The 70,677-nt window shown below is 42.3% G+C and overlaps 5 protein-coding genes and 1 long non-coding RNA gene across 8 annotated transcripts in view; 4 read left to right on the top strand and 2 right to left on the bottom strand.

The window, feature by feature from the left end:
- The window catches only part of mmp11b (matrix metallopeptidase 11b), a 33,137-nt gene extending 15,706 nt beyond the window's left edge, over nucleotides 1-17,431 (top strand). Inside the window, exons 3-8 of the mRNA XM_020458359.2 lie at nucleotides 6,329-6,472; nucleotides 9,623-9,756; nucleotides 10,978-11,192; nucleotides 11,426-11,630; nucleotides 14,651-14,911; nucleotides 15,129-17,431. Of these exons, the coding sequence (XP_020313948.1) occupies nucleotides 6,329-6,472; nucleotides 9,623-9,756; nucleotides 10,978-11,192; nucleotides 11,426-11,630; nucleotides 14,651-14,911; nucleotides 15,129-15,256 (1,087 nt within the window). The 3' untranslated portion in view covers nucleotides 15,257-17,431. The remainder of the gene's footprint in view (nucleotides 1-6,328; nucleotides 6,473-9,622; nucleotides 9,757-10,977; nucleotides 11,193-11,425; nucleotides 11,631-14,650; nucleotides 14,912-15,128) is intronic.
- Nucleotides 17,432-22,719: 5,288 nt separating this feature from the next.
- smarcb1b (SWI/SNF related BAF chromatin remodeling complex subunit B1b) lies at nucleotides 22,720-38,713 on the bottom strand. 2 transcript variants are annotated; one of them, XM_020457709.2, is made up of 10 exons: nucleotides 38,583-38,713; nucleotides 37,767-37,878; nucleotides 37,336-37,444; nucleotides 36,650-36,787; nucleotides 34,031-34,158; nucleotides 31,422-31,588; nucleotides 27,121-27,311; nucleotides 25,976-25,987; nucleotides 24,975-25,106; nucleotides 22,720-23,404 (listed from the first exon to the last, which is right to left on the bottom strand). In XM_020457709.2, exons 1-10 carry the CDS (start codon nucleotides 38,664-38,666, stop codon nucleotides 23,365-23,367), a joined length of 1,113 nt encoding a protein of 370 aa, XP_020313298.1. In that variant the 5' UTR covers nucleotides 38,667-38,713; the 3' UTR covers nucleotides 22,720-23,364. The 2 variants fall into 2 exon arrangements, with proteins under 2 accessions (XP_020313298.1, XP_020313299.1); XM_020457710.2 differs by lacking the exon at nucleotides 25,976-25,987.
- Nucleotides 38,714-49,287: 10,574 nt separating this feature from the next.
- On the top strand, nucleotides 49,288-51,777 carry ddt (D-dopachrome tautomerase). The gene is made up of 3 exons (XM_020457651.2): nucleotides 49,288-50,243; nucleotides 50,508-50,683; nucleotides 51,203-51,777. Exons 1-3 carry the CDS (start codon nucleotides 50,136-50,138, stop codon nucleotides 51,273-51,275), a joined length of 357 nt encoding a protein of 118 aa, XP_020313240.1. The 5' UTR covers nucleotides 49,288-50,135; the 3' UTR covers nucleotides 51,276-51,777.
- Nucleotides 51,778-53,633: 1,856 nt separating this feature from the next.
- On the bottom strand, nucleotides 53,634-54,602 carry LOC109868220 (uncharacterized). 2 transcript variants are annotated; one of them, XR_004204955.1, is made up of 3 exons: nucleotides 54,480-54,602; nucleotides 54,075-54,362; nucleotides 53,634-53,949 (listed from the first exon to the last, which is right to left on the bottom strand). It is a non-coding gene; the product is annotated as an uncharacterized LOC109868220 (long non-coding RNA). The 2 variants fall into 2 exon arrangements; XR_002251890.2 differs by having other exon boundaries at nucleotides 54,075-54,359; nucleotides 54,480-54,601.
- A 1,708-nt stretch (nucleotides 54,603-56,310) lies between these two features.
- On the top strand, nucleotides 56,311-58,786 carry LOC116352888 (outer dense fiber protein 2-like). Its single transcript, XM_031802366.1, has 6 exons — nucleotides 56,311-56,678; nucleotides 57,116-57,223; nucleotides 57,469-57,582; nucleotides 57,795-57,947; nucleotides 58,081-58,271; nucleotides 58,735-58,786. The coding sequence occupies exons 1-5, from the start codon at nucleotides 56,676-56,678 to the stop codon at nucleotides 58,102-58,104; spliced, it is 402 nt and encodes a 133-aa protein (XP_031658226.1). The 5' UTR covers nucleotides 56,311-56,675; the 3' UTR covers nucleotides 58,105-58,271; nucleotides 58,735-58,786.
- Nucleotides 58,787-60,392: 1,606 nt separating this feature from the next.
- On the top strand, nucleotides 60,393-70,377 carry LOC109868763 (outer dense fiber protein 2-like). Its single transcript, XM_031802367.1, is given in 13 exon segments — nucleotides 60,393-60,898; nucleotides 61,143-61,268; nucleotides 61,607-61,679; nucleotides 61,843-61,916; nucleotides 62,025-62,141; nucleotides 62,357-62,542; nucleotides 62,769-62,876; nucleotides 63,388-63,498; nucleotides 65,554-65,817; nucleotides 66,050-66,150; nucleotides 68,277-68,439; nucleotides 68,638-68,763; nucleotides 68,925-70,377. Coding segments are annotated over 13 exon segments (1,746 nt in total). The 5' UTR covers nucleotides 60,393-60,772; the 3' UTR covers nucleotides 69,096-70,377.
- The last annotated feature ends 300 nt before the right edge of the window (nucleotides 70,378-70,677 follow it).

The raw sequence follows: 70,677 nt of genomic DNA, 5'->3' as shown, positions 1-70,677 counted from the left end.
AAAATATCTTCACATTTTCAAACAGTCCATTAATATTTTCCAACGGGGCTATACATTTGGGTGAGGTTTTTTTCTCGCCTGAGTAGCCTCGTTTCACTGCCAAAAATGTAATTAAACCATCTAGTGTTCAGCGAAATAACAACACAATGTCAAATACAGGTAGCCTAGGCAGCCTAGTCAAATAATTAACATCCATTCACATTCACTGTTACTCTCTCGCGGGAAACTTTCACTCTTGCGCAGACATTTAGAAGCGAAACATGACAATTTGAAAAATAAAGACGTCTTTTGAGTAGTAAGACATGTACAAAAGCAACAGATACCATTCATAAGAAGGGCCTAGAAGCGTCTTATATTGTGAGCTACTGAGTGGCTAGGACAGGCAAGCCCCATGCTATTGTGGAGGACTTAATTCTTCCTGCTGCCACGGATATGGCTGGGACAATGTTTGGGGAAAAGGCCCAAAAACTATACAGACAATGACTTCATCAACAACACTGTTTCACGGCGCATCAGTGACATGGCAGAAGATGTTTTGAAACAATTACTGCTTTGCATACAAGCCAGTTATATGCATTACAACTGGATGAGTCAACTGACGTGACGGGCCTGATACAGATCCTGGTATATGTCTGTTACGTTTATTGGGGGTCAATTAAGGAAGACATCCTCTTCTGCAAACTACTGGAAACCAGGACAACATGAGAGGATATTTTTAAAGTACTGGACAGCTTTGTGACATCATACTGATGGCGTAAAAGCTATGACAGGGAGACATAGTGGAGTGGTAACGTGCATGCAAGCAGTTTCTCCCGACTCCACTTGGGTACACTGCAGCATCCACCGAGAGGCTCTTGCTGCCAAGGGAATGCCTGACAGCTTGAAAGACGTTTTGGACACTACAGTGAAAATGGTTAACTTTGTTAACTTAAAGCAAGGCCCCTGAACTCTCGTGTATTTTCTGCATTATACAATGATATGGGCAGCGACCTTGTAATGCTTTTATAACACTGGTTATAAAGGGGCAAAGTATTGATATGATATTTTAAATTGAGAGACAAGCATGAAGTTTTCTTTACTGACCATCATTTGCACTTGTCTGACCGCTTGCATGATGATGGGTTTCTCACACGACTGGCCTATCTGGGTGATGTTTTTTCTCTCCTGAATGATCTAAATCTAGGATTACAGGGACTCTCTGCAACTATATTCAATGTGCAGGACAAAATTGAGGCTATGATTAAGAAGTTGGAGCTCTTTTCTGTCTGCATTAACAAGGACAACACAGGTCTTTCCATCATTGTATGATTGTTTGTGTGCAAATGAAATCAAGCTTACGGACAATGTATCACAGTGTGTGTGGCAGGCTTACAATGATGGAAAAAACAACATTTGAGAGTGCGCTGACCCTGGTGCTAGAGGGGGTACGCAGCTGGAGGTTGATGGGGTGCGGGACCATACATTTTTTTTATTTGTATTTTGTATGTAAATTACATTTTTATTTGGCGTACCCCAGTTTGGGAACCACTGCTCTAGACATATCCATGCATTTAGCTTTTTCACTGGGATCTGCTTTTCCTGAGTTTGCTCTGGAATTTTTATACATGGTGTACAAATTCAAGAGGTTATCACTGATATCTGTAGTTTAGCCAGCAAGGACAGAGACACAAATGCAACCCCTGTCACGGTAGACTGGTTAACTTCTACAGTACACTGGCAGGCAAAGGCCACTATTGGCTGGCAAAGGCCACCACCGGCCTGCAAAGGTCGCTACTGGCTGGCAAAGGCCACCACCAGCCTGCAAAGGTCGCTACTGGCTGGCAAAGGCCACCACCAGCCTGCAAAGGTCGCTACTGGCTGGCAAAGGCCACCACCGGCCTGCAAAGGTCGCTACTGGCTGGCAAAAGCCACTACATTGTTCTGAATGAAAGGCGGGTAATGTGTACATCATATGTATCACTCTGGTCCCCAACCCAGCACCTCAGCTTATTATATGCTCAAAATCCAGAATAATTTGGGTTAGGCCACCCAGGTTACAGCTACTGAGAGGAGCCTTTACACTGACGCCAAAACTTCTGAAGAGACACATTTCAGTGAAGGATAATTGACTTTGTTGTAAAGGATAGGCTGCCCAGCCTATGTAGATGTGTATTCAGTGTTTGGCTCATGTTTTTGATAGAATTTCAAACCAGACATGGCAGAAAACTAGGAGGCACTACTTCAATTTACTTTGGGATTTCTTTGCCTTTGAAGCACCTTTTGAGTGACACGGTGACCTCGTGCCCTCGGGGTCATCTGCACTCCTCCCTGTGTTTGGACTGCCTTGCCTCTTCCATTAAAGTCAAAAGACGGGCCACACCGGACATTTGCCACCCACCCCCTCTGTCATTTGGAGTCAGGGGGGGTCGCGACCTGAAAAAACATAGCCATTTACAAGACAGTGTCAGAGCACTCAAGCATGTTACAGCAGAGCAGACCGCATGCTTCCTGATGTCTCCACATACAGCTCAGCAGGAAGGGGGCTGGAGAGGGGAAAGGTCAAGCTAATAGTTACTTCCAGAGGAGTGTTATCAGAAGAGCAACACTGAGTCTTTGTTACAGAAAGCAATTTCTTTTTCAGCACAACAGTAAGTGTCACTCATATTTTTTTCATTAGTCCACTGTTAACAATGTCCCAAAACATTTCAAGATATAGGATTTTCAAGAAGCAAAGTGTCACTTGCCACATCATGATGATGCCTGTGGGAAGTGACACTTTGCTTCTTGAAAGTCCAATATCTTGAAAACTTGACTGCTGACATGCTAAACATTTTGGGACTGTATTAAAGAGATGCTCCGGCACTTTTGGATCATTTTTAGCCAGCAGTTCTGAAAGTAGCACTCATGAGCCAAAAAAGAGCCTAAGTCACATATGTGCGCCATGTCATCTCTCTCTCTCTGCTGTGTCCACTGTGCCGTTGGGCCCGCCCTGCAACTTCATTGGATAACTTTGGGCAGGCCTTTTGCTAGCTGTCCCTCAAATGTGAGGGGCTGAAGCTCATTGGCTAAAACTCAAATTGCTAGGGTGCTGACCCATGTGGAGGTAAAAATGTAGGAAACATGGTGCGGCACATCTTCAAGAAAACAGTTGCTTTCAAACTAGGGATTTTGTGGCTAATTGAGGTAAAGCAGTAATTCTGCTCATAGATTATGTATGTATGAACTACACATTGACACATCCATCCCAAAGCAGGATGTTTTAAAAAATCATTTTTTTAGTCGCCAAAGTACCGGAGCATGTCTTTAATAACAGTGGATTCATGAAAAAATACAGAAATATAGTTTTTGAGTGGATTTTTTCTTTAATGGCGTAGACTTGTTATATTATATTGTATGACTAGTGAGCTTATGTTTTCATGTGAAAAATGCCATATGTATTGATCAAGCGTAAAAATGCTGTGTATGATTAACCACCCTTCCCCAAACAAACAACAATATATTGCATCATAAGTCATCATTACTCATGATCCCTTTGAGGTAGCCACTTACTCAGTGTCCCTAAGTATAGCTTCATTGTCATTTTGCTGATTGTCAACAGGCACTGAACCTCCCGTGCCCTGCACTCCCTCTCACAGAAAATAATTTCTGCACACACAGCTTTTCAAGAAAGGAACAAATAATTGTACAATTGTACAGTACTGTAGGGGTGTGTACTGTACTCTGCTGGCTCATCACATTTTTTACCTCAGGAGACACACAACAGCACAGAGCTGGACCTGCCTCTTTTGGCCCGCGAGCCAGCAATCAGCACTGTTGTCCCCGCTCTGGTTCCACTGCTCTTTTCCCAGAGTGGCTATGGTGAGGGGGGTCATTACCAGGCCAGCGTTTTGCTGTCTCCTCTGTGATGACTAATAATAACGGGCCGTAGCATTAGCAACATAGTGGCTGTTCCACATTCTGGAACTGAACTCCCAGGGCACAGGTTTAATGGGTGTCTGCTGCAGGCGTCGGGGGCTGTGGTTAGAACCGGGCCCCGGCATGCATCACCGTGGCAGGGTTAGGGAGGTTGTTGAAGTAGAGTAGGGTAATACAGCAACAGCACAAGGCTGGCCTCTCCTGTCTGGGCATGTATGTAGGGCCTCCATACAATGATGCACAATCCATTTTTGCAACCCCCGCCCATTCATTCTGAAATCTAAAATGAAGAATAAAAGTGATAGCCGCCATGGCTGGTATCCAGGGAGGCACCAGGGGAAACGTCTGCAGGGCAGGGGGGTAACGGATTGCAACAGAAAGCAGGGGGGGGGGGGATTTTACTGGCGCCCACTGAGAAACCCATAATATGAAACATGAGACCGACATTGAGACTGAACATGTCACGGTTGTTTAAATGTCCTCCATGGGGTGTCGCCTGGTAATAACAAGCGCTGCCCTTCCTGTCTGTCAACGCCTGTCATAATAATGCAGGTCCTGGTTGGACGGACGCACACACAACCTCTGTCAACTCAGCGTTCAGCCTTGCTGCATGGTAATCCACAACAACTGTGAACAAGTTGAAGTTATGTTTCTATGTACTGCACATTACCTATGCCTTGAATAACTGAAGTATGAATCCAAATACAACAGGTGTAGCCTTTACCGTGAAAAACTTACAAACAAGCCATTTCCCAACAATGCAGAGTTAAAAAGTACGAAAATGTGCAAATGAAAATAGGAACACAATAGATAACAATAACGAGGCTATGTACAAGGAGTACCGAGTCAATGTGCAGGGGTACGAGATAGTTGAGCTAATATGTATGTAGGTAGGAGTAAAAGTGACAAGGCAATCAGGATAGATAATTAACAGAGTAGCATCATTGTACGCATGTGAAGAGTGTAAAAATTTGTGTGTGGCGTCAATATGCATGTGTGTGTGTGTGTGAGCATGTGTGTTTGTGTTGGAGTCTAAGTTTTTTTTAAATTTAAATAAAAATGAACTTTTATTTAACTAGGCAAGTCAGTTAAGAACAAATTCTTAAGTATGCGTGAGTGTGTGGGTAGAGTCCAGTGAGTGTGTGCGTAGAGTCCAGTGAGTGTGTGGGTAGAGTCCAGTGAGTGTGTGGGTAGAGTCCAGTGAGTGTGTGCGTAGAGTCCAGTGAGTGTGTGGGTAGAGTCCAGTGAGTGTGTGGGTAGAGTCCAGTGAGTGTGTGCGTAGAGTCCACTGAGTGTGTGCGTAGAGTCCAGTGAGTGTGTGCGTAGAGTCCAGTGAGTGTGTGCGTAGAGTCCAGTGAGTGTGTGCGTAGAGTCCAGTGAGTGTGTGCGTAGAGTCCAGTGAGTGTGTGCGTAGAGTCCAGTGAGTGTGTGCGTAGAGTCAGTGCAGGAGGGTCAGTGCAAAACTAGGTCAATGCAAATAGTCCTGTTCACAACTGTTCAGCTGTCTTATGGCTTGGGGATAGAAGCTGTTCAGGAGCCTTTTGGTCTCAGACTTGGTACTACGGTACTACGGGTCTATGGCTTGGGTAGCTGGGGTATAGAGGTTCTGGATACCGCCTGGTATAGAGGTTCTGGATGGCATGGAGCTCGGCCCCAGGGATGTACTGGGCTGTCCGCACCACCCTTTGCATCCGCCTTGCAGTCGGATGTCAAGCAGTTGCCATAACAGACGGTGATGCAGCAAGTCAAGATGGCAGCTGTCAGACTTTTTGAGGATAGGTATATTTTTTAAAAATTATTCTGCATAAAGTACATCATAGTCTTTGTTCATGTTGCTGTATACTTAAATTGATCACTCTTTTGTCGCTGAGAATGTTCCTGCACTGCAGAAAATGCACCTTGTAGTGTATTTGACTTGTGGTTTCCACTTGAAAATTTCAGACTTGATTTGCCCTCACAAAAAATGTGTCAACCCCTACATAAATGTTCATAATTTAGAATTCACATAATAACTCACATTTCCTGTTGCTGTAGGATTATTTACCTTCTGTAGCAAACTGGTTCAAATTAAATCTGTATGATTGAACCATGCTATCATGGTGATCTGGCATTGTGCAGAAAGTTAATCCATACAACCCATTCAGCAACTTATTATATCCTTTTGTTGATGTGGGACGTTTGACAGCTCCAACCCACCAGTCAAGCTGGGTGTCATCAGACTGGGCCTTGCACCCACTTTAGAGAGGCTTCTTTCTCACAACAACCAGATTATCCTAGACCAAGGTCACCCCGTGGCCCATGAAGCAACTAGAGAAGGGTGGCACTCACTCTGCCCCCCGCAAAAGAGGATTATGGGTAGAACACAGATGGCGATCATGCTAGTGGTTTCTGACGTGTGTGTGTGTGTGTGTGTGTGTGTGTTTGTGTCTCACAGGATCATGCGCTTCCCCTGGCAGTTGAGTAATGAAAAAGTCCGTCACATCTTGCAGGAGGCTCTGCGTGTGTGGAGTGAAGTCACACCCTTGAAGTTCACTGAGGTCAGCAGTGGGAGAGCTGACATCATCATCGACTTTACCAGGTAATCATCATTCTAGAGGTGTAGGATCTTAATTTGATCAGTATTGTTGTAACAAAATAGATCAACGATGGTAGACGAGAAGCAGGTACAGGAAGTGAACATTTAATTAACAATGGACATGAAACAAGGCATGACAGCGTCTGGACATGAACACATAACGACATTAATGCAGGCACAGGGAACAAATGAGTGAGCAGATAGTTATAGACAGGGCAATCAAAAAAGGGAAGGAGTCCAGGTGAGTTCAATGAGCGCTGCTGCACGTAATGAAGGGCAGCCTGGTGCCCTCGAGCGCCAGAGAGGGAGAGCGGGAGCAGGCGTGACAATTTTAATGTTTAGTTTAGTCCATAATGTGGCTTGGTCGGATGGTTAGACTATTAGCTGGGCAAAATTAGGCTACATGAAAAGTACAATACTGTAAATATAACTGTGTTTTCAGTGAATTTATGTAAATCACAAAGCTCATCTGCATTTCCTGTGGCGCAGAACACTGAGAACCCGAGGCAAGCTTGGGATGAACTCTATTTCAGCTCACCTATTTCAGAAAATCTATTGAAATTCCAGTCATGCACTGGAAAATGTGTTATTGATTTCTATTACAGTTTTTAAATGTAATTTCAGTATAACAGCATTACTGGTCATATGACTCAGTGTGCTGGTGCACATCATCAAAACTATTGGTATGTCTTGTGTCACTTTCCTGACTCACTCAATGTCTGTGTTTATTTGTGAAGCACTCAACCTTTACTATAAATATTACTAATGCTAACACCCAGGACAACCTATTTCATCTGTCTTGTGCTTCTTATCAGGTTCATCTTGTTGACTTAGAGAAGTGAAGTTCTCATCTTATCAGACAAAAACACAAGGACCTTTTGAAAAGAGAAGTTGAGGGATTAGTGTTGATGGTTGTATAGATAATCAGCTTTGCTGTTGGACATTCACACAGCTATGTTCATGACTTGTTATCTGTTAGGGAAAGCGGTGGGATATAAGGGAGTGGTGTTACAGCTAGTACAGGTGTAGCATTTTTCACAGACCAACACTAGTGTTCAGTTATCTTGGTACAATCACCAAACTTGAGGGCAAGTTTCATTTACTCTATCAAATCTAAAAATGTGCATGAATTTGTGAATGTCCATTTATCTTCAAAGAAATGTAATTCCTGAATGAAATGTTCTAAATAGGAACCTGAACTCACCAACTCAGTTAAACTGAGTTGAATTGACCCCAACCCTGCCCATCTTTCACCCATGTCTTATAATAGGCCATGCTCATGGGCAAATCGTCCCCCCCCCCCTCTCCATCCTGAATGCACTTGAATGTTACAAAGCAGGACTTGTTTGCTACAGTTTATTTGAATGAAAAGCCTCAGGGCACATTTCTTCGACTCTCAATGGATTTGTTGTGTTGGCACGAGCACAACAGCATCACATTCCCTTGTTGTAAATTACTGCAGCTTTAGAGCATCCACCTACACACCAGACCTATATACATGTTTCTTCTCTCAGACGATACTGTATCCGCCCTCGAGACCTTTGCCTTTGTAAGTAGAGATTAACACTGACGTTCTGTCTCGTCCCGCTGCGGAGTTCATTTTTCCAAGGTAATGTACAGAACAGAGGCGTTTATCCTGCTTATACCACAGTTATAAAATAAAACAAATACTAAAGCACATATTTACCGGAAGAAATAACATGTTTTCGTAGATATAAAAAAATAAATGTATTTTTTTATAAGTGAATTCATACTTTCTCATCATTTGACCCAGTCGTTAGTTCCATCACTATGCAGGCTGGCAGCATTAATTGGATTTAATCGCTGTGGTATGAGCCGTAACTCAATGCCCCCACAGTGCGATGGGTCTGAGCAATGGCATAGTTTAGGACCTTGTACCTTACATCAAAAAGATGCCTCAGTAATGACATGATGTTCAGTTACTGTACTAGGTTGGATCTTGACATCGAGAGGGTTATGGAGCCCCAAGATTTGTTATAGACCCAGATGTTTTACTGTCTGCAATGACAGCATTACTTTGATTATTATTATTATTATCAACAATTGTACTGACTTACATTTGTACTGACTGACTTACATTTCAAATAAGGAAATCAGTCAATTGAAATAAATTCATTAGGCATGAATCTATAAATTTCATGTGACTGGGCAGGAAGCCCAAACAGTTGGGAGCCAGGCCCACCCATTGGGGAGCCAGGCCCAGCCAATCAGACTGAGGTTTTCCCGATAAAAGGGCTTTATTACAGACAGAAATACTCCTCAGTTTCATCAGCTGTCCGGGAGGCTGGTCTCAGATGATCCCGCAGGTGAAGAAGTTGGATGTGGAGGTCCTGGGCTGGTGTGGTTAAACGTGGTCTGTGGTTGTGAGACCAGTTGGACGTACTGCCAAATTCTCTAAAACGACGTTGGAGGTGGCTTATGGTAGAGAAATTAACATTGAATTATCTGGCAACAACTCTGGTGGACATTCCTGCAGTCAGCATGCCAATTGCACACTCCCTCAACACTTGAGACATCTGTGTGACAAAACTGCACATTTTGTGTAACAAAACTGAACATTTTAGTGTGGCCTTTTATTGTCCCTAGCACAAGGTGTACCTGTGTAATGATCATGCTGTTTAATCAGCTTCTTGATATGCCACACCTTTCAGGTGGATGGGTTATCTTGGCAAAGGAGAAATGCTCACTAGCACAACATTTGAGAGAAATAAGATTTTTGTACATATGGAACATTTCTGGGATCTTTTATTTTAGCTCATGAAACATGGGACCAACACCACCATGTTGCGTTTATATTTTTGTTCAGTATATAGAATTTTCATAGTTGGACATAAAAGACACCAGGAAATCAGCTCCAAGTTTTCTATTTCCATGTATTCCCATGCATAATAGAGAGACGTGATCGTATACAAATCTAAGCAAGGTTTGAAATGATCAGTTTGGGATTCTTGCAATCAAATTGCAGTCTACAAATTATTTGTAATTAAATTCCGGGCCCTCCGACCATCCGCTTAAGAAGAAAATTTGCCCGCAGCTGAATCTAATGCCCTAAAGTGACTAATGAAGTGGTGAACTTTGTCTAAAATAAAATGCCTGACCACCCTGCCTTGTGCCTCTGTGTTTGTTGTGTAGGTACTGGCATGGTGACAACCTGCCTTTCGATGGTCCTGGAGGCATTCTGGCCCATGCCTTTTTCCCCAGAACTCACCGGGCAGGCGACATCCACTTTGACTATGATGAGAGTTGGACAGTGGGAAACAGCATGGGTGAGTGAATAGCAGAAATAACCTATTTAATTTACCGGTCTATACTAGTGGAGGCTCCTCGCAGGAGGAAGGGGAGGACCGTCCTCCAGAGTGAATTTCATAAAAATAAAAATAGTGAAACATTAAAAAAGATAAAACTATACTAAATATGTTCACGTCACCAAATAATTGATTAAAACGCACGGTTTTGCAATAAAGGTGTACAGTAGCCTCAGCAGCAGTCTGTAGAGTATCACTATGGTGTAGCCGGAGGACAGCTTCTGTCCTCCTCTAGGTACATCGATTTCAATACAAAACCTAGGAGGCTCATGGTTCTCACCCCATTCCATAGACTTACACAGTAATTATGACAACTTCCAGAGGACGTCCTCCAAACTATCAGAGCTCTTGCAGCATGAACTGACATGTTGTCCACCCAATCAAAATATAAGAGAATAAATCTAGTACTGAAAGCATATGCTACTGCTAGCTAGCCCTGCAGTGAATAAAATGTGGTGAATAGTTGACTCAGAGAGCGAGAAAGACAATAGTTTAACAGTTTTTAACAAATTTCTTCCAAAATTTAGAGAAGCAAGAGAGCGAGAGAGAGCTAGATATATTTGGTTGTATTTAAAAAAAACGTTCACTTAGCTAGCAAATGCAGCTAGCTAGTTTAGCCTATTCAAACACCCGGCTCAAACCGAGAGGGATGCAATGTTTGCTAGCTGGCTATGGCTATCCAACACGGGAACTCTTCCAAGTCAAGGTAAGCTTTTGGTTTTATTAATTTATGATTGTACTGGCTTTGTTAATGCATTAGTTCTAGTAGCTATGTTGACTATGACGTGACAACGATGTAGGCTGTGTGTCTCGTTTAATGGTCATGATATGAAGGTTTGGCTTGGAAAGGTTCATAGGCTAGGTTGTACCAACCTCATGATGGGTACAGGGAAAATGTGAGTATCATGTAGTAGCCTAAACCTATCGATGTTACATTGAGCTGGGTGAATGGAATAAGAATGAGAGTCATCCAATATGCTGTAATAGGCCATCTCATTAAAAAAATGATCGTCCTCTCTCATCTTAAACGGCACTAACCACCACTGTTCTCTAGGTAGTAGTTTATATGTGAAGATACTGAACAAACATTGCTAAAGATACTGCCTAAATATTGCTCAGGCAAGTATGGTTGATGCCCTCTGTCTCAATGTCACTGACCATTGTCCTATGATGGTCCTGCAGGCACGGATCTCCTGCAGGTGGCGGCCCATGAGTTTGGCCACGTCCTCGGCCTCCAGCACTCCCTGGTCGAAGGAGCCGTCATGTCCCCCTTCTACAGCTTCTCCTATCCCCTGGAGCTGAGTGACGATGACAAGCAGGGCATCCAATACCTGTATGGTCCGCTGCGAAAAGCCCCGCCCGTCATCACAGAGACCAATGAGATCGAAACAACTGTGGTGAGGACTGAATATGACAAAAAATTATTAGAAGTCCAACTTATCAGTGAACACATCCATTGTTGGGAGCAAATAGCTAACAACTGGAATATTAGTAGACGCAATGCTCGTTTCAGTGACTCAATTTGTTGAGATTGATGAAAGTTTCCAGGCTGAGTTGAGCTTCTGCAATTTTGATTTTGCATGACATAACCTGTGCTCACTCTGTCTCTTTCTTCATGACTTGGCCACAGCCAGATCCCTGCAGGACTAACTTTGATGCCGTGTCAATGATCAGAGGGGAGATGTTCTTCTTCAAGTCCCGCTACGTGTGGCGTATCCGTGATGGCCAACTGCAGGCGGGGTACCCGGCGCTAGCAACACGCCACTGGAGGGGGATCCCCGACAACATCGATGCGGCCTACGAAGACAAGACGGGAAACAGCTGGTTCTTCCAAGGTGGGTTAAACCACAGAAATAGAATACCTGCCTGTCTAGGGTTTTACCCATTCTAATGTGTATTTCTATGGGCTCCACTGCTCTGCTGGTAGCAGTTGATTTTGAGCTCTGATATTTGGCAGGCATGGTAAGGAGTACAGAAGTAGCTCATCGTAGGGCAATGTGTCTAATTGTTTTTAAATTAGCTATTTTTATGACAGGACAGTTCAAAACAGACAGGAGAGGCCCAAGGTGAGAGTCAAACCCCTATCGCCAGAGCGTATGTGTGGTCCAGAGTCGGGACCATAGAGTACCAGACTCTGGCATGTTGGTAGCAGTTCCGAGTGGGACCATAAGTGTTTAGTTTTGAGACAGACATTTTTCTGAAAGTCAGACACAGTAGGCTTCTGAGGGGAAGACAGCTCATAATAATGGCCAGAACAGAGCAAATGGAATGGCATCATACACCTGGAAACCATGTGTTTGATATTTGATACCATTCCACTGATTCCGCTGCAGTCATTACCACGCGCCCGTTCTCCCCAATTAAGGTGCCACCAACCTCCTGTGAAGTCAGGTTTGGTCAAACTTCTAAAAAGAAAGTATTTGACAGCAGATCACCAGAGGGGTAAATGTACAGTGATATTAGTTGCTTCACACAAACAATCCACGGCTTAACAACTCTGCTCTGGTTTTGTTTATTTAAACAGCGTTGATCATAGTGATGACAGATGGCAGAAACATGGTCTAGTCTTGCAAGGGTGTATTGTGTGTGTGTGTGTGTGTGTGTGTGTGTGTGTGTGTGTGTGTGTGTGTGTGTGTGTGTGTGTGTGTGTGTGTGTGTGTGTGTGTGTGTGTGTGTGTGTGTGTGTGTGTGTGTGTGTGTGTGTGTGTGTGTAGATATACGATTGTCTGTGTGTGTCTGTGGATGTGTGTTGTTTTATTGGCGTCTAAACTCTCCACCTCCCACCAGGTCTCAGCCAGTGTTTGGGTGGGCCAATTAGGCCCAGCAGTTAGCAGAAGCTCCTATAAGCACAGCAGCAGCAGCAGTAGAAGGGAGAGAAAACAGCAGTAGTAGGGAGAGAGAGGAAACAGCAGTAGTAGGGAGAGAGAGGAAACAGCAGCAGTGGGAAGAGAGAGGAAACAGCAGCAGTAGGGAGAGAGAGGCAACAGCAGCAGTAGGGAGAGGGAACAGTAGCAGTAGGGAGAGAGGAAACAGCAGCAGTAGGGAGAGGGAACAGTAGCAGTAGGGAGAGAGAGGAAACAGCAGCAGTAGGGAGAGAGAGGAAACAGCAGCAGTAGGGAGAGGGAACAGTAGCAGTAGGGAGAGAGAGGGAACAGCAGCAGTAGGGAGAGAGAGGAAACAGCAGCAGTAGGGAGAGAGAGGAAACAGCAGCAGTAGGGAGAGAGAGGAAACAGCAGCAGTAGGGAGAGAGTGGAAACAGCAGCAGTAGGGAGAGGAAACAGCAGTAGTAGGGAGAGGAAACAGCAGCAGTAGGGAGAGAGAGGAAACGGCAGCAGTAGGGAGAGAGAGGAAACGGCAGCAGTAGGGAGAGAGAGGAAACAGCAGCAGTAGGGAGAGAGAGGAAACAGCAGCAGTAGGGAGAGAGGAAACAGCAGCAGTAGGGAGAGGAAACATCAGCAGTAGGGAGAAAGAGGAAACAGCAGTAGTAGGGAGAGGAAACATCAGCAGTAGGGAGAAAGAGGAAACAGCAGTAGTAGGGAGAGGAAACAGCAGCAGTAGGGAGAGAGAGGAAACAGCAGCAGTAGGGAGAGGAAACAGCAGCAGTAGGGAGAGAGAGGAAACAGCAGCAGTAGGGAGAGAGAGGAAACAGCAGCAGTAGGGAGAGAGAGGAAACAGCAGTAGTAGGGAGAGAGAGGAAACAGCAGTAGTAGGGAGAGAGAGGAAACAGCAGCAGTAGGGACAGGAAACAGTAGTAGTAGGGAGAGGAAACAGCAGCAGTAGGGAGAGAGAGGAAACGGCAGCAGTAGGGAGAGAGAGGAAACAGCAGCAGTAGGGAGAGAGAGGAAACAGCAGCAGTAGGGAGAGAGGAAACAGCAGCAGTAGGGAGAGGAAACATCCGCAGTAGGGAGAAAGAGGAAACAGCAGTAGTAGTGAGAGGAAACAGCAGCAGTAGGGAGAGAGAGGAAACAGCTGCAGTAGGGAGAAAGAGGAAACAGCAGCAGTAGGGAGAGAGAGGAAACAGCAGCAGTAGGGAGAGAGGAAACAGCAGCAGTAGGGAGAGGAAACAGCAGCAGCAGTAGGGAGAGAGAGGAAACAGCAGTAGTAGGGAGAGGAAACAGCAGCAGTAGGGAGAGAGAGGAAACAGCTGCAGTAGGGAGAGGGAACAGTAGCAGTAGGGAGAGAGAGGAAACAGCAGCAGTAGGGAGAGGAAACAGCAGCAGTAGGGAGAGAGAGGAAACAGCAGCAGTAGGGAAAGAGAGGAAACAGCAGCAGTAGGGAAAGGGAACAGCAGCAGTAGGGAGAGAGGAAACAGCAGCAGTAGGGAGAGAGAGGAAACAGCAGCAGTAGGGAGAGAGAGGAAACAGCAGCAGTAGGGGGAGAGAGGAAACAGCAGCAGTAGGGAGAGAGAGGAAACAGCAGCAGTAGGGAGAGAGAGGAAACAGCAGCAGTAGGGAGAGAGAGGAAACAGCAGCAGTAGGGAGAGAGAGGAAACAGCAGTAGTAGGGAGAGAGGGAACAGCAGTAGTAGGGAGAAAGAGGAAACAGCAGTAGTATGGAGAGGCAATTTTCATAGTAGGGAGAGAGGAAACAGCAGTACTTGGCCCATTCACCAGATACATGTTTCAGCCTGAGCATCTAGTTTATGTGACCTACTGTCTACCTAGCACAGATGTCATCCCTGACAGCTGATACAGGCTCTGGTTCAGAGGGGTTGGGTTAAATGCCGAAGTTGTACAACTGACTAGGTATCCTCCTTTCCCTTTCTTATATTATTTCATCCCCCTAATAGTTAACATTAGGACTGACTAGGCTAATCCCAGATCTGTGTCTAAAAAGAAGTGTGACATCATCAACAGGTGACAGTTACTGGGTGTTTGACGCGGAGAGGAGGATCACGGGGCCGGACTCAGTGCGTCGGCTGGGCCTTCAAGTGTCGGACATCCAAGCAGCCCTCATGTGGGGCGAGGACAAGGCCCAGAAGACCTACCTCTTCAAGTCGGGCACCTACTGGCGCTTCAGCCCCCTGGAGAACCGGGTGGACACAGCACACCCTCGTAGCATGCAGGACTGGAGGGGCATCCCCAAGGACATTGACGCAGCCTTCCAGGACCGATATGGTGAGAGTCATAGATATACAAAAAGAGTCAAAGGCAAAATGTATTTGGACAGGATCCATTATGTCGTGTTGTGTTCCCAGTTTTATTGATAGCAAGCATGTGGATATCTCTGAGTATTGTGTGTTTCTGACAGTTTGTGTGTGTGCGTGCATGTAACCACATGGTAAACCCATTTAATTGCGTTGAGCTAATTATTGACCTCCTAACTTCCTAATAGGCTTTGCTCATTTCCTGAGTGGGAGACAGTATTGGAAGTTTGACCCCGTGGAGGTGAAGGTTCTGGAAGGATACCCCCGCTATATCGGCATGGACTTCTTTGGCTGCCCTGCTTCCTTTTATCGATAAAGCCAGGAAGAGTCCATATCGCCCCAAGAGGTGAATGGAATATCAGGGCCATCTTAATTTTTTTGCTCGTAAGACTAATGTTGTTCCACTGGGACTTTAGACTGATACAATTACATCATTGTGTAACATAAACAGGATGACTGTTGATTTTGGTCTAATGGAGGTCAGGACTTGATGCTATTGGTTGAAACCTTCATTATGACCCCAGTCTGAGGTCTGGGGCAGTCTGAAGACCAATAGAAATTGAGGTCATAATTCAAAGGGTGAATTGAGGACATTTAGTTTCATCATCATCCACAATATGATAATAGCTGGTTTGAAATCGATGCACACTGTTTGAGAGATACGTTAAAGAGCGAACGGCCAGCTAACAGAAAAACAATGTACCCAACTGGTATTTGTAAATGGACATTTTCATTCAAGATAAGTAACTTCAATACTTTTGTTCACGATAATCATAACCCAATTTTAATCAATAGGCAGCTTTTTCTCAAGACGAATGCTTACCTCTGCATCAAATAATAAGTTTTAGTATGCTATATGGTTTTATTTTTTCAGAACAAAACCTTTTGTAACTGTCTTTAGCCTCTGGTACATACTTTTAAATGCTATGTTAAATAGTAACATTTTACATAGGCTCATCTTTTCAAATCCGTAGGAACAGTGTAGTTACAGTATTATTTCAATACTCTATGAGTACTTTTCTCTATGAAGGGAAATGTAAAAAAAAATCTACCTCATATTCATCATCTCCAGCACCAACCCCAACATCAACATATGTGAAAATGGCGCGTTTCTATGTTTTGTATTAAAAAAATATAGAGGAAGCTTAAGTGTGTCACATGACATCATCGGTGTGCATCATGTGATTTTTAACCAATTATGAGTAGGCATTGCCTACTAATTGGTTGATGATGTCATTGGAAACACTTATTTTCCTCTATCTTTTTTAATACAAAACATAGAAAACCACAATTTTCACATACAGTATGTTGATGTTAGGATGGTGCTGGAGATGATGAATATGAAGTTGAACATTTTAGATATGTCCCTTTTAAAAACTACAACCGGTGCACTAGAAAAGTGAGGTGATAGTTCCATGTTTCTTATTGGTGCTCATCGCCCTTTCCATCAACAGCCAATGATACTATTCTCAGGAAAAAGTACATTTAACAAACTATACCCTCTGAATTGTTTTTTTTTTTGCTTGATGTTTAGCCTTGATTCTTATTTATTGCTGTTTGTGTGTTTATTTTACCCACAGATGAGTCTCAAGTATTTATCTGTGCAGTTCTTACTTTTCTGCCATTGTTTAGACAAAACCCATCAGGTAGCAGTGTAAACCTATTTGAGAGGGACACACATTTTCTCTCCGGCCTCACTGAGCTTTCTATTTCACACACAGCTGCTAAAACTGACTCAACAATGAAGGTAAAGGTGTACCTCAAATAGAGGGCTTTACCTTTAACAGTTAAAGGGATATTTCCCTCCAAAATCAATGTTTGATAGACTTTTTTATACCTCAAAAGTAGGCCATCTGTTTTGTAGATCCAGCCATATGCCACTATCCAAAATGAAAGGTGTTAATGCATATAGCTGGAGGAGTGTAGACTCATCTTGACATTAGACTTGTTTTTTTTGGTCTGAAAAGATCTGACAAAATCTGATTTGGGAGTATAACGTCCCTTTATTGATGTGATGATTTTACAGTGGTGAAAGCCAAGCATTGCATATCCAAAGTTGTCACGGTGATACCTCATCACGTAAAACGTCCTTCAGTTCTTTTACAAACTGCTCCTTCCAAGATGATGCTGTAAACCTTATTCATGTTGTAGCGTGGAACTATTTGTCATACAGCTAGCCTCAATTGCTAGTCATTGATGCTTCAATGTATCAGTGCAGGCCACTGATACCATTTCCTCACTCTTTTTGATATATTGTGATGTCATTGACTGCAAGATAACTATTTCATAAAGCTTGCACTGGTAGTTTTGGTGTCAGAGCCTGTAGAATTATGTCTCGCGAACACTGTTTTTTTTACCATGTATCCAGCATAACAACCTGACCATTTATCTTTCCTAGAATAGTTTTTTTAACCAAAATATATATTTACTATGTAAATCATTTAGTATAAATTCTTTGGTCCCAATAAAAAGCCTCTTGGTTTAAATGAAATGAAATGTTGTTTTGTGAATGAAATGTTTCACTTGCATACACTTGCATACAGTAACATTCTGTGTTTTGTGAAAAACGTAAATTCCGTGCCACAAAATGCTAACATGTCAGTCTCGTATAATGCTGGATCAGTATCAGTAATGTTATTAATCATTGCAACATAATACATGTGGATTGCATCAGCTGCATGATATTGAAGTACAGACAATGTAAGGATTGTTCTGGACTAATGCGGACTGCGCTCATGTTTTTGTTTATGAGCTGGGGGCCCAAAGGCTTCTTCCTCTAAGTGCCAAAGCAGGTCTGGTACCAATCTATCCTCCACAGTGTTGAAATGGAACCCGGGTTCAACTGTGTTGGAAATGGAATCCGGCTGTTCCGTGCTCCTCCCCCGTGCGGACCACATTCCACAACCATGTCATCTCTAGCCCCCAACGCCACCAATTTGTTACGTGTCAACGGCTCTGTTTTGATTGGATAGTTCTGCTAATAATCAACTTTGAGAGATACAATTATCTTTATTTCCCAAACACAACTCAACACAATTGTTTTTTTTGTCTTTTTAACAATTTAAACAGGCCATGTTGTTACCTCATATCCCAGTAATAATGCCTTGCTTTGGTACTGGGAAGAAAACACTCCAATTGGCTTAACCATTGGCTCAATTTACCCCAAAGCAAACATTGACTATATTAGCCCACACAGCTACAAAGAGGCATTTTCATACTAGGTTTAGGACCCCAACTGATATATAGAACACTCTTAAAATGATCTACTTTGGTTTAGATACATGCATCGTGAAACCTCTAAAACACTAATTTGACTTTTTTTTGTTTTTACCTAACTTGCTTACCACTTGTTCCATGTTTTTCCTTCACAGACTCCTTGAAATGATGACGTCTTCCTAAATATTTGATCAAATGGTTTTTGCAAAAACAAGGCTGACTCAACTTAACCTTTTGGCTGAATTTACCCCACTCTCCCCTAAATCCCTATCATCTCTGTGTGGGATGATGTCACTTGGCATTTTGAAAGCTGCAGGAAGTCCAAAAAAAGAGACTATTACTTCAACTTTGCGGCCATCGCAGAGCGAGGTTGAGTTGAATAATTGTAAACCTGTATTCTGACAGTATTCTTCCCTGTTAACTAAAACCTTCTGCCATGAACAAAACAGAGTGGGGGTTGAAAAGATGATAAACGGTAGTTGAAAGGATTAGCCTAACTCACACATACACACAATGGAAAAGTGGTGGACAGAACCTGACAGACACCAGAAATTAATTGAAGCGTCCTTTCTTTTATTATCCATATGTGCCTTACAGTAAATACCCCTCCTCCTTTGATGTGGGCAGCAGGAGAACAAGCAGATGCTCTCAATACAAGCCATTCCTTCACTCTTTTCACTTTCCTTAAACTTCAATGTCTTTTCCTCAATACGTTTATAGTGGCTGAGCTCTCTCATTAGGCGGTGACTGCAAGGGCTTACAAGGATTGCCAAAGGCCCCTTGTAAGATTTGGATATGAATACAACAATGCACTGAGGTGGATAACTGATGGGTCAGATGGGGAGGGAAAGGGAGGAGGTTTGGTGCCTTGCGAGATAGTGTTGGTTTTGGACAGTTCAAAAAAATCATTTGAGTCCACACTGTACAGCAAAAAATTATAAAGCACAAAACTAGGTTTCTACAGATTTCTAATATACACTGTGTACAAAACATTAGGAGCACTTTCCTAATATTCAGTTGCACCCCCCTTTGGTCCAAACATACCAAGGCAGTAATGAAGAGGGCACGACAAAACTTTTTCCCCCTCAGGAGACTGAAAGATCCTCAAAAGGTTCTACACCTGCACCATCAAGAGCATTCTGACCGGTTGCATCACCGCCTGGTATGGCAACTGCTCAGCATCTGACTGTAAGGCATTACAGAGGGTAATGCGTATGGCCCAGTACATCACTGGGGCCAAGCTTCCTGACATCCAGGACCTATATACTAGGCAGTGTCAGAGGAAGGCCCATAAAATTGTCAAAGACTCCAGTCACCAAAGTTGTAGTCTGTAGTCTGTTCTCTGCTACCGCACGGCAAGCTTCTACCCCCAAGCCATAAGACTGCTGAAGAATTAATAAAATCGCCACCTGACAATTTACATTGACACCCCCTCCCTTTTGTACACTGCTGGTACTCGCTGTTAATTATCTATGCATAGTCACTTCACCCCTGTAATGCCTTACAGTCATGAACGAATTGCAAAAATCGCTGAAGTTGGAGACTTTTATCTCCCTCACCAACTTCAAACATCTGCTATCTGAGCAGTTAACCGATCGCTGCAGCTGTACATAGTCTATCGGTAAATAGCCCACCCATTTTTACCTACCGCATCCCCATACTGTTTTTATTTATTTACTTTTCTGCTCTTTTGCACACCAATATCTCTACCTGTACATGACCATCTGATCATTTATCACTCCAGTGTTATTAATCTGCTAAATTGTAATTATTCGCCTACCTCCTCATGCCTTTTGCACACAATGTATATAGACTCCCCTTTTTTTTTTCTCTACTGTGTTATTGACTTGTTAATTGTTTACTCCATGTGTAACTCTGTGTTGTCTGTTCACACTGCTATGCTTTATCTTGGCCAGGTCGCAGTTGCAAATGAGAACTTGTTCTCAACTAGCCTACCTGGTTAAATAAAGGTGAAATAAAAAAATAAAAATAAACCCCCTACATGTACAAATTACCTCAACTAACCTGTACCCCCGCACACTGACTCGGTAACAGTGCCCCCTGTATATAGCCTCGTTATTGTTATTTTTATTTTAGTCTACTTGGTAAATATTTTCTTAACTCTTCTTGAACTGCACTGTTGGTTAAGGGCTTGTCAGTAAGCATTTCACAGTAAAGTCTACACTTGTATTCAGCGCTTGTGACAAATAAAGTTGGATTTGGCCCTCAGAACAGCCTCCATTCATCGGGGCATGGACTACAAGGTGTCAAAAGCATTCCACAAGGATGCTTACCACAGTTGTGTCAAGTTGGCTAGATGTCCTTTGTGTGGTGGAACATTTTTTATACACACGGGAAACTGTTGAATGTGAAAAACCCAGCAGCGTTGCAGTTCTTGACACACTCAAATCGGTGCGCCTGGTACCTACTGCTGTACCCCATTCAAAAGGCACTTAAATCTTTCGTTTTGCCCATTCACCCTCTGAATGGCACACATACACAATCCATGTCTCAATGCTTTAAAATCCTTCTTTAACCAGTCTCCTCCACACTGATTGAAGTGGATTTAACAGGTGACATCAATAAGGGATCATAGTGTTCACATGGATTCACATGCTCAGTCTATGTCATGGAAAGAGAAGGTGGTCCCAATGTTTTGTATACTCAGTGTAGATCAGTTTTTACAGAATTTCACAATGCAGTCCAGATTCTTTCATTAGTAATGTCTCCAGAAGGGAATATGGAAAGAAAAGGCACTGAAACAACATAAACTACAATACTTCACCTTCAGTGTCCCCTTCACCCCTCATCACTCTCTGTGACAGTCACTGTGGAGCATCACAAGGAGATACTCCTTTAGAAGAGAACCCGAGTTATTGCTAGCATCCTGCACTTGTCCTTATGGTGACACTGAAGAGAGAATCATATCTGCATGTCGAGCAGGAGGAACGCAGCCCGAGGATGAAGCAAGCCTGTACTGGCTCAGACACATACACACGACCCCTAACCTCTGCTATTTTATACATGCATTATTCAGGCGGCAAGAGGACGTTGCCAAGTTCCTAAAAGTTCGGCAATGTGCAGTTACAGTAGATACTTTGGGGAATAACATTTATTTCAATGGATGTTGTTTTAATCATTCCAAAACATTTATTTCTCACAGTTCTCATGGTGCTCACTAAATTGTTAAGCCATGTCCAACGTAGCTGCTTGTAGCTAAACGAGTGTCAATTTTCAATGTTTTGAGTGAAACAGATGGTTTTCGGAACTAGCGATGTAACCATTTTCCCCAAACCAGATTCAGATTACTTCCTATGAGTTTGATGGGGTTCTTTCTTTCTTTGTGTTTTGCTTAGGCAAGCATTAGTCATGGATCTGTCATCCTTTTGTGGTCTGCTTCAACCAATCAAGCATACAGTAGGAATCTGAGCCCCCAGATGCTGAATGATGGTTCCAATAAGAGCCATCCTGTCTGTGGGGTATGAAGTCAGTAGGGGAACTCCATGGCCTAGATTAGGAGGACCCATAGGGGATACAAGACACAGGAAAGACCCCACTTCCAACTACTCTGAGCAGAAATGTTTTTTTGCCCGTGTTACGAGGCTTTTAATGCCAGTTACAGAAAGATGCTTCTTCATTATTCATATTAATTCACATACCCGTTTGTTGCTAATGAAGTGGACAGGTATAATGCGTTATAAGCATGTACATTATGAGCATTTATGTCATATGGCTTATATTATGTGGCAATACTGTTTCAAAATGGCAGTTCTTTAGTCAGTACAAGACATTGAAAGGGGGGGGGGGGGGGGTCATACATGTTTATGACAAGTATGACAATGCATTATACCCACAATGCATTATACCCATTAGCGTTAATGTTGTGTTACCGGCTGGTCTATTCTTTAACAAACACAGCTAGTAAAGTAGTTTTTCTCCACATTTATGTAAAATTAATCTGGAGAGATACTCAAATGCATTTACAATGCCCTTGGAGGCATGTCAAGAGCATACTAGTGTGATTTCTTGTAGTTTAGCATGAAACTTACAATGTGGTGAATGACACACAGGAACATCCAAATCTCAAACAGCCCTTACAGCTCATTTATCAGTGCCAACACTGCCACCAATGAAAGAAATGGGATCGGTTGCCAAAGGATTGTGGTTTTTCGTTAATCTTTTCAGTTTCATGTGAACGATCTCCAATTGCTGGACCGTATAAAAGATATGCCATCTTGAATTTCAAAGGGACACACTGGAAAATCTTACCCTGAGAACACAATATCTCAAATGTGAAAAGTGTGAGTGTAGAGATTAGTCCCCGTTTAAGCTGATTAAACTGAACCAGAGTTAAAAGTATGTTTAACCAAGAAACCATGCAGATTCAGCACTTCGGTATGGGAGATTAGGTCACAAGGAAGAGCTTGAGTGAACTGAAGAGAAACAGAATCGACTCGCTGGCCTTAAAGCCACACAGACTGAAGCAAATCTACTTTAAGTACCTCACAGTGACAATGAATAATAGCCCACTGTTGACGATTGTAGAGCAACAAACTACATCTGTAACGAAGTCTATGGCATTTTATTAAAAAAGGAAACAAAACAAAAACGTTGACTAAAAGTATCAGCACCTTTACAAAAAGAAAGCACAATACATAAGTTTACATTATTTGCAAGAGTTGAGTCTGCTCGAGTGTAACATTAGTTTCTATTAAAACGGACAGTCAGTCATCCATCTGCATCGTCCATCAAGAGGGATACGAGTGCACCAAAGCAGTATTACAGTTTGAGCTCACTTAGATTGTGAGTCTGTAGAAACAACAAAGGCTACATTTCATATGGATCCATACACTCTACCCATGGCACCTTTCATTTACCACCTCGTCTCATCAGAGATGAGTAGCGGCTTGAACCACTACAGGGGCTTGGATTGGGCAATAGAAATGGATAAGGCTCCTTCAACAAAAGTCCCTGTTCCTGGATCAAATGTAATTATTGTAATTAATGGAGTTAGGTATGTGACAATGGTCCTGGATCAGTGTCCAGAGGACATGACAGCCAGGCATAGAGTTTGGTTAACATTATGGGGGCTGTAAGAAGGGACCAGTGGAATGTCTATTGTTGAGTTTGTGTGTGTCTCTCAGAGGGCCCATTGGGGTTGACCATTTGTTGACCAGAGGCTCTGTAGTAGCTTACTGCTGCTTCTCTCTACCAGGCAGGGGCAGTGTTGGCAAGTCGTCTCATTCGTCTGAAAGGAAAACACATGGAATAGGTTATTATGTGGTCGATGGCAAATCGGCTGGATGAATAGAGAAGATTCTTAAATGGGGAATCTGATGACGTAGGACAGGGGCTGACATACTGCTGACCAGATGCCCTATTACAAATTAGAAACTGACGGGTTTTGCCCAGATCAGTTTTCAAATAGTGGTGCAGACCAAAAGCAATGTGTCTGATTTTGAGGCAAAACCATCTCGTGGTCTCTTCCTCAACCTTCCAGTTTACTGGTCTGTCTCTGTAACGTTTGGGCAGCCCACTTTCTTTAATGATTTCTTCCTAGAGGACAAGGTGAGTTCTAATAAGTTCCACTACAATGCTCCTTCGCCCATTAAAAGGAATACTACACACTAAAAACATATTTGAGTGTTTTGTTCATTAATACAATCCCCCCAAAAATGGTGCATGTCAGCAGTCAAGTTTTCAAGTTACAGAACAGTACAGAGCAAAAACTCATGATGCGTGTTCTATCTTGAAAACCTCATTGATGACATACACAATTATTTGGACTAAATGAACAAAAAAGGAAACTTGAGCATAGGATTCCTTTAAGCCATTCTATAGCAGTGGACATAGAGACGGGGAGAGGGCGCTAGTCATAGAGGAAGGCTCTATGTCAATGTCTTTCTGCGAGTCCTCCCATCTCCTCACCTCCTTCTCAACTGTAGAAGGTCCAAGGTCTCTCCCCTCGAACCTTCTTCTCCAAGGGGTTTTGAGAAGTAAGCAAGTAGAGAGGATGCGAGGAATCGAAAGGAAAGATGAATTGAGAAAGAACCCAGGTTTTGAATGGCAGGCCATCTCTCTCTCTCTCTCTCTCTCTCTCTCTCTCTCTCTCTCTCTCTCTCTCTCTCTCTCTCTCTCTATTAGCTGGCATTCCTGTCAGGTTTTGAATGGCAGGCCATCTCTCTCTCTCTATTAGCTGGCATTCCTGTCAGGTTTTGAATGGCAGGCCATCTCTCTCTCTCTATTAGCTGGCATTCCTGTCAGGTTTTGAATGGCAGGCCATCTCTCTCTCTCTATTAGCTGACATTCCTGTCAGGTTTTGAATGGCAGGCCATCTATCTCTCTCTCTCTATTAGCTGGCATTCCTGTCAGGTTTTGAATGGCAGGCCATCTCTCTCTCTCTATTAGCTGGCATTCCTGTCAGGTTTTGAATGGCAGGCCATCTCTCTCTCTCTATTAGCTAGCATTCCTGTCAGGTTTTGAATGGCAGGCCATCTATCTCTCTCTCTCTATTAGCTGGCATTCCTGTCAGGTTTTGAATGGCAGGCCATCTCTCTCTCTATTAGCTGGCATTCCTGTCAGGTTTTGAATGGCAGGCCATCTATCTCTCTCTCTCTATTAGCTGGCATTCCTGTCAGGTTTTGAATGGCAGGCCATCTCTCTCTCTATTAGCTGGCATTCCTGTCAGGTTTTGAATGGCAGGCCATCTCTCTCTCTATTAGCTGGCATTCCTGTCAGGTTTTGAATGGCAGGCCATCTCTCTCTCTATTAGCTGGCATTCCTGTCAGGTTTTGAATGGCAGGCCATCTCTCTATTACCTAGTGTTCCTGTCCTGGTCCCTGATCTTCTTCTCCATCTCTGCGTCTGTCAGGGTCTCCAGCAGGGGGCACCATGTGTCAGCGTCGCCTGTGTTGCGGATGGCGATTTCCACCGTAGGCAAGGGATTCTCACTGCAGGAAATGACAGAGCGACAGGAAATCAAAGACAAACGAGGAAGAGAGCGCCCAGGATGGGACATGCTGCAGTCATGGTGTGTTGAAGAAGTAGAAGAGCAAATAAGAGGCATCTTGGGGAGAAAAAAAAAAACGTTGTCGCTCGTGGGTTAGTCCCATTTTGATGAGGAATAGACATACAAAGGGACAAAAATGTGACTTACTGGAACTTATTTCTACCATGTATTTTTTTCACGCCCAAGATGCCATGTAAAAGTAGAAAAGCAAAGCACACTTAACCAAAGCATTGAAACAGTCATAAAGCAGCCATCAATCAAAAGCTGCTCGGACCACTACAGCATTTTACGTACCTCTAGTCAAAATGTCTACAAAACATTATTCCACCTGGTAAACGGGATTCCAAAATAACACATTCAATTTCAATTTGACAAATTAAGACCTAGGACAATAGATAGGAAGGCACCCGTGGAACCGTTTTGTCAGATACTTCCTGGATTTCTGAACCTCTCCCTATGTAGTGACAATAAGCCACACAGTACTTGACTATCCTTTCCATTCTATGTGCAGACTGCAGTTTGTAGACAAACCAACAGTGATAACTACAGTTTTCCCTGACTTGGCAGAAACAGAATACCTCATACAACTTCATTGGTTTTACTCTTCATAAACAATTCATATAGTTTCCATACTTTGGGGGGGGCGTGTCCTGCAAAGTTAAGGAAACAGGCGAGAGAGAGAAAGAGATAAAAAGTGTAAATGTACTCAGCTTCCCAGGGCAGACCGTGTCAAGAGAACGTGGGTGGGTAGTAGAGGGTTAAGCTTGGGGAAGAGGGGGGGTAGTTCAAGTAATTCAAAAGCATATTGACCTGAAATCAGACCTATAAGGGACAGACAAGTGGGGGGAGAGAGTAGAAAAGAGAATTAATTTGCAATGCAAAACAAAAAAAGCCATGATGATGACGATGTTAGCTAAACTCCTCATTTCCCATTTACACACAATCAATGGCTTGAAATGACTTGAAAAGCATTGGCATCAGGGTTGGGCTCAAAACCGAAACCAATCGAATGTCAATCGTTTACAAATACCAATAAAAAATCTGCCATTTCTCAATTTGTTAAATGTGCTTTTTCCAGTTCATTTCATGAAATCACCATTAGTGAAATGGAATTGTGCCCAACACTGATTGATAAGTAGGTCCCAAATGATCCAAAAGTCCCAAATGAACTGAGCCAAGCTGATGGGATGAGACAAACCATGCAAGGCAGAGTGGGGGAGGAGCACATACACAAACAAAAGGGCTGTATGTCTGTCACTGGCAGGGGGAAAACCTATACAACGTTAAGATATTTCAATTTGTAAAACAAATGCCATTACACGCTAAAAGGAACTGTTTCAGGGTTCAAATGGCTGAAGAGTACTACTTGAACAGATGAGGGGGTAGCAAGGTTTTTGTTTTGGTGGGAAAACACATGGTACTCATGCTTGTAAATAATGGATGTGTGTGTGTTTGTGTACTCAGTGATGTAAACAGGACGCAGGCAGTCTGTGTGTTTGAAATCTAAATCCACTTTGTGAGTCACAGGTATGCAGCCAACTGTTAAACCCTGCACACACAAACACCTTAAACTGACCCCAGTCCATGTCACTGTGAGATACAGTTCATCTTAAAAGAGCACAGAACATAGTAACATGAGGTGAACTAAATGCGTTCTGGCCTTATACCAGCAACGCTCCATGACGCAGGCGACCACACATCTTGAGTATTTAAGACGTATTCTACAGGACAGAATGAGACTCTGGAAAATGCTGTGTTTATGCTGAAAAATGTTGGTGGGTGTTGTGATAAAGACACTGCAAGCAGAATGTGGACAGGTATTTCTACCACTTCAACTTTCAATTCCATCAGTACTCCAGGCAACGCATAGGACATTAATATGTCTGAACGAGCATGAGTGTGTGAAGGTTCTGGTCTGGGAGGGTGTCCTGTGTGTGTGTGTGTGTGTGTGTTACCTGAAGGCGTATGTCCTCTGGTGCCAGCTGAGCTGGCCACGGATGCTGTAGGCGATGGTGGTGACAAACTCTCCTCCCAGGCCCAGCTCGGAGCACAGCTTGAGGGCAAACGTCTCCGGAGAGTTCTCCCTCTCCGACATGTCCCACTCAAACTGGTCCACCAAGGAGATGTTCCCCACGTGGATATTCAACTGAGGCGCACACACACACAAACAGTTTAAGAGATACAGTATGTATCCGAGTGATGTTTCCCGCCAGTTTGAGACCCCTCTTTGTCACATGGGCCAAATGCAGACACTGGAAATTACTATTGAGATAGTCTTTGACCTTTGCAGCAGTGAAGTGTGTGTGTGTGTGTGTGTGTGTGTGTGTGTGTGTGTGTGTGTGTGTGTGTGTCCCTATAAAATCCACATTGCGGAAAACGCGGACAAGGAAATTCAGACATTAAACCGGAACATTCAAAAATGTTTAACTAAATAGTCAACTTAGAAAAGTCATTAAATTTGCCAAAGTTAATCATAAGACATGAACAAAATGAATAAGTTATTTGTATTTTCCTGTAACTTTCTGAAAGGGCACAGGAATGCCCATCTGTGTGTGTTTGTGGTGCTTGTATGTCTGGTTATCACCCTGTGCAGCCGTTAGCGATAATGCTAACCGTCTGCTGGTAGATGGAAAGGCTTTCCCAAAAACCTTGTCAATCATTTCTTTCGCTATAAAGCAGCCTATGCCTACCTTGAAGAATGATTAGAGCCCGACGGGTAAATCGATTAACGGCCGATATTAGCCTTTCGTATAAATATTTGTATCGGCCTTTATTCCACAGATAAAAGCGTTGATATTATATACATAGGATAAACAAAAACCTATACGTCTGCTCATTTGTGTTAAACATTTTATATTTCAATGGTTGCCTGAAGAGGGCGCTCAACAAGCTGCTCATTGAGGTCACAACGTGAAGGAGAGTAGTCATGGTGGTTTGACGGTGAGTAGCATGCCACAGCCAGCTTATTTGAATAAGTAAATAATCAAAAGTACACTTCAAGCAAGCAGCCCTGTCCTCATCATATTTGCTTAGTTATAGGTCCTGAATAGTTACTCTGAAAAGTTATTTCTCTCTCATGGCTACCAGGAAGTTTGAAAAGAGGCTGAGTGGGCGGGGGGAGCTTATTTTGACAAAAATCAATGCCTTGACCGACAGCTCTTGAAGTGCATTTGGAAAGTATTCAGATGCCTTGACTTTTCACGTTACAGCCTTATTCTAAAATGGATTAAATACATTTTTTCCCCTCAATCTACACAGAAACGTACGCATTCATGATTTGGAAAGGTACACACCCGTCTATATAAAAAAGGTACCACCGTTGACAGTGCATGTCAGAGAAAAAAACAACCCACGAGGTCAAAGGAATTGTCTGTAGATCTCCGAGACAGGATCGTGACGAGGCACAGATCTGGGGAAGGGTACCAAAAAATGTCTGCAGCTTTGATGGTCCCCAAGAACACAGTGGCCTCCATCATTCTTAAATGGAATAAGTTTGGAACCACCAAGACTCTTCCTAGAGCTGGCTGCCCGGCCAAACTGAGCAATCGGGGGGGGGCCTTGGTCAAGAAGGTGACCAAGAACACGATGGTGACTGACAGAGTCCCTCTGTGGAGGAACTACCTAGCCAGCAAGGTAGTTAGCTTAGCTAGCAACCTGTTCAACTTTTTATTTCACCTTTATTTAACTAGGTAGGCTAGTTGAGAACAAGTTCTCATTTACAACTGCGACCTGGCCAAGATAAAGCACAGCAGTTCGACACATACAACAACACAGAGTTACACATGGAATAAACAAACAGTCAATAATACAGTAGACAAAAATAAAATAAAAGTATATATACAGTGAGTGCAATTGAGGTAAGATAAGGGAGGTAAGGCAATAAATAGGCCATGGTGGCGAAGTAATTACAATATAACAATTAAACACTGGAATGGTAGATGTGCAAGTTGAGATAATGGGGTGCCAAGGAGCAAGATAAATAAATACAGTATGAGGAAGTTGGAACGTCCATTTATAGATGCAATGATCTGTGTGCTGCTCAGACAGCAGGTGCTTAAAGCTAGTGAGGGAGAGTCTCCAGCTTCAGTGATTTTTGCAGTTCGTTCCAGTCATTAGCAGCAGAGAACAGGAAAGAAAGGAGGCCAAAGGAGGAATTGGCTTCGGGGGTGACCAATGAGATATACCTGCTGGAGCACATGCTACAGGTGGGTGCTGCTATGGTGACCAGTGAGCTGAGAACGCTATCAGAGAAGTAGTTGGTGAACCAGGCGTGGCAATCATTTGAGAAACCAAGGCTGTTTAGTCTGCAAATAAGAATGTGGTGATTGACAGAGTCGAAAGCCTTGGCCAGGTTGATGAATACAGCTTCACCGTAATGTCTCTTATCGATGGCGTTTATGATATCGTTTAGGGCCTTGAGCGTGGCTGAGGTGTACCCATGACCAGCTCTGAAACCAGACTGCATAGCGGAGAAGGTACGGTGGGATTCGAAATGGTTGCTATGTGCCATCTCCCTTATGTGCTAACACTGGACTGGCGCCAAAGTGAACAATTATCCTTGATACAAAAAGAACACTGTTCGCTGTACTGCAGCGCCAGCTGTGCCACCAGAGACTCTGGGTTCGCGCCCAGGCTCTGTCGCAACCGGGAGGTCCGTGGGGCGACGCACAATTGGCCCAGGGTCGTCCGGGTTAGGGAGGGCTTGGCCGGTAGGGATATCCTTGACTCATCGCGCACCAGCAACTCCTGTGGCGGGCCGGGCGCAGTGCACGGTAACCAAGGTTGCCAGGTGCACGGTGTTTCCTCCGACACATTGGTGCGGCTGGCTTCCGGGTTGGATGTGCGCTGTGTTAAGAAGCAGTGCGGCTTGGTTGGGTTGTGTATTGGAGGACGCATGACTTTCAACCTTTGTCTCTCCCGAGCCCGTACGGGAGTTGTAGCGATGAAACAAGATAGTAGCTACTAAACAACTCGATACCACGAAATTGGGGAGAAAAAGGGGTAAAATTAAAAAAGAACACAGTTACTGTCTGGGCCTATTACGTTAGCTGGTGGGATTATTTCGTTTGTTTTCACAAATACGCAAAAAGCAAGACAGTTGGTGCAGAGCTATCATTCAGGCTATGTGCTTGCATTCATGATTAGATAAGTTGCTAACATTAGTGAGCTAGCTAAATTAGAATGTGTGAGTAAAACCAGTACGGCAAGTATTTGCCTGCATAAACGTTTTCAGTCATCGGTGCATGACATTTGCAGTTTAACTCTATAGCCAATACCTTTGTATTGAATTACGGTGTAATGTACACATGGTTTCTGTAAGGAAACACTGTCGTAATGAACAGCTAGCTTGAGCTTGATCTAACGTACTCTCACTGCTAGGTTGCCATAAAGTGTGTTACTTTTGACCTTTGTAAACACTAGTAAATCTACTCAAGACAAATGCTGACACCTAGTTACGAATGGCATGTTACTGCATTTCAATGCTTATTTGTGAACAGTGCAGTTTCAGATTGACTTGAGACAAATTTAAATTTATTCATCCAGCCACCCTTTGTGGTGGTTTAGCACAAACACTTTTGCATACTTCTTATCCACTGCCATAGATGCACATCTTTTAAGTTGTACCTAAGGTAAACTAAACATGTTTAACTATCGTATTTAGAGGTGAATATCCTGTAAACCACAAATAAAATGTTCTTAAATCATTTGTAATTTAGTTAAGAAATCAGAGTATCTGTTAATCCTTTGGAGCACAATGTGTAAAACATGTTTAATGCTTTTCTCCACCTCTTTCATAAAAAATAAAATACTTTTTTTTAAATGGCAGATATAGTTGCTAATCGTGACTTTTGCTTCCCTATCAGTATCAGCTTCACTAAAAACGGTTAAAAAATTTAAAAATTAAAAATCACATATTTCAGGCTCGAAGAGTGATATCATGATTATTTGAATAAATCCAGTGCAGATTTGTTTTCCTAAACTCTGCAATTTACATGAACGCTACAGAAACACCGCTAACCAAACAACGGTCTCTGGCTGGTGGCACTGGCATTAAAGGGTAACTACACCCAAAATGTAATCTATATCATATTTTTCCTAGACATCAAAAGTGGTCTTGTGAAGTGGTTTAAGCATTGTTTTGGACTAAAACAAACTTGTGTGATTTTGAGAGTGAAAATCAGAAAAAAAACTAAACGGAATCAGGCAAAAAAATATACAACTGATTTTATAAAGTCCCTAGTGTGTGTGTACCCACCTTGATGATGACCCTCTGGTCGGTCTGCTCGTCCAGGATGCTGTCTGTGGGGTAGGACTCTATCTGCTGGCGGATGGCTGAGGCAATGGCCGGGACGAAGGCCAGTGGGTTCAGGTCCAGGTCGTCACAAAGGATCTCTGCAAACATCTCCGGGGTCATCAGCTTCTCTGGAGGAGCAGGAGAGGATGGTGGAAGAGTGAAGGGTTGAGTCTCAATAGTCTAAAGAGGCTTCCTCATCTACTTTCCTACATTTGGAGAGTTCAGGGGTGAATCTCAATACTCTATGAAGAGGCTTCCTATGTGTATGTTCATGCATCTTCAGATCAGTGTACATAAAACAAAGGGTTCACAAGGATAGGAAGGAAGCCCCAGCTTTAATATTTCAGCTTCCAACAATGTAATTGTCTCAACGTCAATAGTGAAGAGGAGACTCCGGGATGCTGGTGTTCTAGGCAGAGTTCCTCTGTCCAGTGTCTGTGTTCTTTTGCCCATCCTAATCTTTTTATTGGCCAGTCCGAGATCTGGCTTTTTTTTTTGCAACTCTGCATAGAAGGCCAGCATCCCAGAGTCGCCTCTTCACTGTTGACGTTGAGACTGGTGTTTGCGGGTACTATTTAATGAAGCTGCGTGTTGAGGACTTGTGAGGCATCGGTTTCTCAAATTAGACACTAATGTACTTGTCCTCTTGCTTCTTTAAAATCAGCACAACCATTTTTAGCTGTGCTAAGATAATTGCAAAAGGGTTTTCTAATGATCAATTAGCCTTTTGAAATGATCAACTTGGATTAGCTAACACAAAGTGCCATTGGAACACAGGAGTGACGGTTGCTGATAATGGGCCTCTGTACGCCTATGCAGATATTCCATTAAAAATCTGCCGTTTCCAGCTACAATAGTCATTTACAACATTAACAATGTCTACACTGTATTTCTGATCAATTTGATGTTATTTTAAATTGATAAAATGTACTTTTCTTTCAAAAACAAGGACATTTCTAAGTGTAAACTCTCCTTCCAGACTCATACCAAACATCTCCAATCAAAAATCAAATCTAGAATCGGCATATCTTATTGACAGTTCACTCAAAGTATTGTTACCTATATCTATTGCATTACATTTTTGTCAAGCAATTATTTTAGCAAACAATATTTGTAATTCATCCTATATTGTCCCTAACATCCTTACCCCGTAGCAACAGATGTGGGATACACACACTCAACCCCTTTCCCCCACAATCAACCAGAAGCTCAGATGCTCAACAGTTGTTACATCCCAGAGCCCAACTCAAGAAAGGACTTGATTTATGAATGCATATACAGTTACAGCTGTTTGAGAAAGCATGCAAGATTGAGCAAAATTGGCAAGAATGGGGAGATTTGATTAACCAATGTCATGTCCTAGTTGATGGAGATCAGATACACCCCCTTCACCTGACACACACACACACACGCCTGTTGTGACCATTTTCCCAAGCATCTCTGAGCAGTCAAACCTTTTGATTATTTTGTACCGCCAGGGCCACAATAATTTGCTCCCTCTCTGATTGTCCGAGTGTGACCCCCTCCCCATGGGTTACTGCAGCTAGTGTTGCCAGCACTGCCACTACCTGGGTGGAATACCCACCGGCTAGGGACAAAGTCATCAAGGTTCTCATTAGCAGTTTGAGAATTTCCTTGTATAGTATGCTCGTCCATCAGGGACCGTTCCATCATGATAGGAAAATAAATAACGTAGATGTATAATTTATTTAAAAATGTATATCCCTCATCTGCACAAAATTGTATGCTCTCTCTCGCAACCCCTGCTCACAGACATACATTGGTTCTGGGATAAACAACCGTTTCCTTTCTTACTCACTTAATGCCACACTTTTCCCAAACACAAAAACACACCTTCCATCACAATACATCCACACATACCGTGCCTTATGTCTTTTGTTTGCTATTCTTATCTCTACCATGTTGAGTACCTGTGTTCAAATTCGTTATTTATCCTTTCTTCTAATAGCATCTTATCCATTTTTTAAATAATATAAAGTTCAATAATTATTTTACTACATTCCCTATCTTGAATGGTAGTGTAGTTGTAGTTTATTTAACAATTACTTAATTGTAATTGCTTTTCTATCCATTTTTTTAAATGATTACAATCCCTACCATGGCTAGTATTTGGTGTTCTATTATTCGACTCCTCTATGAGAACGTTGTAATTTTTAGAATAGCCATGGAGTAGTCTTTGTGTCTCGGAACATTTGGTTGTCAATAAATTGTATATTGACTACGAGAGCTACATGCTTCCCTTTTAATCTATTCTCAGGAACTTCTCCTCTTTCTTGAATACCAGTACGTACTAGATTCTCTCATAGATCTAGTCTGTAAGTCAAGTAATGCTTCTCTCAGAAAGATGTTTTCCTTTTTAAGTTCATTTAACGTCCGTTTCTCCCACTTCTATCGTAAGCCACTAGATTAATGAGATGCATTCAGTGTGGCTTTCTTTTGAGGCCGGTTCTGTTACAGGCAACGATTCTACAGCCTTTTAGGTTGTTTTCAGAATAACACCCTTAACTAGACTTTGTTGCTCTAAAGCAGGATAGAGAGTGGAGCAGTACCGTTCATGTTCCAGGTGAACGCATCTCTGAGCTTCTGCCCATCAATCTCCATGTCCAGACGGATGGGAACCAGCACCTCGGCCTGAGACGCGTTCTCGTGGATCACCGCCGGGTCGTGGTCATCAAAGCTTTGCAGAGGGAAGAAGATAACGCGTTAGATTAAACTACAATCTATGAAACGTTAGTACGACATTTGTTGGCATTCCAGTCATTGGAGACCCCATTAAAGACATTTATCGTGAATAGCAGGCTCTAAAATCTACCGCTAATTTAGCTTTTACTCACTTCCAGCAGGTCATTGTTAGCAAAAGATGAATCCAATCAGCGTCATTGTACACCGGTGGCCATATTTGATACACCATTGGGAATGATGAATTGATGCTCATCATATGGGAATTCTTTGTCTCTCTGTCAGCATTCTACTAGCCTGGTGGTCTAGTCTGTTTGTACATTAGCCAACTTCTTTCGGTGTTTGTTCATTTGTCATGCTAACCATATGTATGGCTTGACAACAATAGAAGAATTGGCCAGGGTAGTAGTCTACGCATTCGAGTAAAGTCTTTTAAGTTCTGTGTTGGACCCCAGGAATATTAGCAGACATCATCTAATGTGGATCCTAATAAAACGATAAATTATAAACTGGGTGATTCAAGCCCTGAATTCTGTTTGGTTGACAGCCGTGGTATATCAGACCGTATACCACGAGTATGACAAAACATGTATTTTTACTGCTCTAATTACGTTGGTAACCAGATTATAATAGTAATAAGGCACGTCAGAGGTTTGTGGTATATGGCCAATATACTCCGGCTATGGGCTGTATCCTGGCACTTTGCTTTGCATCATGCGTAAGAACAGCCCTTAGCCGTGGTATATTGGTCATATACACCCTCGTGTCTTATTGCTTAATTCAACAATGGAAAATTTGATTGTCCTGCCCAATTGGGTGGACTGTGAAAGATTCAGGGATCTGTCTGCTCTACTGATTTGTAGACTGTATTTCCCAGAGTAGATGTCCATCAACACTAAAATTCAGAGTGCAGCATGCACAACATGCACTGTTCAACAGATCACATCTGTGCCAGAGAAAGGAGAGATGTTCACTAGAGAAGCCACAAGATGGGTCTCACCAAAACCACAGCAAAAGGAGCAATGCTTTGAGCCAGACATGCTTACGTCGTTTTCAAGGTCTTGAAAAAAAAGATGTGATTTCTAGCATTGTATAGGCCTTTTGGAGACTGTGTCAAATGTTGACAACCTAGCTGGGAAAGTGATACTAGGTCTACATTCTTTTAAAAAGGATTCAAAACCCACAGAAGTGGTAGACCTCCGAAGTAAACAAGTGTTGTTTATTATCCCACCCGGTTACCTTAGCAACTTAGGCTATACAAGGTGAAAAGGCATCACTGTTTATTCACCCAGTTTGCATCACTCTTTGTTTGTTCAAATAATTTTGTTATTTAGGCCTACATTTCACAAGTTAAGGGTGTCCTATTACAAAACGAACCTTTCTACCATCAGATAAACAAGAGTCTAACATAATTGAGTATGTACTTCCCTATTTATTATCTAAACCGTAGTTACAAATGCAAACAGCAACTAAACAAAGATGGCTGCCTTGCAATTCAGACATGAAAACAAGAACTACGGTCAGAGACCATGCCTGTTGAAAACATGGCAACGGCACTTAAAAGCCTCCATCTTTCAAGGTCAGCAAGAAGTGCCCCTGTATAAACAGATGTGTTTTGATAAGTTCCAGTCACACAATGAAATGCTTGTGTGATCTAGACAAGTGGGCTGTGGGACAGGGGAGAGAGGGAGGGATGTTTTCATAGACGGTCATGTCAGGACAGGAGATAGTGGTTGCTTTCTGGAAAACCATCAGAAAAGCAGCTGATGATGAACGAGCAACTCTACGGAATGTAAAAACCAGAGGAGTCCCAGTGACCCTGGATGACCTCTGTCTCAGACTGCATCTCCTGAACCCCAAATAGCTTGAGAGCAGGAGGTTGATAGAGTGCGACTGAACCATCCCTTACATTTTCCCACACTCTGAAGGTTCCCCATAATGACTACGGCTATGCAGTCATCCATTCACTGATGAGAGCCGTTGAGCAAGCAGATCTGAGATTCATCATCTCGTGTGGACATATCGGGACTTTTCTGAAGGCTTATTTTCACAAGGGAAATGTAGAAATGACCTTGCAGTGGTCAATGAGAAAAAGAGTAGAAAGACAGTTCCACAAGTGTCAGAGCCTAACCTGGCCTGAAAAATGCAGCAATGTTTCTCAATTTGGAAGACAAGATGCATTAAGACTATAAAACAACTTTTTGATCTAACAATTTTTTTAATAAATCAAAAAATAACTAAAAATTAGAAATGGACACATCTTAAAATGATGTTACGTAATTATGAACTCAAATTTATAGATGTGAAAGTTGGACTGTATTTTATTTATTTATATATATATAGGATTTTAAAATGTGAAAAATGTAAAGATTATAAAAAATAAAGGGCACGCCTATATAAATGGCACACAAGCAATCAAAGTTTATTTGTGGCTGTATTTATATGAATACATCCACAAACACTGGCCAATGTGGGTGGGCTTTCCTCACCACAGGGGGAAGGTCCTCTTCTTGTCGCGGCCCATGCGGTTGCGGTTGATGGTGGTGGAGCAGGGAACAGCGTCCAGGTGGTGGGAGCTGTTGGGCAGTGTGGGGACCCACTGGCTGTTCCTCTTCCCCTTCTGCTCCCTGAGATGGACAGAGAGAAGTAGGGACTTTTGAAAATTTGTTCACACGCCAAGGTGCCTGTAGGTAGCTTGAAAAGGCACATTTTGCATACATACTCCCAAAATTTGGTAGCCAATATTGTCATGCACTAGATGTTATGCAGGACTCTTATGCAATTGGGGTGGCAGGTAGCCCAGTGGTTAGAGCTTTGGGCCAGTAGGTTGCTAGATCATATCCCCGAGCTGACAAGGTAAAAATCTGTCATTCTGCCCCTGAACAAGGCAGTTAACCCACTGTACCTAGGCCATCATTGTAAATAAGAAGTTGTTCTTAACTGACATGCCTAGTTAAATAATGGTTAAATAAATACAAAAAAAATCCTCCCATCCAGCTCAGTTGGTAGAGCTTGGTGCTTGCAACACCAGGGTTGTGGATTCTATTCCAACAGGGGACCAGTATGAAAGGTATGAAAATGTATCCACTCACTAGTGTAAGTTGCTCTGGATAAGAGTGTCTGCTAAATGACTCAAATGTAAAACATGTAAATGCAGATAACAAGGAGGCATCACCTGAGGTAGGCCGGTGGTTCTGTGCTGATGGAAACAGCTTTGTACTTCTCATCGTTCCCCTCGAAAATCTCTTCACATTCGGAGGCCTTCAGCAGAGTCACACTTGTGGCTAAAAGTTATGTAACCATGTGTTGTGTTAATACTTTTTGCACCAACTCACTTTACCCCTACCTAGATGTACATAGCAACATCAATTACCTACTACCCCTGGACATCGACTCGGTACTGGTACTCCCTGTATATAGCCATGTTGTTTTTACTCTTTATTGTTATTTACCGTGTAATTATTCCTTGTGTCATTATTTCAACAAAAAAAAATGTATCTTTAACTCTGCATTGTTAAAAAAAAAAAGACAAATAAGTGAGCAGTTAGTCTACACCTGTGCGGATGACAATAAAATAGCTATTTCTGACAAGAGCGTATCACTCACCGTGCGATGATGCTACAATTTTCTTCCTCTCCTCTACTGAGGCCAACCTCCTCGAGAGTGATGGGTACCTTTTATACAGGGAGCCCCTGAACATACGCAGGTAGTTTCCAACCTGAGAGCAAGGAAGAGAGTCAGCTATTCTGTACTTACTAGTAGAGTATAGGGCCCCAGACAGTCCAGAAACAACCCGAAGCCCTTACACGTCATGTAGCCAAGTAGTGACTGAGCACGTAGCTAGTTAGCCGACGAAACTCAACGATTTACGATTGTACATCGTGGAGTTGAGTAGGCTTGTTAGTTGCTATGTATACAGTTGTCTACTTTAGTTAGCTAGATCTTGTTTCTGCCTATGATTCATATCTCCAATAGTGTTTGACTATAATATGGGCAGAGAGTAGCTGTTTGGAGTTTTTAAATGAACAATGTTGGGAGAGAACCACCCAGCGCACAACTCCAGACGGTCACAACAATACCTAACGTTAGCTTGATAGAAAGGAGTTTTGTCGATTGAATGGGTCAATGGTGCGCTCAGTTGATTTTGTGCTTTCTACTACAATACACAGCATTCTCATAGGCTACACTATAACTGCATGCAATATTGACCGTGGTAGTGAACTAACGTTAGCTAGCTAGACATAGTTAATTATGCAAAGCGGGATGTTAGCTAGTTTGTGCTCTGGCTAGCTAGCTGCTAACGTTAGCTTTCAGAACAGACACAACAATGCAATGGCACAGGCTGATGATGGCCAAAATGCTGGCTGCCAGTACGCTGTGTTGACAGCTAAATATTCCCGTTATCATACAGCTCATACATACCTCTGATCCAACCATATAAAAGTCTCCATCTTGCTCTAACTGAAATTTAATCGGTTTCTGCCCAAAGGTTTTGCTTAACGCCATTTTTACAGTAGCTAGCTAGTAACAAAGCTCCACAGCGCATGCTCAAACTGCCGTGTTTAAAAGTGTCAGTTCGGCGCCAAGGTGCGATGTCTTGTGAAGACAAGATAAAACATATAAAAACTGTATTTCTATGGTCTATAACCTGGCATTTGACCGGTGATAAAATGTTTGCCAAACATTATTTTAAAATAAATGTATCTACCACCTTTGTGGAGAGTTGGTGGTCTAATGAAACTTGTGCATCTGTGACTGATTCTTTGTAGTGTCAGCTGTCTTTGGGTGATTGTCAATTTCGGACAGTAGACTAGCCTTCTTCCTCCAATATTCCTCTCATATTTACCCCTCATAAACTACACCTGAACAAAATGAACATCAATCTAATGTGTAAAAGCACAGATCATGCCTTTATAGGGTAATTGACATTGTAATATTATGGTGTGCTGTAAAAAAAAAAAAAAAACTGTAACCCGTTACATTACCATCAGAAATATTGTAATCAGATTACAGATACTTTTGAAAAACTAGATGATTTACTTCGAGGATGACATTTAAATTCGGAAAGGATATTTGTGAGAAAAAATATATTTGACACTTTCCTGTTTTCTCAATGACATTCAAATCAGCATTGAAAAAATAAGCAAATTTAAGTTTGTTCCACCTGAGCAGTGGTACAAAATGTACCCAATTTTCATACTTGAGTAAAAGTAAAGATACCTTTAAAAAAAAGTCACCCGGTAAAATATTACTTGAATAAAAGTCTAAAAGTAGTTGGTTTTAAATGTACTCAAGTATCAAAAGTATAAATTATTTCAATTGTCTTATATTAAGCAAACCAGACAACACGATTTTCAACACTCAGACACAATTTACGAACGAAGCATTTGTGTTTAGTGAGTCTGCCAGATCAGAGGCAGTAGAAGAGCGTGAACAATTATCCTGTCCTGCTTAACATTCTAAATGTAAACGAGTACTTTTGGGTGTCAGGGAAAATGTAAGGAGTAAAAAGTACATTCTTTTCTTTAGGAATGTAGCGAAGTAAAAGTAAAGGTTGTCAAAAATATAAAGATTAAAGTAAAGTAGAGATACACCAAAAAATGACTTTGGTTGTACTTATTAAGAGTATTTTTACTTAAGTACTTTACACCACTGCACCTGAGCGAGTCTGACCACAAGTCAAAGACCACTATGATGACACACCAAATGTGTTTGCTGGTTCGCGGGAAAAGAGTAGGAATAGGCTTTTGTAAACTACAGTTCAAACTATGTCTTCCAACGGTGCGACTGCTGTCGGTATCCAAAGATTATCCAATTTGAATAAATGCTTGGAGGTAAGGATGACACCAGTGGTGTAGTCTATGACGATGCTTATTATTGATATCTACATAGGCATTGATGTGACTCGCCAATGCTAGAAGGGGGACCCCAATTGAAAAAGTTTGGAATCCCCTGCTCCATAGGAATTAATGGAATTCTACAGTATTTCAATTCAATGTTTCAAGAACAGAATTACCTCTATTTAAGTATTTTTGTTGTTGTAGTTGGGGCAGTAACATTATAACTTTCAAAAATTATACTTGTATACATGCATTTCTATAGCTTAAAAAAGTTTTTGCGTGGAGGAGTGCTAAGATGGAGGTGTTGTGACTTGAAAACAGCGCCCCCTTTTAGTCATCTAGTATATACAGTGCCTTGCGAAAGTTTTCGGCCCCCTTGAACTTTGCGACCTTTTGCCACATTTCAGGCTTCAAACATAAAGATATAAAACTGTATTTTTTGTGAAGAATCAACAACAAGTGGGACACGATCATGAAGTGGAACGACATTTATTGGATATTTTAAACTTTTTTAACAAATCAAAAACTGGAAAATTGGGCATGCAAAATTATTCAGCCCCTTTACTTTCAGTGCAGCAAACTCTCTCCAGAAGTTCAGTGAGGATCTCTGAATGATCCAATGTTGACCTAAATGACTAATGATGATAAATACAATCCACCTGTGTGTAATCAAGTCTCCGTATAAATGCACCTGCACTGTGATAGTCTCAGAGGTCCGTTAAAAGCGCAGAGAGCATCATGAAGAACAAGGAACACACCAGGCAGGTCCTAGATACTGTTGTGAAGAAGTTTAAAGCCGGATTTGGATACAAAAAGATTTCCCAAGCTTTAAACATCCCAAGGAGCACTGTGCAAGCGATAATATTGAAATGGAAGGAGTATCAGACCACTGCAAATCTACCAAGACCTGGCCGTCCCTCTAAACTTTCAGCTCATACAAGGAGAAGACTGATCAGAGATGCAGCCAAGAGGCCCATGATCACTCTGGATGACCTGCAGAGATCTACAGCTGAGGTGGGAGACTCTGTCCATAGGACAACAATCAGTCGTATATTGCACAAATCTGGTCTTTATGGAAGAGTGGCAAGAAGAAAGCCATTTCTTAAAGATATCCATAAAAAGTGTTGTTTAAAGTTTGCCACAAGCCACCTGGGAGACACACCAAACATGTGGAAGAAGGTGCTCTGGTCAGATGAAACCAAAATGGAACTTTTTGGCAACAATGCAAAATGTTATGTTTGGCGTAAAAGCAACACAGCTCATCACCCTGAACACCATCCCCACTGTCAAATATGGTGGTGGCAGCATCATGGTTTGGGCCTGCTTTTCTTCAGCAGGGACAGGGAAGATGGTTAAAATTGATTGGAAGATGGATGGAGCCAAATACAGGACCATTCTGGAAGAAAACCTGATGGAGTCTGCAAAAGAACTGAGACTGGGACGGAGATTTGTCTTCCAACAAGACAATGATCCAAAACATAAAGCAAAATCTACAATGGAATGGTTCAAAAATAAACATATCCAGGTGTTAGAATGGCCAAGTCAAAGTCCAGACCTGAATCCAATCGAGAATCTGTGTAAAGAACTGAAAACTGCTGTTCACAAATGCTCTCCATCCAACCTCACTGAGCTCGAGCTGTTTTGCAAGGAGGAATGGGAAAAAATGTCGGTCTCTCGATATGCAAAACTGGTAGAGAAAATACCCCAAGCGACTTACAGCTGTAATCGCAGCAAAAGGTGGCGCTACAAAGTATTAACTTAAGGGGGCTGAATAATTTTGCACGCCCAATTTTTCAGTTTTTGATTTGTTAAAAAAGTTTGAAATATCCAATAAATGTCGTTCCACTTCATGATTGTGTCCCACTTGTTGTTGATTCTTCACAAAAAATACAGTTTTATATCTTTATGTTTGAAGCCTGAAATGTGGCAAAAGGTCGCAAAGTTCAAGTGGGCCGAATACTTTCGCAAGGCACTGTATGTATATATATATATATATTGTAATGACCTGACTAGACCATAAAGGAACAATTGTTTGGCCGTAGCCCACGCCAAATAAATGAAAGATAACCCACAAGCTAATCGTGACCTTCTCTTGTGAAGCCCAGACGTAAGAGAGAGAACAAAGGCTAAACCTGGTCTTAACTTCCAATGCTCCATCCCCTTGCCCAATCCCCCTCCACGCCACTCCGCCAACCGCCAGGATGCCCGGCATCAGAACATTCCAGGCATTCCCGTGATTGGCAGATTGATTGGCATGTCGGACCCCGCGAACACTGGGTACTGGTAAGTACAACACAACCACCTACTAGCCTAACACATAACACACAGCTGTCTGTGCGGGTCGCTACAATATATATATACATTTTCCTACATTAAACAAAGGAAGAATAAGAGCCCTCTCCCCTTTATCTGTGGTGATTTCTTTGTTAGGTAACAGCATTACAATGAGATAAACACAACACATGAAATCTGTGGGTGGTAGTTTTATTTAACCTTTATTTTATCAGGGAGTCATACTGAGACCAAGGTCTCTTTACAGATAAGCCATGAATTACACAAATTACAGAAAATACACACTGAACAAAAATATAAAGGCAACATGTAAAGTGTTTGTCACATGTTTCATGATCTGAAATAAAAAATCCCAGACATTTTACATACACACAAAAGCTTATTTCTCTCAAATTTTGTGCACAAATTTGTTTATACCCCTCCTTTGTTCATATTTCTCCTTTGCCAAGATAATCCATGCACCTGACAGGTGTGGACTATCAAGAAGCTAAACAGCATGACCATTACACAGATGCACTTTGTGCTGGGGCCAATAAAAGGCCACTTTAAAATGTGCAGATTTGTCACACAACACAATGCCACAGATGTCTCAAATTTTGAGGGAGCGTGCAATTAACATGCTGACTGCAGTAATGTCTACCAGAGCTGTTTCCAGATAATGTCATGTTTATTTCTCTATCATAAACTGCCTCAAATGTTGTTTTACAGAATTTGGCAGTACATCCAACCGGCCTCACAACCACAGACCACGTGTAACCACACCAGGCCAGGACCTCCCCATCTGGCTTTTTCACTGGGATCGTCTGAGGTGGGGGCAGGGGGGGGGGGGGGGGTGAGGAGTATTTCTGTCTGTAATAAAGCCCTTTCATGGGGAAAAACTCATTATTGGCTATCCAGTGGGTGGGCATGCCTGCCAAGTGGGTGGGCCTATGCCCTCCCAGGCCCACCCATTGCTGCACCCCTGCCCAGTCATGTGAAATCCATAGATTAGGGCATTTGAATGGACTGATTTCCTTATATTAACTATAACTCAGTAAAATCGTTCACGTTGTTGCATGTTATATTTTTGTTCACTATAAATACAAAATGCAAGCAGAAAGAAAAACACGATCATAAAAAACAAAACATATTCCTCAATCATAAGGTCCTCAATCAGCTTTCTGAATTGCCCTAGAGACACCAAAACATTGTTCCACAAATAAGGTGTAACAAAATGTGATTTACCTAACTCAGTAGACTAGAGACCAAAGGAATTTCCAGAGTTCACCTCACTGAGCCCGGGTGTGGTAACTCGTATGTCTAAAGTTTGATGTTGGTACAGTGAGACTTTTTGTAAAAGGGCTTTATGAATGAAAACATAGCAATCTATCAACCTATGTGACGTCAAAGCGAGCCAACCAACTTTCTGTTAGAGAATGCAGTGATGAGTACTAAAATTGTCGCCTAGGAACTTGATCAATATGGACACAAACCAAATCAGAGTTATTTTTATGCACTCTAGAGCGCAATAAACATATACTTAGTTTTACCTGCATTCAATACTAATTTCAGGTCAATAAAGTTTTTCTGTAATATAGGTTCAAATTAGGTTAAAACATTTTACAAACAAGTCGATATTGTTATTTAATTTTTTTTATTTATTTAACTAGGCAAGTCAGTTAAGAACAAATTCTTATTTACAATGATGGCCTACCGGGGAACAGTGGGTTAACTGCCTTGTTCTTGATTTTTTTACCTTGTCAGCTCGGGGATTCGATCCAGCAACGCTCTAACCACTAGCCTATGTAGCCTAGCCTATGTAAACAGTAAAAAGTACAGGACCCAGAATCGACCCTTGCGGGACACCTTTCATAATATCCAGGAAACCTGATTTAATACCATCAGTAGATACACATTGAGTTCTATCTAGTGATTTTTAAACCAGTTACATGCAGCCTGATCTAAGACAATTGAGGAAAGCATCTGAATTATCAGTAAGTGTTGCCACTCAGTTTTAGTTAAAAAATGTAATGTCACATGCACAGGATACAGCAGGTGTAACAACGTACAGTATGCTTAACTTATGAGCTCTTTCCCAACAATGCACAATAAACGTTAACATAGATTAGATATATAGATGTGAAATAAAACATGTGAACTGTGAGAAGAAAGAAAAGAAGAAAGAAAAGAAACAGGAGAATATAGTTAAAGTATAGTATATACAGGTAAGTGCAGTTAAGGTATACTGTATACAGGTGAGTGCAGTGCCAATACCATTGTTACAATGTGCAGGGGTACTGGAGTGATTGAGGTAGAAATGTACATGTAAACCAGGGGTAGCCCTTTCCTGCAGTCAAATGATCTAGTGGCCTGATGGGTGGAATGTTATTCATCTTTTTCATAATTTCATATTTAATAGAACTTTATTTTGTTTTAACCTGAGAAAATCTGGTGTTTCTACATCAAACATTTTTGTTATATTTCAGACTTTTGTGATTAATATAAAGTGTAATATTGGGATGCAAACTCAAAATTGAATACATTTCAACTTCATATCTGACATGGTACAGATGTCTTCTTTTTTTAAGCCCATAACCATGTGTGAGGTGTATACTTTTGTTTCAAGGTAGATTTGTTAAAGACTACCAATAAACACTTTGTGTGACCCTGATATAGCCCACTACAGTAAAAGGTTAAAGTGGCTGGTAGCAGGATAAATACTGAAGGATAATAATAATCGTGACAAACAATACAGCAGCATCGGATGGTAATATGAATCCCTATAATAAATCAATCAATTATGGCGGCAGCATATGTGGTGCGTGCATGGTAATGATTGAGTGTGAGTATGTGTGAGGTGTCAGTGGGGAGTGTGTGAGCATGGGTGCATGAGTGTGTGTGTACACGTGGATGTGAAGAGTGTCAGTGTAGGTGTATGTGGCTAAGTGGTAGAGACCTGAGGATGGGCATAGAGTCCGTGCAGGTAGTCTGTGGAAGAGAGAGAGGGCAGGGGTGGTCAGCTATTCAAGTTTTATGCTATTAAACAGTCTTATGGCCTGGGAAAATAAGCTCTTTTGGAGCCTGTTGGTCCTCAACCTGATGCTCCAGTACCACCTGCTGGACGGGTGCAGAACTTGAGATCTCTGAAATGTAATTACTTGTTTAAAAATAATTTGATGGGTGCTTATATCTGTCCTATTTCACAAATGTAGAAGTGTGCATTACTATGCATGTGTGAATTGGAAATGTGTTATTTGCATATCCTAACTCACCGTGATACACCCTCAGACAGTGGGATAATTTATTTATCTAACCTTTTTTTTAAACTAGGCAAGTCAGTTAAGAACAAATTCTTATTTTACAATGTCAGCCTACCCCGGCCAAACCCTTCCCTAACCCGGACGACGCTGGGCCAATTGTGCACCGCCCTATGATACTCCCGATCACGGCCAGTTGTGATACAGCCCAGGATCAAACCAGCGTCTGTAGTGACACCTCTAGCACTGAGATGTAGTGCTTTAGACCGCTGCGCCACTCGGGAGCCTTTAATGGCCAGGGTCTGCCATTATCAATAGCGACCCTGGAGCAAGTGGTTTGCTCAAGGGCCCAATGCTCTAACCACTAGGCTACCTGCTACCCTACTCATTTACTGATCTCATATAATTCGACATAACCCAACATGCAAGCGTTTTTTTATATAAAATTGTGCATCTGAATGTTTTCATTATATTTTTTCTAGTAAACAATCTGCTCGTAATGAAGGTGACAGGTGTGCATAATGAAGGGCAGCCTGGCGCCCTCGAACGCCAGAGAGGGAGAGCGGGAGCAGGCGTGACAGCCTACAAAGTAAAAAAGTATAGGCTAGCGAATTTGATTTCAAAATATAGCGAATTTGATTTTGAAATATAGTAGGGCCTATTTGTATAATTAGTAGTTTGATGCATATACAGTGCATTCGGAAAGTATTCAGACCCCTCGACTTTTTCCACATTTTGTTATGTTACAGCCTTGTTCTAAAATGGATTAAAAACCCAAATGGGTTTCATTGGTCACAGTCTTACATTCTCAAATGTCCCCATTTCTCTGTCCATCTCAGGGAGCAGAAGGTGAAGAGCAACAGCCAGTGGGTCCCCACGCTGCCCAACAGCTCCCACCACCTGGACGCTGTTCCCTGCTCCACCACCATCAACCGCAACCGCATGGGCTGCGACAAGAAGAGGACCTTCCCCCTGTGGTGAGGAAAGCCCACCCACATTGGCCAGTGTTTGTGGATGTATTCATATAAATACAGCCACAAATAAACTTTGATTGCTTGTGTGCCATTTACAGTGCATTCGGAAAGTATTCAGACCCTTTCACTTATTCTACATTTTGTTAAGTTACAGCCTTATTCTAAAATGGATTATATTGGATTAAATTAAAGGTTGCGTCCTCCAAAACATGACCCACCTAACCACGCTTCTTAACACCCAGGATTGTGTCAAGGCACAGATCTGGGGAAGAGTACCAAAAAATGTCTACAGCATTGAAGGTCCCCATGTACACAGTGGCCTCCATCATTCTTAAATGGAAAATGTTTGGAACCACCAAGACCCTTCCTAGATCTGGCTGCCTGGCCAAACTGAGCAATCGGGGAGAAGGGCCTTGGTCAGGGAGGTGACCAAGAACCTGATGGTCACTTTGACAGAGCTTCAGAGTTCCTCTGTGGAGATAGGAGAACCTTCCAGAAGGACAACCATCTCTGTAGCACTCCACCAATCAGGCCCTTATGGTAGAGTGGCCAGACGGAAGCCGCTCCTCAGTAAAAGGCATGACAGCCCGCTTGGAGTTTGCCAAAATGAACCTAAAGACTCTCAGATTATGAGGAAACAAGATTCTCTGGTCTGATGAAATCAATATTTAACTCTTTGGCCGGAATGCCAAGTGTCACGTCTAGAGGAAACCTGGAATCATTCCTATAGTGAAGCATGGTGGTGGCGGCATCATGCGATGGGGATGTTTTTCAGCAGCAGGGACTGCGAGACTAGTCAGGATCGAGGGAAAGATGAACAAAGCAAAGTACAGAGAGAACCTTGATGCTCCAGAGAGCTCAGGACCTCAGACTAGGGTGAAGGTTCACCTTCCAACCGGACAACGACCCTAAACACACAGCTAAGACACCGCAAGAGTGGCTTCGGGACAATTCTGTGAATGTCCTTGAGTGGCCCAGCCAGAGCCCGGACTTGAACCCGATCGAGCATCTCTGGAGAGACCTGAAAATAGCTGTGCAGCAACGCTCCCCAATCCAACCTGACAGAGCTTGAGAGGATCTGCAGAGAGGAATGGGAGAAACTCCCAAAATACAAGTGTGCCAAGCTTGTAGCATCACACCCAAGAAGACTCGAGGCTGTAATCGCTGCCGAAGGTGCTTCAACAAGTACTGAGTAAAGGGTCTGAATACTTGTGTAAATGTGATATTTCAGTTTATTTAAAAAATACATTTGCAAAAATGTCAAAACTGTTTTTGCTTCGTCACTATTGGTTATTGTGTGTAGATTAATGAGGGGAAAAATGATTTAATACGTTTTAGAATAAGGCTGTAATGTTAAAAAAAATGTGGAACAAGTCAAGGGGTCTGAATACTTTCCGAATGCACTGTGTATAGATATCCTAGCCTACCCTTTTCAGGAAATACATTCAATGCAGTATTAGCCTTACATTTAGCTAGTTAATGATGGGTTATACATAAGCATTTAACTTATATCCTCGGTCTCTTGCGCATTAAGCAATCGTATTTTGGATGTAATTTCAAGGGATTTGATGGAGAGAGAGAGAGAGATAGAGACTGTGAGAGTGCTCACATATGCACTGATTTAAAGCACCAATATTTGACTGATAGGCGTTTTAAAACTTTGCAGCTGTAATTTAAAAAAAGTATTATCTTTAAATCAATGGGCTGTCTGCCCCCACCCTTTGATTCATCATGCAGAGGCTGTAGAGAAGCCAGATTTAGACATTGCATATCATTTAATAGTTCCAATTCATGCCACGCTGTTCACATAAATAATTTATTATAATTTACCTGTTTCTCGCAGTTATTTATTCCCGGGAAAAGGGAGAGGGTTCCCCCATTCAACCCTATTCTTGTTGCCTTCTTCTGTGGTCACAAGCACAGGAAGTGCAGCCACGAGCTGAAAAACTGGTGTCGTCTGCCTGTAATGTTTTGACTACTTATGCACTATACAAACAAGCAGTGGTGGAAAAAGTACCCAACTGTCATACTTGAGTCATTTCTATGAAGATACCTGTACTTTTACTCAAGTAAAAGTGAAAGTCACCCAGTAAAATACTACTTGAGTAAAAGTCTAAAAGTATTTGGTTTTAAATATACTTATCAAAAGTAAATGTAATTGCTAAAGTATACTTAAAATGCAAATCAATTTATAACATTTTTGGCATGCGTTTTTCTGGATTTTTTTGTTGTTATTCTGTCTCTCACTGTTCAACTAAACCTACCATTAAAATTATAGACTGATCATTTCTTTGTCAGTGGGCAAACGTACAAAATCAGCAGGGGATCAAATACTTTTTGGGCTTATTTTGGCGAGAGTGAAACCTCGGGGGAATAGGCGCAATGGAGTGTGGGATTGTAGTTAATTACCACGTTTCTGACCTGAACTCGGTTGAATATGTTTAATGAAAACTACAACTCCCTTTCAGACATACATGAGAACACCCTCCTGAGTACATGAGAACACCCCTCTTTCTCCTCCTAGAAGAACTGGTTAGGCTGTTTTCATGTTATCTAGAGCGTTAGTGACTGTATCTGTGCTGCTGGCAACAATTTAATTACGTTTTTTGCCGACTTTTACTGACACAGGTCATATTCAACGTGTGTTGCGCGTCTCGTAAATGCAATAGTTATTCTGCACTCTGGCACACTCAGACGAGAGCACTGAATTCGGAATAGATAGTCAGCGTGAATTTACGAAGGCATCCCCCGAGAAACTGCACGTTGGGCTCACAAAAAATGCTCAGCACTATTCTGCACAAATAATATTATATTTGAATAAAGTATTGATTAAAATCAAAGTTTATTTGTCAGGAGCACAGGTAAATAGTACAATGTGTAAATAGTACAATGAAAGTATTACTTGCAGCTCTTCCTCAACTGCAGAATGGATGTAAAGTAGCAGAGTCAATCAATAGACAATAAGACAATACAAATAAAATTATCACAACAGTTGGTAAAAAAAGACAAGGTAATAAAACCTATAATAAAAAAACACAATCATTTAAAGATGTGCAGAAATCGCTCCACCACTTTCTGGTTGCAAAAATTATGTTTATGTCACAAAACAAGCAAGTATATTGTAGAGAGTAATTGTACCGTATAAACAACTGTGAATATATATTTTCCATAACCATAAATATTGTGTTTTCAGCTGTTTGAAGCTGGTGTACAAAACCCAAAGTAAAAAAAGCTAAACCGAAACTTAAGAGGAAACATAGAAATAGAACACATAAAACATATCTACTGTTTCTTAAACTTGCATTCGATGAGAATGACAGATCTGTAACACACATTTCTATGTAAATTTGGTTGGGTCGCTACATTTTGCAGCTTTAATGTAAAAATTGATAAAGGAGAGCAAATGTCCACAATTGATTAGGATTTCATGCCATGGGGTTGCTATCAAATATAACGTGAATAATGCATATGAACCTGGGTGGGAACGGACAAATCACAGCTCATGAGGCGTTTCTCTACCGACCAATGCGCAGAAGAGAAGTGCAATCGCTTTCTCAAACAAAGTGAACACTCGCAGTAAACTAACCCCTATTGCCATCTCATCTGACAGAACGGTCTCTTTACGAAATCATCATGCCATTCATTGATTTGGAAAGTAACTTACCTGCTAGTAAGTTTTCTGAGGATTTCTTGAAAAAGCTAGGGTCCAAAACAGCTGCTGTTCTAGGCAAACCCGAAGAGGTGAGTAGGTAGCTCTGGTTCACCGCGTTACAGTCGATAGCGCGCCGGACCTCGGGCTCGAAGGTCGAGGTTTCGAGACCTGCTCCCTGCTGTTTCATTACACTATATTTAATAACGCTACTGAGTGAAGTTGCCTCACTGCAGCTAAATAGCAGAGGTTACAAAATATCACCAATACAACATTCTCTATTGAGATTGCAGTTTACTGTAGCTTAGCTAGGTTGTGCTCGTGTGTGCATTTTTATGTTGTATTTTTTTATGTAGAGAATGATGTTGGTGGTGAAGCCTGGACTGCCAATGCTCATGGGTGGAACTTGCGCTCCGTGCGTCATACTGTCCGTGTCCGCCATCGGTGTCACTGACACTGCGGAGAAGAACAAGGAACACAGTGCCAATATCTTCCCTTTTCTTATTGGAGAACTTGGTCTTACTGAAGACAGGTTAGTAGCTGATTATGTGTGTAATATGCTACAAATCATTAGTTTTCATATGCAGACGACAAGGAGCTTGCTGTGGATAAAGGACAAAGTCATGTGATACCTCCTCTGATATTGAAAGTGGGAGTGTCCAACACAACTCAGTTATGACCAGTTCCTGTATCCTGTAGCCTCTTTAGAGCACAATTCAACATTGACTTCTCTAGCAAGTTTCTTATCTGCTATGCCATGGTGTTTCTGGATTTATGGACAGTGCAGGCAGATGTGTAGTTTAGGGCAAGGCTACTAATACAATAAGTTGTTGATTATAGCCTATGGCTTGTAAGGTGCTCCACTGCCTTGCAACAGCGTCATTCAAAGGGAATATAAATATAAAATATGTATTTACTATATACTGGATTTAATTTGATATTGCATAAATATAATATTGCATTTAGTAGATTTTAATTATATAAACATGATGTTTTGTGTATTTGATTTGCATGACATTAATCTAATTATAGGTTAACTTGTATTCTCCAGGATCGTGATCAGGTTCTATGCACTGGAGCCTCATCAGGTTGGAAAGAAAGGTACTGTTATGAGTTACCTGTAGGAGGCACTGTGGACAACAGATTGACTTCAAGCATCCATTCCACAACAGTTGCCATTGGAGAGGACAAACCCTGTCAGTGTTTCCAACACTCAATTGGACATGAGTGCCACATGTCGTCAATAAGACTTGATTTGCATTTTAGGATTATGGAATTTGTCCCCATGAAACTATGTCCTGGAACCAGGACTCATTCATTTATATTACTGTACATGTCTGCCATAGTAAACAGAACCACACATTTGACAAGCTAGATGATAAAATACCCTGATTAGAGGAAATGTAAGTCAATTGACCTGTATTCAATGTTATTACTATGTCATTTCAACTATTCATTTCATATCACAAGAACATTGGATAATGTGGTTATTTATTTATTTTTCTCTGCTGTTTTGGTGGTAAGAATCATAATGACTAACATACACTACTGTCACTTAGGGTGTCCTTGTTTTTGAAAGAAAAGCATGTTTTTTTGTCCATTTAAAATAACAAGAAATTGAGAGTTTCTCTGTCCAGTGTCTGTGTTCTTTAAACCATATTTTCTTTTTATTGGCCAGTCTGAGATAGGGCTTTTTCTTTGCAACTCAGCCTAGAAGGCCAGCATCCCGGAGATGCCTCTTCACTGTTGACATTGAGACTGGTGTTTTGTGGGTCCTATTTAATGAAGCTGCCAGTTGAGGACTTGTGAGGCGTCTGTTTCTCAAACTAGGCATTAATGTACTTGTCCTCTTGCTCAGTTGTGAACTGGGGCCTCCCACTCCTCTTTCTATTCTAGTTTGCGCTGTTCTGTGAAAGGAGTAGTACACAGCGTTGTACGAGATCCTCAGTTTCTTGGCAATTTCTCACATGGAATTGCCTTCATTTCTCAGAATCAAATCAAATTGATTTATACAGCCCTTCTTACATCAGCTGATATCTCAAAGAGCTGTACAGAAACCCAGCCTAAAACCCCAGAACAAGAATAGACTGACGAGTTTCAGAAGAAAATGATTTGTTTCTGGCCATTTTGAGCCTGTAATCGAAGATTTTTTCAATTTGTTCCAGTCGTTGGCAGCAGAGCACTGGAAGGAAAGGCGGCCAAAGGAAGTGTTGGCTTTGGGAAAGACTAGTGCAATATACAGTGGGGCAAAAAAGTATTTAGTCAGCCACCAATTGTGCAAGTTCTCCCACTTAAGATGAGAGAGGCCTGTGATTTTCATCATAGGTACACTTCAACTATGACAGACAAAATGAGGGGGAAAAAATCCAGAAAATCACATTGTAGGATTTTTAATGAATTTGTTTGCAAATGATGGTGGAAAATAAGTATTTGGTCAATAACAAAAGTTTATCTCAATACTTTGTTATATACCCTTTGTTGGCAATGACAGAGGTCAAACGTTTTCTGTAAGTTTCACAAGGTTTTCACACACGGTTGCTGGTATTTTGGCCCATTCCTCCATGCAGATCTCCTCTAGAGCAGTGATGTTTTGGGGCTGTTGCTGGGCAACACGGACTTTCAACTCCCTCCAAAGATTTTCTATGGGGTTGAGATCTGTACCTGCTGGAGCGCGTGCTGCAGGTGGGTGTTGCTATGGTGACCAATGAGCTGAGATAAGGCGGAGCTTTACCTAGCAAAGACTTAGATGACCTGGAGCCAGTGGGTTTGGCGACGGATATGTAGTGAGGACCAGCCAACGAGAGCTTACGGATGGCACTGTGATAAACTACATCCAATTTGATGAGAAGAGTGTTGGGGGTTATTTTGTAAATGACATCGCCTAAATCAAGGATCGGTAGGATAGTCAGTTTTACAAGGGTATGTTTGGCGGCATGAGTGAAGGAGGCTTTGTTGCGAAATAGGAAGCTGAGGGTGCGGGCAGCAATCGGTTGAAGAGCAGGCACTTATTTTTACTAGCATTTAAGAGAAGTTGGAGCCCACAAAAGGAGTGTTGTATGGCGTTGAACCCCGTTTGGAGGTTTGTTAACACAGTGTCCAAAGAAGGACCAGATCTGCCTTTTCCAGCTACAATAGTCATTTACAACATTAACAATGTCTACACTGTATTTCTGATCAATTTTATGTTATTTTAATGGATAAAAATGTGTATTTCTTTCAAAAACAAGGACATTTCTAAGTGACTCCATATTTAGGAACAGTGCACTGTAAACCAAGCTAATGTAAAAAAATATATATAAAAAAAAGTGCTATCTTTCCATGCAATACAGCCCACAACAGTCCAGTATTAGCCCTAATCTTGTCAAACAGCCATGTACATGTGAAGGCAAAAAAATACATGTATATTTCAACTGTGTGCTTGCTGTCCATACATTACACCATTTTGTATTTATTAGGATCCCTAATTAGCTGCCAAGGCAGCAGCTACACTTCCTGGGGTCCAAACAATATTGTTAGTCTTAAGTTTGCCTTGTAACAACCCCTGCTGGATCAGCTTATTAGTATACAGTAATGTCCTTTTGTTTGAAACAGCAAGGCAAATGAAGATGTTCTTGCTCATTCTCGTTTGACTTGTGTTGAATTCAGAACAACACCCCTTTAATCTTGCTGTATGCATGACATCTTTCAGGATGTTGTCTGCTTCTCCAGGTCCTCTGACAGGGCCAGGTAGAATCTCCCCTTAGCTTTATCCTTATTTATCAGCTTGGTCAGCAGAGCCACTGAGCCTCTTCTCTCTAGCTGCTCATCGTTAAGGATGTGAAAAGACAACTAGGGATGCATTACTTTCTTAGATTGAGAATTACTGCACAGTGATTACTCCCCATATCCCCATATTAGTCAAAAGATAAGACTATGTTACATACCTATATGTATTTTTTAAACTTCTCAGCGAGACTATTCTGGTTCATCTTCTCCAGGATCTTCAGAGTGATTGTCACAGCACCGTCCAGTCTGTAGCTCTGCACCATTTTATCCACTGTGTCCATCCTGTCTCTATTCTCCAGCATGCTCTTTGGGATGGGAGGATAGTCATTCAACACACCCTGAGTCAGGAACCACTGAAATCTCTTCAACCCGCCTGAGTCCAGATCCTCCATAATGTTAAGCAGCTGAGCAGAACTGATCACCATGGTTGATCACTACACACACTACTTCAGAACAAGGAGAAAAACTGGTTAAACTTTGACTGAAGCACCCTCTAATAATAGTTTTTTTAATACAGAAAAACAATACAACCTTTTAGTGTTTATTGAGACAAAACATCGTACCTTTTTGGTATCCAAAATAAGCCTTTCTCAGTACCAACGTGTCACGATTGCAACACCTGGGGTTTACTTTCACTTTTGACACCAGGAAATATCTGTATATGATTACACTCTGGCGGGAAACAACTCACAAACTCCTTCTTCCTTGGGTGTGTTTGTGAGAGAGAGACAGCGAGAGGCAGGTTTGACAGACTGAGGGTTCTGTAGGACTGCCCTGTTGTTAGTTGTGAAAATGGTCCTGTTAAAAACATGTAATTTCAGAAATGAAAATGAATATGAAGGACCAATAGACCTACAATAAGTGATTAGAATCAGGACCAGAACATGTGGATTAACATTGTGTTGGCCTGTTTGCATCTGTTATAAGTATGATTTACACCTGAGAATATTGTGCATACAAGTTTTGCTTTGTTTTCAGTATGAATGCAGTACTGGACAGTGCCTTGCACAGATTGAAGAGTACACTCTTCCACTGATCCTTGGTTATTATTGAAATGATCCCACAGTTCATTCAATTCAATGATGGACACCACTGCTGACAAATTACTATAAGAACCCATAACTAACCTCACATCATGTGGACCAGGTGATAGGCTACACATCCCATAATGTCGTGTACGAGTAGGACAAGACATAAGTGGCAACCACAGAAGGTAGAGCTGACAACAATTAGAACATTGGTTTACATTGAGGGTCACCCTGAGCCTAATTTAATTTGATGGAACTGTCCCCTCCCAACGAGGCCTCAACATTGACAGGGTGACTGGGGGAAGTGGTACAAACTCCATCAGTAAAGAAAAAAACCTATAAAGAATAATAAATTTTAAAAAACATTGACATCTACATGACAACATTGATGATCTGGAATTGTTATATAAACTGAAACAGTATTGGGTCTGGGAAACTCTGATATTGATCAGTTTTGCAGTCCTTCTAGCTTCATCACATAACTATAGTCTGTCATTAACATGTGCGAATGTAGCTGTTTGTTTATAATCTACTGCGAAAGCCACTTGCCACAGCTGACATCCCTCTAGGAAAAATTCAGCTGTTATATTGTATTCTTTTCTTTTCTATTAGTTACACTGCATTCTAGAATTATATTCTAGAATTATATTATATTATTGTGGCTGTACCTAAAACTGACTTAGTTCACAACAGCTGTCTTATCTAGGCTTGTGGTTCCCAACCTTTTTTGCTTACTGTACCACCAACTGAATTTTGCTCTGCCCGGAGTACACCTGAAGTACACCCTCGTGGGAATTTTACCAGTAAGCCATGGTCTCATGAGTCTTCTTAAGTATCCCCTGTGGATAGGCTAAGGAGCCCCGGTTGGGAACCACTGATCTAGGCTAATTTTCATCCTTAATTGGACCACCTAACTATTGCCATCACCATCATGAGTGCAGCCAGGATAGTCATGGCTAGAACAAATCCAGCTTTGGTAAATTAAGGTCAAAAGGTCATGCTTGAGTGTAGTCTGGCCCAGGAGTGGGAAGGTGAACGGAAAGGCTCTGGAGCAACGAACCGCCCTTGCTGTCTCTGCCTGGCCGGTTCCCCTCTTTCCACTGGGATTCTCTGCCTCTAACCCTATTACAGGGGCTGAGTCACTGGCTTACTGGGGCTCTTTCATGCCGTCCCTTCCTCTCTAGGTTTCTTCCTAGGTTTTGGCCTTTCTAGGGAGTTTTTCCTAGCCAACGTGCTTCAACACCTGCATTGCTTGCTGTTTGGGGTTTTAGGCTGGGTTTCTGTACAGCACTTTGAGATATCAGCTGATGTACGAAGGGCTATATAAATACATTTGATTTGATTTTGATTTGATGCGTTTAGCATTTTATGTAACCTAATTATCCTAACCTGCTAAGTTAATTATTCTAACCTGCTGCATAAGCACTTCAAAACATGACCCCAGGAGAGGAGAGCAACCCCAGCCAAAGCAAACTTGTGTAGGCTTGGACGGTTTCCAGGGAACCCGTTGCTATCAACAACGTGGACCATAAAACACCAAGGTCAGTTCTTTGCTCCAATCACAGATCAGCAATGTTTTGAATCAGCCAATCACCTATCAGAATGCTAGTCTACCAGAAGAATGGTGTTTTGGAGGAAGCTTTGCCTGTTGAATGAAATGCTAGCAAGCTAAGTAAAATATATTTCACAATATACATAATCTACCATTTCGAGGAATATTTGGGTTTTCACATGGTGAGTGACTTCTGATGATAATGCTACAGTAGACACTTCAACTTATTTTTAGCTAATCAATTTCTCCACATCGCAGTCTGTTTTAGCAGAAACTCGGTTTAGCAAAATAGCTAGCTAGCTAACGCTACCAGGCCATTACATGTGGTATCTACTATATTTCATAAGCTACGTATCTATCTAGCTTGCTAGTATAATGGCTAACTAACTACTTATCTTTTGATTGACAGACAATCTCCTACTAAACAAGAATCACATCTGACAGTGAATCAACCCCACCTTGTTTGTTTACACTTGCCCCAATTTCCTTGATTTTTGATGATGTACCCTTATCAAGGCCTGCTTTGCACCATTGACTCTGTTTCTGACAGTGGTTGAGCTGATGAGGGAGTTATTTTGTGGCCTTTGCGTAGTTGACACACAGCTTTTTTTTTTTACAGAAAAAAGCACTGAGAACCCGATCAATCTCACCACCCCTACATGTGCACGTGAATGAGACCACGCATGTGCGTGTGAAGAAGAGTAGGAGCCCTGCCAGGACACCACAGGTTGGAAAAACCTTTTCAGGGGAACACTTTGAAAAGTTCATTAGATGTCCTAGTTTCCTATCAATACAGTTCTGATTCAGGGCCTGAGGTGCTGAATTGATACGAAAAGCATGGAGAATGTTTTACACTATTTCCAAGGGTCTCTGAATGTATACTCTTTCTTTTATGCTATTTGATACTGTATACCATGCACTACATGTAAAAGCATAGTGTCTCCCTTGAGTTTTATGCTGTCTGTTTTTTAGGGTAAGACTAAAGGCGATGGAGGGAACCTGCGACCTACTGCAAAGGTCAAGACACGAGTGCCGTGGATACGGCCTGGGAAGGCCTCCATACGGGATGCCTCCTACAAATGGGAGGTCTGACATGCTATTCGCTCCTTTTATCTTGTCTGTCTATTTATCTTAATTGCCACTAATACAATGTATCCATACGCCTATTAAAGCAGTATCTTTATAAAATAACTAATTTCAAGACTATCCTATCAACGCTTTCAATAATATGTTATAAAATGGATCAAAAGACGCAATGTTTCCAGAGTCTGTGGTCACTGAATCTATTCATGTCTCAGGGGCATACTCATCGTCTGGAGATCACACCATTACCTCAGTCTGAGATCTCCCACTCTCTGCTGCGATTTGCCGACCTCTCGTCAGAGGAGGAGGAAGTGTTGCATGGACGAATCAACCAGTACGAGAGGAAGATTGACAGCCTGAAGACTGAGGTCAGCACGTTCAAAAGTGTGGTCTGTCCCTCCTGTAAAATTCTCCTTAGGACCGGATGCACAAGTTCCCCTAGTTCCCTACCTCTTGATACAACATTTATTTAATCTTATAAGTGTGTGTGTGTGTGTATAGGTGGAGCTGCGAAGGAAGGAGTAGCTGCTGGAGTGGCAGTCTGAGAAACTTAGCGCCTCCCAGCAGGTCATCGAGGAGCAGGAGGAGGAGCTGGCCGAGGTGTGCAATGAGCTGGAGGTCACGGAGAGGGAGAACTCCCGCCTGCGCCACTCCATGGAGAAGATGCTGGACGAGAGCGACTGCACCAGCAGGTATGGACCAGACAGACGCACTTGAAACCATAGTTTATTTTAATTGACTTTGTTTTCGTAACGTTACAGCTTATAACTTATTTTCTTATTTTTGCCCTGTATTAAAAATGTACTGTATTTTATGGACAGTGTTAGTCAGAAAGTAGAGAGGGAAACAGATAGTGAGTGGCAGACAGAGAGGAAGATGGGATTCAATACCCTGTTGCCTGCAGGTATGAGTTGTCCAGAGTTGTTATGACTGTGATGATGAGCCATGATTCTCAGACGCCTTTAACTCATTAATAGTCCTTGTAATAAAATAAGGTCTATTTAGTAGTTCTTTATATATAACATCTGATTTATTGTCGAGAGCCACCAGTGACTCGCGAGCCATGCAAAATATCACTGGCCTGTTATAATGTCATACAATGATATGACTACCTGTCACCCTAGACACACTCCAATTTGCTTACCGCCCCAATAGGTCCACAGACGATGCAATCGCCATCACACTGCACACTGCCCTATCCCATCTGGATAAGAGGAATATCTATGTAAGAATGCTGTTCATTGACTACACCATAGTTCCCTCCAAACTCATCATTAAGCTTGAGACCCTGGGTTCTCGACCCCGCCCTGTGAAACTGGGTCCTGGACTTCCTGACGGCTGCCCCCAGGTGGTGAAAGTAGGATCCTCAACACTGGGGCCCCACCAGGGTGCGTTCTCAGCCCCCTCCTGTACTCCCTGTTCACCCACAACTGCGTGGCCATGCACGCCTCCAACTCAATCATCAAGTTTGCAGACGACACAACAGTGGTAGGCTTGATTACCAACAACGACGAGACAGCCTACAGGGAGGAGGTGAGGGCCTTCGGGGGGTGGTGTCAGGAAAATAATCTCTCACTCAATGTCAGCTTCTCTTCAACCTCAGGAGGCTGAAAAAATGTGGCTTGTCATTGGAAACGCTCACTAAATTTTACAGGTGCACAATTGAGAGCATCCTGTCGGGCTGTATCACCACCTGGTACGGCAACTGCACCGCCCACAACTGCAGGGCTCTCCAGAGGGTGGTGCGGTCTGCACAACGCATCACCGGGGACAAGCTCCCTGCCCTCCAGGACACCTACAACACCCAATGTCACAGGAAGAAAGAAATATAATCAAGGACAATAACCACCCGAGCCACTACCTATTCACCCCGCTTCCATCCAGAAGGCGAGGTCAGTACTGGTGCATCAAAGCTGGGACAGAGAGATTGAAAAACAGGTTCTATCTCAAGGCCATCAGATTGTTAAACAGCCACCACTAGCACAGAGAGGCGGCTGCCTACTTACAGACTTGATATCATTGGCCAATTTAATAAATGGAACACTAGTCACTTTAATTCTGCCACTTTAAGAATGTTTACATATCTTGCATTATTCATCTCATATGTTTTATACTGTATCCTTCACTATCTATTCTTTACTATCTATTGCATCTTAGCTGCTCTGTCACTGCTCATCCATATATTTTATACATATATATTCTCATCCCATTCCTTTACTAGATTGTGTGTATTAGGTTTTGTTGTGGAGTTGTTAGATATTACCTGTTAGATACTGCTGCACTGTCGGATCTAGAAGCATAAGCATTTCACTACACTCGCAGTTACATCTGCTAACCATGTGTATGTGACCAATAAAATTGATTTTAAATGATAATGTGTTCTCAGTCAATTTACCTGGTCAAATAAAATAAAATCTGAGTGTACAAAACATTAATAACACTTACTCTTTCCATGACAGACTGACCAGGTGAATCTAGGTGAAAGCTATGATCCCTTATTGATGTCACTTGTTAAATCCACTTCAATCAGTGTAGGTGAAGGGGAGGAGACAGGTTAAAGAATGATTTTTAAGCCTTGGGACAAGACAAAAGATTTAAGTGACTTTGAACGGGGTATGGTAGTAGGTGCCAGGCGCGGCGGTTTCTGTCAACAACTGCAGCGCTGCTGGGTTTTTTAAGCTCAACAGTTTCCAATGTGTATCAAGAATGGTACAACACCCAAAGGACATCCAGCCAACTTGACACAATTGTGGGAAGCATTGGAGTCAACATAGGCCAGCATCGACACCTTGTAGAGTCCAGGCACCAACGAATTGAGGCTGTTCTGAGGGAAAAGGGGGGTGCAACTCAATATTAGGAAGGTGTTCTTAATGTTTTGTATACTTAGTGTATAATTAAGCAATAAAGCCTGTGGGGGTGTGGTAGAACCATTAGCCATATACCACAAACCCCCAAGATGCATTATTGCTATTATAAACTGGTAACCAACATAATTAGAGCAGTAAAAATAAATGTGGTATACAGTCTGATATACCACATCTGTCAGCCAATCAGCATTCAGGGCTCAAACCACCCAGTTTATAATACAACAATCTTTCCTTTCTGTGTCCCATATTCACAATCTGCAATTCCTCTGCCTCTCATACGACGTCTGCCTACACATCTGTCCAGACTAGACAGGTCTATGGAGTCGATGCAGCTGGAGAAGGACACTCTGCTCAGGAAGTTGATGGAGGCTGAGATAGATGGGACAGAGGCTGCAATACAGGTGTCAGCCCACAGAGAGACCATCACTAAGATGAGGAGTGTCAGCACCAGCGTGAGTGACAACAGAGACGGGGTTAGGGGGTTCAGCACAATTTCAATTCAGGGGATGGATTGACATGCCAATTCAGTCTATTTGTTATTTTCAGAGGGGATATTAGGTAACTTCCTCAGTTGACTGAATTGACCCCAACCATGCTAAGAAACCAATATATGTTTTCAAAATGCATATGGTAGGTGCAACCTCAGGATATAATGTAGGTGTTGAAATATGAAATTCTTTAATTTGGTTGGAAAAGAGGATGTCTGGGACTGAGTCTTCTCTCCTGGCGCGTCAGAAGGAGCTGCTGCTCCAGAAATTGGAGACGTTTGAGGCCACCAACATCACGCTGCGCCACCTACTGAGGGAACAGCACGGACGTGAGGTACCGGTACATGCTTCAGGCCAGTAGAGGTCAGATTGGCCTGCAGTAGAGTAGAACTTACTTTTAGCTATAACATGCCTTGATTTAGGGCCACAGCATGATTAGCAAAGATACTTTACTTACCCTGAACCCTAACCCTACTTGAACCCCTAAGTTTCAACAACTTCCAGGATGGTGAAAATGCTGACAAGATGAGGAACCAATGACTTTCAGGAGCAGGATGAGGCAGCAAGCCAATTACAACTCACAATCTCATGTTGTGGCCCGAAATAAGGCCCTCTCTTATAACTGCACTTTTACCTGTTGTGGTGGCTGTTTCTTGTTTGTTTTTTGAACAGCTGGAATCCACGAGGATGTCAGAACAGAAAGATGTACTTCTGAAGAGGCTGACAGACACAGAGGCAGAAAAAAATATTCCTTGAATAACGAATCACCAAAATGTCCTCTTCAAAATGGTTTGTGCTCTTGGGGCAGTTGATGAATAGAAGAAGGTCCTACTGAAGTTTATGTCTGTGTCATTCGTAAGGCATACATTACACTATAAGCATATTATAAACATGGCATGTCATCACACAGAATATTGTGGTGAAACTGCAAGAGAAAGAGAGGGAGGTGAAGCAACTGACTACGCTTCTGGACACAGAGAAGGTGAAGTACAGAGGCAGTAATGTGTCTCACACACTCACAGCGTGTTCATCAAATATTTAATTATTTGAATGATTATGATACTGTATTTTCTGTCTGTTGATGTTCCAGGAGAATGCTAAGACCACAGGCGAATTGTCTAAAGTGCTGGAGTCTACTCGTGCAGACTTGCAGAGCCAGTTACGCAGCAAAGAGGCTGACAACAACCGCCTTGCTGTGCAAATCAAGGTAGAGTAGAGTGACATGTTTGTTGTGTGGATTCTGTTTAGTACGCAATTCATCTTGCTCTGGAGCAGCTTCATTTTGCTATATTTACATACTTTGCCTATGCCTTATTGTAAAAGAAAAGTGAAAAGATAATTCCCACTACAAATATTTTTTCTTCTGCAGACAATTTCTTCCTGTATGTTTTTTTTTCACCCTCTGCTTTCGGATTTGTCAAGAACCTGGAGTGGGCGGCCAGTCAGCAGCAGGGAGAGATGGGTCACCTGCTGGAGCAGTTGCGGGGTCTGAAACTTCAGGCTGAGGCCGACAAAGAGGACCTGAAGAGGGCCACACGGGCCCAGAAACACCGGGATGAACGCAGCGAAGATACCGCCGGGCAGCTCAGCACCCAGCTACTGGATGTGGTAGGTGAAGGGGAGGAGAAGGTGGCCTAACTGTGTCTAATTTTTATTTTAAAAACTGACCTTGAATCAGTGCTTAGGAACAAGATATCCCACAGAAGAATAGCTTGATGATTAGTCAACCTTTGTTAGTAATGGGCTAGAACAACAGCCAGATGTACCGTGTAGCTCTGCGGGGCCTGGCTTAAATAATGTTCAAATCTATTGGATGATATTGTTGACTTCACAGGAGAATCAGATGGCAGAGGCCCTATCAGCAGCAGAGAACTGGCGTGGTCGCCATGCCCAGGAAATGAAGGACAAGACTCAGCTAGAGATGGGTCTCAGTCCTCAACAGGTGAGAGAAGCTTCAGTTGATTGACCATTTTCTCCCAAAATAAGAGGGGACACAGAATCAAGCACAATCATGAATATGTCAAATGTAAAATATAGTCAAATCAAAGTCATTGGTCGCATACGCCATTTATAGATATTTTTCATTGGGCTTTAAAGGGGAATGTAAACACTTTAGGAAGTAAAGCTAAGCAACGTTACAGTTAGCTGACATTCTAAAGCCTAGTGTTTCCCTTCCCCTTTAATCTGTTTCTGTACCAATCCATTATGTGGTACTTTCTTATTTTACGAGAATCCCATTTCTACCCGGTACCTAACAAATCGTATGTGTTGGTTCTGGTTTCAGTACATTAAAGATACAAACGTAATTAATTATTCATAGATTTAGCTGACCAGATAATAGATTGCTTCATTGCATCATAACACCGATTTGCGGTCAGATTATTCTGGTACACACATGTACACCGTTCTATACTGCAGGCTGACAGCCATATGTGTGTGTTTCCCTCATTCAGGCCAGGTTATCTGCTGTGGAGTAGAAGCTGGCTCTGTCCCAGTCAGAGGTACAACAAGTCAAAGCCTCTGTGAAGCAATACGAGAGCCTGGTAGACAGCTATAAGACCCAGGTATGTACACACACACACACACACACACACAAGTATACGCCCACGTCGTACCCATATACAGTGCCCACAAACATGCAATAATATACTAAATGAAAGAGAATTAAGCAATAAGGCCCGAGGAGGTGTGGTATATGGCCAATATACCACGGCTAAGGGCTGTTCTTATGCACAACGCAAGGCGGGGTCAGACCGTGTACCACGGGTATGACAAAACATTTATTTCTAATTACAGGGGTAACCAGTTCATAATAGCAGTAAGGCACCTCGGGGGATTTGTAGTATATTACCAATATACCACAGCTAAGGGCTGTATCCAGGCACTCCGCTTTGCGTCGTGCGTAAGAACAGCCCTTAGCCATGGTATATTGGCCATATACAGTTGAAGTCTGAAGTTTACATACACCATAGCCAAATACATTTAAACTCAGTTTTTCACAAGTCCTGACATTTAATCAGAGTAAAAATTCCCTGTCTTAGGTCAGTTAGGATCACCACTTTATTTTAAGAATGTCAAATGTCAGAATAATTGTAGAGAGAATGATTTATTTCAGCTTTTATTTCTTTCATCACATTCCCAGTGGGTCAGAAGTTTACATACACTCAATTTTGTAGCATTGTCTTTAAATTGTTTAACTTGGGTCAAATGTTTCGGGTAGCCTTCCACGAGCTTCCCACAATAAATTGGGTAAATTTTGGCCCATCCTTCCTGACAGAGCTGGTGTAACTGCGTCAGGTTTGTAGGCCTCCTTGCTCGCACACGCTTTTTCAGTTCTGCCCACAAATTTTCTATAGGATTGAGGTCAGGGCTTTGTGATGGCCACTCCAAAACCTTGACTTTGTTGTCCTTAAGCCATTTTGCCACAACTTTGGAAGTATGCTTGGGGTCATTGTCCATTTGGAAGACCCATTTGCGACCAAGCTTTAACTTCCTGACTCATGTCTTGAGATTTTGCTTCAATATATCCACATAATTTTCATGCCTCATGATGCCATCTATTATGTGAAGTGCACCAGTCTCTCCTGCAGCAAAGCGCGCCCACAACATGATGCTGCCACCCCTGTGCTTCATTGTTGGGATGGTGTTCTTCGGCTTGCAAGCCTCACCCTTTTTCCTCCAAACATAACCGTGGTCATTATGGCCAAACAGTTCTATTTTTGTTTCATCAGACCAGAGGACATTTTTCCAAAAAGTACGATTTTTGTCCCCATGTGCATTTGCAAACTGTAGTCTGGCTTTTTTATGACGGTTTTGAAGCAGTGGCTTCTTCCTTGCTGAGCGGCCTTTCAGTTTATGTCGATATAGGACTCGTTTTACTGTGGATAGTTACTTTTGTACCTGTTTCCTCCAGCATCTTCACAAGGTCCTTTGCTGTTGTTCTGGGATTAATTTGCACTTTTCGCACCAAAGTACGTTCATCTCCAGGAGACAGAACGCGTCTCCTTCTTGAGCGGTATGACGGCTGCGTGGTCTCATGCTGTTAATACTTGCGTACTATTGTTTGTACAGATGAACGTGGTACCTTCAGGCATTTGGAAATTGCTCCCAAGGATGAACCAGACTTGTGGAGGTAAAAAAATAAATACATTGATTTTCCCATGTCAAGCAAAGAGGCACTGAGTTTGAAGGTAGGTATTGACTCAAATTATGTCAATTAGCCTATCAGAAGCTTCTAAAGCCATGACATAATTTTCTGGAATTTTCCAAGCTGTTTAAAGGCACAGTCAACTTCTGACCCAATGGAATTGTGATACAGTGAATTATAAGTGAAATAATTGTTGGAAAAATTACTTGTCATGCACAAAGTAGATGTCCTAACCGACTTGCCAAGACTATAGTTTGTTAACAAGACATTTGTGGAGTGGTTGAAAAATGAGTTTTAATGACTCCAACCTAAGTGTATGTAAACTTCCGACTTCAACTGTACCACACCCCCCTTGTGCCTTATTGCTTAAATAAATAACTGTGTGTGTGTGTGTGTGCGTGCGTGCACTGTTCCTGGATGCCCTATGTGTGTTAGTGCATCTGTGTAATGCTAGCCATTGCCCATCACTCAGGTGGTGAAGACGCGGGCGAAGGCGGACGAGTATTGTGCCAGGCTGGGACAAACGGAATGCGAGGCGCAGGAGGTCCGGGACCAGATGGAGAGGGAGTTGGAGGTGGTGCGTAGGGAGCTGCTGGGCCGGCTGACAGAGCTGGAGCCTCTTCCTGAGGCACTGCGGTGCACCGAGGTCCTACTGGAGGAAGCTCAGGACAGGGAACACGCCCAGGAGAGACACAGCACCGAGCTGACCACTGCCCTGTCCGACCTGCGCATGAAGGTGTGTATGTGGAGGGGGGCAGTGGAAAGTGTGTGTGTGTGTGTATGGGAGCTGGGAAGTGTGTGTGTGTGAGTGTGTGTGTGTGTGTGTGTGTGTGTGTGCCACCTTGGCTGACCTGAGCATGGTGTGTGTGCTGCACACAAAACTTAATGGTATGCTTCCAGACTGTGGATTTATTGGTGTTATTAATGGTTTATTAATCGGTGGTGTGTGTGTGTGTGTCTCTCTCTAGGTGGAGCAACAAGGCACCCAGGTGGAGCTGGTGAGAGTGAAGAACTCGGTCCTGTTGGAGGAGAACAAACAGCTGCAACACCGTGTGGAGAGTCTAGAGAGGTCAGACAGTTACGGCCATTCCAGAGCCTGACACTTGCAGTGACCCGCATGAATATCATTACACACTGAACAGTATGAGTTTGTATGTGTGTACAGTGTGCATGTTCCTGTGTGTGTTTGTAATATGATAACTAATATCAGGGGTGCAACTTTCGCTGGGGACAGGGGGACATGCATTTTTGTGCCCCCCCAGTTTTATCATTGGAATGTGATACAAAACGAGGCAACGGTGTGCTTTGCGGACGCCTCCGAGCGGTCGTGTAGGCTGTTTGGAGTGTTTATCAGACTATAAAAATTAAATAATAATAATTTTAAAAGTATGTCCCCCCCACCAAAGTCGCGCCCCTGACTACTACAGTTGAAGACTGAAGTTTACATACACTTAGGTTGGAGTCATTAAAACTCGTTTTTCAACCACTCCACAATTTTCTTGTTAACAAACTATAGTTTTGGCAAGTCGGTTAGAACATTTCTCCAACAATTGTTTACAATTTCACTTATAATTCACTGTATCACAATTCCACTGAGTCAGAAGTTTAAATACACTAAATTAACTGTGCCTTTAAACAGCTTGGAAAATTCCAGAAAATGATATCATGGCTTTAGAAGCTTCTGATAGTCTAATTGACATCATTTTAGTCAATTGGAGGTGTACCTGTGGATGTATTTCAAGGCCTACCTTCAAACTCAGTGCCTCTTTGTTTGACCTCATGGAAAAATCTAAAGAAATCAGCCAAGACCTCAGAAGAAAAATTGTAGACCTCCACAAGTCTGGTTCATCTGTACAAACAATAGTACGCAATTAGAAACACCATGGGACCACGCAGCCGTCATACCGCTCAGGAAGGAGACGAGTTGTGTCTCTTAGAGATGTGTCTTAGAGATGAATGTATTTGGTGCGAAAAGTGCAAATCAATCCCAGAACAACAGCAAAAGACCTTGTGAAGATGCTGGAGGAAACAGGTACAAATGTTTCTATATCCACAGTAAAACAAGTCCTATATCGACATAACGTGAAAGGCCGCTCAGCAAGGAAGAAACCACTGCTCCAAAACCGCCATAAAAAAGCCAGACTATGGTTTGCAACTGCACATGGGGGCGAAGATTGTACTTTTTGGAGAAATGTCCTCTGGTCTGATGAAACAAAAATAAAACTGTTTGGCCATAATGACCATTTGTTTTGTTTGGAGGGAAAGGGGAGGCTTGCAAGCCGAAGAACACCATCCCAACTGTGAAGCACGGATGTGGCAGCATCATGTTGTTGGGGGTGCTTTGCTGCAGGAGGGACTGGTGCACTTCACATAATAGATGGCATCATGAGGAATGAAAATTATGTGGATATATTGAAGCAAAATCTCAAGACATCAGTCAGGAAGTTAAAGCTTGGTCGCAAATGGGTCTTCCAAATGGACAATGAACTCAAGCATATTTCCAAAGTTGTTGCAAAATGGATTAAGGACAACCAAGTCAAGGTTTTGGAGTGGCCATCACAAAGCCCTGACCTCAATCCTATAGAGAATTTGTGGGCAGAACTGAAAAGTGTGTGCGAGCAAGGAGGCCTACAAACCTGACTCAGTTACACCAGCTCTGTCAGGAGGAATGAGCAAAAAATTCACCCAACTTATTGTGGGAAGCTCGTGGAAGGCTACCCAAAACGTTTGACCCAAGTTAAACAATTTAAAGGCAATGCTACCAAATACTAATTGAGTGTATGTAAACTGCTGACCCACTGGGAATGTGATGAAAGAAATAAAAGCTGAAATAAATCATTCTCTCTACTATTATTCTGACATTTCACATTCTTAAAATAGTGGTGATCCTAACTGACTTAAGACAGGGAATTTTTACTCTGATTAAATGTCAGGAATTGTGAAAAACTGAGTTTAAATGTATTTGGCTATACTGTATGTAAACCTCCGACTTCAACTGTATATCCAAAGTGACATACAGTACAGTGTTAGTGTGTGACCCTGGCGGATACATGTGACCCCCCCCTCTGTGTGTGTTTATGTATCCCGTGTGATGTATGTGTGAGCTTACATGGGTCGTACAGCCCTCCCCTCTATCTCTCCCTTTAACCACCCTATCCCTCCCTCCCTCCTTCCCACCCTGTCTCTCCCTTACAGGAAGTTGGAGGAGGCCACCAGTCAATACAGGGACCTGGCAGGGGTGATCGCCAAGCGGGAGGAGACCATCCACAGCAACCATCTCTGTCTGGAGGAGAAGGCCCGTGAGTGCACCCACCTGACCCGCCAGCTGGAGGAGGCTTTAGAAGACGCCCGACTGCAGGTCTGTCTGGGGCTCCTGGCTGCCTGGGGACAGTGGGAGGCTGGGGAGCAGTCATTTTCAGACAACAAAAATCTCACCACGACATCAGCTAAAATACTATGACAATAGTTTTCTTCCCTGAGGATGTTTTATCTTTGTTGTAACAAGGTGAGAAGTCCGTTGCTCTGTCTGATGGAGTATCTCTGTCCTGGTGTATAGGTGTCCAACATCCGGGAGCGTGCGTCCACCAAAGAGCGCTCCACCCAGTCCAAGGTGGTGGACCTAGAGACACAGTTGAGCAGAACCGCCACAGAACTCACCACCCTACGCCGTAGCAAAGAGGAGGTGTGGGCGAGTGTTTTAAAAATGCACATCTCTCGTGTAAAACTCTGATTATAATCTATGATAGTCTCTAAACCTATTGTGGTCAAAGACATTGAATCACGACAATACTGACCTTACACAATCAGAGATCATTTCATAACTATTTGTGTGCTCCCCTTCAGGTGGAGCGGCGTTACCAGTCGCGTCTGCAGGATGTGAAGGATCGTCTGGAGCAGTCAGACAGCATCAACAGGAGTCTGCAGAACTACGTCCAGTTCCTCAAAGCATCCTATGCCAACGTGTTCGGCGACTTAGTCCTCACCAGCTCTCTGCGGGCCCCCTCTCCTATCTGAGGGGACCATCCCCGAAGATTCTCTCAGAACACAGACACACACACCTATCCCATCTGAGGATACTCTCCCCAAACACACTTATTTATCCAGGTCCATTTTCAGAGGGCTCTTTTCATCTATATGAAATATGTGGATTTTGAGTGTGTATATGTTACAATTATACAATATCAATATGGCTATAATATATCACTTTTTTCAAGAAAGGAAAGTGCTGTTTGCAGACATTAATAGTTTACACAGTCTTCACTTCCAGCTTGGAAAAGTACACCCAAACACGCTTCAGTCCTGCTAAAACAAAAAAGGAATCATCTGTTCGGCTGAGGGACTTGGAAATCCCAAAAAACCACTCCTTTACCCCAGGACGCTTTAACTAGTGACTATCAGGGAGAATACAGAAAAAGGAGCCTTCTGTTTCTGGGTAAATCTGATACATTTATTGACAGGACAAAAAAACAATAGGCTTACGTTTAGGCATGAATCACCTTCATCAGAGCCTGACTCCCGGAAAGTCACTAGTTGAATAATATATGCCATTTAGCAGTCGCTTTTATCCAAAGCAACTTATGCGTGCATACATTTTATGTATGGGTAGCTCTGGGAATCAAATCCACAACCCTGGCATTGCTGACGCCATGCTCTACCAACTGAAGTGTGCTGGGATAAGGAATGTTTTGGGGATTTACTTCCTGCTTGTCTACAGTAATTGTTACAGTTGTCCTATAGTTGTTGATGTCCTACTAAGTCCATTATGTTTTCACCTCTACGGTTCATGATATCTCAGCAAACTGTATCATTCTTTCCTGTACAACACTATATAGCTAGCCACCCACCTAACAAATGTACTGTACCAAACCATAGCTGTCTAGCTACCCTGTCGCATAGTTGTCATATACAGCATCCGTCTATTTATCATCTTATCATGTTACGGAATTGTTCCATTTGTGCTATGATTGATTAGCCTGGTCCCAGATCTTTTTGTGCTATCATGTCAACTCCTTGTCATGTTTGGCGTGACGAGGAGCGGCATGTTGACACAAAAAGAATAGTACCCAGGCTAATGATTGGTGCTATCTGCTAACCAAGGCCATATCAATGAAACTAATGATTTAGTTTGGGTTGTTTTTACTGTTTATTTGGGTCAGTAGGAGTTGATGTGCTCTTGGCGATAATTGTAATAGTTGTACTTCTACTTTAATTATGAAATAGGATATATTTTTTATACTTTAATAAATTATTTTATATACCTTGAAAGTGTTGTTACAATAAAGCAATTTAAAAGGTCCTTTTTTTTCTGGTAATAGCTGTTGTGTCTTTGGCATCATTAAACTGAAGATGGATCTCTATCAAAATGTCTCTAATTATTACGTGATTAAACTACTTAATCACGTAACTGTAATTAACTAGGAAGTCGGGGCACCAAGGAAAATATTCAGATATTCCTAATATAACTTTCAGATATTTTAATATCTGATCACCTAGTCTTCTGATTAATGAATTATTCTTTACCTCACGTTAGTCTCATTCCAAATGTCGTAAATTGTTGGTTATCTGCACAAACCCAGTCTTCACTATGAGTCATCCA

This window comes from Oncorhynchus kisutch, linkage group LG23 (assembly GCF_002021735.2).
Source record: "Oncorhynchus kisutch isolate 150728-3 linkage group LG23, Okis_V2, whole genome shotgun sequence".
Taxonomy (NCBI): Eukaryota; Metazoa; Chordata; class Actinopteri; order Salmoniformes; family Salmonidae; genus Oncorhynchus; species Oncorhynchus kisutch.
The sequence above is the reverse complement of the archived record's forward strand: the minus strand, read 5'-3'. Positions and strand labels throughout refer to the sequence as shown.

What these genes read in the sequence shown, in the direction of transcription:
- smarcb1b (XM_020457709.2), bottom strand. Translation starts at nt 38,666, where the DNA reads ATGGCGTTAAGCAAAACCTTTGGGCAGAAACCGATTAAATTTCAGTTA. An exon ending in AAGAGGACCTTCCCCCTGTG is followed by an intron (nt 34,159 to 36,649) that starts GTGAGGAAAGCC and finishes CCCTCTGCAAAG; the next exon opens with CTTTGATGACCACGACCCGG. An exon ending in GACCAGGACAGGAACACTAG is followed by an intron (nt 23,405 to 24,974) that starts GTAATAGAGAGA and finishes TTTTCCTTTCAG; the next exon opens with ACGAATGAGACGACTTGCCA.
- ddt (XM_020457651.2), top strand. Translation starts at nt 50,136, where the DNA reads ATGCCATTCATTGATTTGGAAAGTAACTTACCTGCTAGTAAGTTTTCT. An exon ending in TTCTAGGCAAACCCGAAGAG is followed by an intron (nt 50,244 to 50,507) that starts GTGAGTAGGTAG and finishes TTTTTTATGTAG; the next exon opens with AGAATGATGTTGGTGGTGAA. An exon ending in CTTGGTCTTACTGAAGACAG is followed by an intron (nt 50,684 to 51,202) that starts GTTAGTAGCTGA and finishes TGTATTCTCCAG; the next exon opens with GATCGTGATCAGGTTCTATG.
- LOC116352888 (XM_031802366.1), top strand. An exon ending in GCCCTGCCAGGACACCACAG is followed by an intron (nt 57,224 to 57,468) that starts GTTGGAAAAACC and finishes TCTGTTTTTTAG; the next exon opens with GGTAAGACTAAAGGCGATGG. An exon ending in ATGCCTCCTACAAATGGGAG is followed by an intron (nt 57,583 to 57,794) that starts GTCTGACATGCT and finishes TTCATGTCTCAG; the next exon opens with GGGCATACTCATCGTCTGGA.